Raw genomic sequence first — 71,718 nt, 5'->3', positions numbered from 1 at the left:
GGAGATTTGCCAGATATTGCACGGCATCAGACCTCACTGCAAAGGTGAGCAGTGAGCAGGTCAATACGCTGTTATATACGATGTGTGACTGTGCAGATGATATTCTTGTCACGCAGAGTATCAATGGGGAAAAGGTCACGGATGATGAAGTATTCAAAGCACTTGATACATATTTTCATCTCAGAAAGAACGCCATTGTTGAGCAGGCAAAACAGACCCAACATCAAGGGGAAAGTGTTGATGCATTTATAAACGACCTGTATAAACTTGTAGAGATCTGTGAATATGGAACTTTGAAAGATCAGAGACAGAATTGTCATGGGAGTGTTGGATGATGCTTTGTCTGACAACTTACAATCAAGAGATGATCTAACTTGAGTAAAAGCAATCCAACTGAGCAGACAAGCTGATGTTAGGAAACAGAATCAATCCATGGGTCGAGGTGAGAGGGCGCGAGCCCCATTTCAAAAGCAGCTGACTCAGTAGAGTGTATCAAATAGAAAAAAGTGAAAACTGTTGTAAAAAAGCAAGGGAGACAGGAAGAGCATCCATCAATAGCCCAAGCTAACTGTAATTGGTGTAGCAGAGAAAAACACAGGCGGGAAACAGCCCTGCCAAAGAGGGCAAATGCCATTTATGTGGAAAGATGGGCCACTTCCAAGCTGTGTGTCATAGTAAGGAGCTGGTACAGAATACGCACAAAGCCTTTGAAATGTGGCAACTCCATGAAGTAGATGATATCCATGACATTGAGGTGCCTTTCCTTGGAGAGATCCAGGAACCAAGCGGAAGTTGCTGGAGTGCTGAGATCCTAGTAGAGGGAAACAAGACGCACTGTAAGTTAGACACTGGTGCAGCAGTTCTGGTTCTTTCTGATGCTGAACAGTCTTCAGCCATCATACGAAAAACTATATGAACCAGGAGTGATAGAACTCAAAGACATTGAAGAACTGAAGGAAACTCTCCAATATCGAGCAAAGGAAAGCACAGAAACATTGTGTGTGATTCAAAACCAGAGTTGCTCACTTTTGAGCAGGAAGGTCTGTACCGACTTGCATCTGATTTGCAGACTAGAGGAACTGGAAAGCTGAGATATCAGCCGAACAAATGTCAGAGCTGAATTCCCACATCTGTTTGCAGGACTAGGAACACTGAAGACAGCAAACCAAATAACTGTATGTCCAGAAACAAAGACTGTGTACCTGTTTACATCCAGTTCCTCACCCACTCTTGCCAAAAGTAAAGAAGGAAATTGACTCTTTGGGTTGGATTTTACCAGAGCCTCGATCTCATGCTCTGTGGTGGGGGAGGCCGGAAGATGGTTCCAGCAGCGGTCCGGCACAGAAGCCGACGCGGGAAGGCCTGGCCTGATTCTCCTGGCGGCAGCAAGGCTCCGTGGCAGCCCCCCCCGCACTGTTGGGCGACGCGACCTGGATTAAAATGTTGAAATTAATGGCAGGCATAAATTTAAACACACGAACCTTCAATCCTCCGGACCTCGCTGTGATCTTCGGTGTAGCAGCCGGCACACTCACACCTTCAATTCCCCATCCATGGAAAGCCGGCCTGACACTGGTGGGAATGGTGGAGGAGTTAAGATTTTCCATTGGGGGAGGGGGGTGGGGGATGGAATCAAATTAACGTATTGGGTGGAGGGGATAGAGGGAAGGGGTGAACTTTAAACTTTGTGCAGTCTGGAGGGGGGTGCGGTGCGGTGGTGGAAAGGTCAGATTTAAAAGTCAAGTGTTTTGGGGGGTGGGAAGGACAATTAGTTAATATAATTGATATTGTGGGGTGGGAAAGGGGCATGGGAAATGTTTTTGATACATTTTGGAGGCTCTAACCTTAAAAATTTAACTATGTTGGCAGGGCTGGCTGCCCTTTCTAAATAGCACCAGTGCCTGCACACAGACAGCTGATGCTATTGCCGGGGACGGACAGCCTGCCTCCTCCACATGATTGGGGGTCGGGCCGCCCTGGCTATTTAAATGAGCTGCCATGTGGGAGATCGCGGCAGCTCTTTCGTGTGCGCAGGCCGCCATTTCTTGAGCTTGCCACCGGGTTCTTAAAATCCAGCCCTGTCCTGAAGCAGTGGTTTATTCAACCTGTGACACAACCAACAAGCTGCTGCTCGGGGATGGTACTAGTACCAAAACCCAATGGATCTATCAGAATTCACACAGCTGACTGTTATGTTCCTTGGACATGTGGTGGATGTTTCTGGTGTCAGAGTTGATCCACAGAAAACAACAGCCATCAAGGAGTTTCCAGCTCCTCGACACATGACTGGCTCCAGAGATTCATGGAGATGGTAGACCCAAGTTGGAAAGTTCCTGCTCAACCGTGATGTTGTCAGTGAGCCATTAAATTAGCTGTTGTGACAGGACAAAACATGGTGCTGGGAGGAAGCACAACAGAGATCATTGGAGATCACCTGATATTTTAGCTCATGACAACCCAGAGATACCCTCTATCTGTTGTATCTTTGAAGAGTGATGTCCCTTTAAGAGCTAAGTACCAGTCATGTGACTACAAGCCAGATTCACTCTGCAACTGTAACACCTAGAGGAAGGTTCTGTAAATAGTTTGCTCCATACTGTTTCTAAAGCCATTTTAAGCGGCTTTGATCCCTGCCATTAAATTTAAACATTTTAAGTGCAAGGAAATAAAAATAAATAAAGACATTTCTTCTGCCCCTCTCCCACCCTTCAATAACAATTAAATTAATTATTTGCCCTCACCCAAAATTCTTCCCTTGTCCAGCTGACCTTACCCCCACCAAAATGCATAAACATTTCTCTCAAACCCTTCCCCCCATTCCCTACGCCAATGATGTTACTTTGACACCACTCTCCCACCCTGCTCTGAGAAACATACTTCCTCCCCCCTCCACACAAGTGTTCCGCCTCATTCCCCTAAATGGGGATACGAAGGCATGGGAGTGCCGGCCACTGGGCCGACAACCAGAACGGGAACTCAGGTGGGGTTGTAAGTATAATTCATGCATTCATTTACATTTATTTGGATATGCAAGTGAGGGTCCCATCGCCGAGTTGCAGGGGAGCTGCTAGGAGGCCTCACCGTCACCAGCAATATCAGGCTGGGACCTCCCATCATTGGGGTCAATGGCGGCCCTTTCCCGGAGGCGTTTTCCGGCCACCCCCGCCATGTAACCCAATGTCGAGGGTCTGCAAAGTCCAGCCCAGTGAACTGTGAGGAGGATAGTGATAGATTTCAAAAGGACATAGACAGGGTGTGGAAAGGGCAGGCACATTGGCAGTTGAAATTTATTGCAGAGAAGCGTGAAGTGGTACATTTTGCTAGAGAGAACAAGGAAATGCAAATAAAATAAAGGGTACAATTCTAAAGCGGGTACAAGAGCAGAGCAAATCATTGAAGGTGGCAGAGCAGGTTGAGAAAGTGATTCATAAGGCATATAGCATTCTGGACTTTATAAATAAAGCAAGTTATGATAAACCTTTATAAAATATTGGTTCAGCCTCAACTGGAGTGTTGTGCCCAATTCTGGGCACCACACGTTAGGAAGAATGTGAAGGAATTGGAGAGGGTGTCGAAAAGATTTATGAGACTGGTTCTGGGAATGAGAGACTTCAGTAATATGGATAGATTGGTGAAGCTGGGGTTGTTGTCCTTAGAGTAGAGAAGGTTGAGAGGAGAATTGATAGAGGTGTTCAAAATCAATAGGGGTCTGGAGAGAGTAGATAGGGTGTCATGCTAGGCCCCCTCCTGCCAAGAAGGAAGCACATTAATTTTGTCATGAACATTGATTTTAAATTGTTATTGGAGTGAAGAAAGGACTTGTTAAACAGATCAGTCGTGGCTGGAAAAGACATTTGCATATTAACAGACAGTGATTTCAAGGACAAAGGACCATTCCCTGACACATTCAACCCACAATGGACCTTGATCACCAGGTATTGTGTGTAAAAGGAGCATTCCAGGCCCTGCTAAGATGATACAATCCACAGAGCCAAGACGTGGTCAGACCAGTTAGTCACATGACTAACCTGCTTGGCAACCTGGGGTTTTCTGAATTGTACAAACTGAGAGTGTCTTTTTGCTTCTGGACTGAGAAGATCTCTCCTGTGTGCTCCCATCTCTTTCTTACAAGCCTCTGAATCCACTGAAGAAACATGAACCCCAAGAGAGAAAAGTCTCCAACAGCAAACAAGGTTTAAGAAGAATACTGGGCCCCAATGAAAACAAAGAACTGTTTCCAATCAAGGACTCTACAGTGAGCTTGAAAAACTGTAACAAAAACTCTTCAGATATTGCCCAAACTGTTCCATTTTATTTTTCTTCTGCTCTTTTCTGCTTCTATTTTCATGTGTGTATTGCGTATGGAAGCTAGTGTGGGCGCATCATGTATCCGTAGACGTCAACCAAATTAGAGTTTAAGTTTAAGTTTAATAAATTTCAACTGTTCTTCTTTAAACCTAAGAAAGCCTCTTTGTGCTGGTTTCTTTGCCTTATGACTGGAAAGCGGTGAACAAGGATTCACCAAAGAAGAGCTAAAAAAATTAAACCCTGTTACAGTAAGACCAGGTGAAGGCTGAAAGGGAACACGAGACCACTTTCTCACCTGGTTGTAACAAGGGAGAAACCATTCCCATTTTAGTTCCCATTAGTCTGTATCTATTTAAAGGAGCTCAAGTGAATCCCCACCAACATATAATTAAACACAGTTAATAATTTACACCCTGTGCTCTAATACCTACCTTTGTTCTCAGTGCACTACTGTCTGGAATTTAGAATTCCTATCCTTGTGTTCTAATCCCTCCATGGCCTCGCACTTCCCTATCTCTGTAACCTTTTGCTGACATTGAACCCTCCGAGGTCTCTTTGTTCCTCAATTCTGGCCTCTACTTCAGCTCTCACCTCCTTCACCCCACTATTGGCAGCTGTGCATTCAGCTGGCTGGGCCCTAACCTCTGGGCTTCCTACTCCACACCTCCCTCTCCTCCTTTAGGGACACTCTCGAAAACTTACCTCTTTGACTCTCAATGACCCTAATGCCTCCTTCTTTGGCTTAGTGTCGATATTTTTTGTCTGATAACGTTCCTATGACGTCGCTGGGGAATTTTACTATGTAAAAGGTGCTATATAAATGCAAGCTGTTGTTGCTCCTGATACAGTTCCATGGGCCACAGAAACCCTTGAAAGCTTTGCACAAGTGAGCAGTCTTCATGTGTGAGTCAAGTGACAGGCAGAAGATTAGCTGCACATGAACAGCATGACGACTGAGTCCAGTCTCATTCTCACCCGAACATCCACCCATTTCAGACTCCAGGTTGGGTCACTGACAATGGTGATGAGCTGGAATTCTGAGCTGATTTTTCTGTTCTTAAATCTAGGGCCACTGAAGCCATTTGCTACACTCTCGTTTCTCTTCCATTGAGACCAGCAGGTAAATCCCAGGCTTTATTACAAGGAGCTGATTTCATCATCTATCATCAGTTATAATCAGCTGATAAAGACACTGAACCTGAAACTGACAGAAGCAATGCAATTCCATCACAATTTTATAGAGGATACATTATGATGAAATAAATGTGCTCATTCTGAACGGAAACTTACCGCTGAGGAAAGACTAACAGCGTCCAATTCAACCTTTCCTAAATGTCCACAGAATGCGGAGCTGACAACATTTATGAGAAATATCATCAGCTGTGTCAAAAACTGTAAAAGGAAAATGAATTATAAATAATACACACTATTAGTTAATTTTGATCATACTGTTGCAAATTATTGCAAATTAAGCTTGTAATTTAATTAAACTGATCATATATTTCTTATTGAAAACTATTATCTTTTATCTTGAAAAAGGAGATGCAATTTTGAGGTGATTTCACTGAGGTTTTCCGGATTCTGAATGGAAATGGCAAAGTTGATCCAGGTAAATCATTCACTGTGATGAAAGGTTCAAATATCAGGCACACAAATTAGCAATTATGGTCTTTGAAGTTTAAAAAAACAAGGTCAAGCAGAGCATTATCACCTTTAAGGTAGGGAGTTGTGGAATAAGTTAGCAGGCAAGGCCATTGAACAGTTTTTTGTAAACAGGTTCATGAAAATGGATTGTCTATAACAAATCAGTGAAAGGAGTTTTCTAAGCAGGCTCAGTGACGATGATTGTATTAATTGAAGGAGATTATGTAAATAGGCATGGTGAACAGAGTTGTATAAATGAGTTCTCTGAAGGAACACAAGAACACAAGAAATAGGAGCAGGAGTAGACCATGTGGCCCATCGATTCAATACAATCGTGGCTGATCTTAGGCTTCAACTCCACTTTCTTGCCCGCTTGCCATATCCCTTGATTCCCTGAGAGACCAAAGATCTGTCTTTCCCAACCTTAAATGTATTCAATGATGGAGCGTCCACAGCCTTCTGGGGTAGAAAATTCCAAAGATTGACAACCCTTTGAGTGAAGTAATTTCTCCACATCTCAGTCCTGAAAAATGATCAGCCCCTTATCCTGAGACTGTATCTTGTTTTAGATTCCCCGACCAGCGGAAACAATCTCTGACCTTATCCAGCCTCTTCAGAATCTGATATGTTTCCATGAGATCACCTTTCATTCGTCTAAACTCCAGAGAATACAGGCCCAATGTACTCAGACTCTCTTCATACCAACCTCTCCTCATCCTAGGACCAATTTAGTGAACCTTTGCTGCACCGCCTCCAATGTAAGGATATCTTTTCTTAAATGTGAAGCTCTAAACTGTACAGTACTCTAGGTGTTGTCTCACCAAAACCATTCAAACAGTATAACTGCTGTTAGGGGCCTATAAACTACTCCCACCAGTGTTTCTGATTCTTGCTATTCCTATTTCCCACCCATACTGTTCCAACTTCATGATCTTCTGCGGCCAGATCCTTTCTCAGTAATGTCCTTATGTCATCCTTTACGATTAGGGCTACCCTCCTCCTTTGCAATTCTGTTTGTCTTTCCAAAAGATTGTGTACCCTGGAATATTTATTTCCCAACTTTGATCACCTTGTAACCATGTCTCTGTAATGGCGATTAGATCAAAATCATTTCCCTCTATTTGTGCCACAAGTTCATCTATCTTATTGCAGTTGCTTCATGCATTCAGAAAAAGAATCTTTAATTTCATTTGTTTACTTCTGTTCCCTGCAATGGCCCTATTCGCTGATGTACAATTTTTTTTGTATTCTCTGTCCATTCAGCTTGTCTTTACCCACAATGCTATACTGTTCCGATGCCTCAAACTTTGGATTTCTATATCTCCCTTCATCCGAACCTCCCCCGACCTTTGTTAATTTAAAGCCCTGTCTACAGCCCTCGTTATACGATTGGCCAGGGCACTGGTCCCATCCCAGTTTAAGTGGAGCCCCTCCCAATGGAATAGCACACTCTTCCCTGAGTACTGATGCCAGTGCCTCATGAATCTAAACCCCTTCTTCCCATACCATTCTTTGAGCCACGTATTTAATTCTCTGATCTGTTTGACCCTATTCCAATTGGCGCATGGTTCAGGTAACAATCCAGAGATGATTACCTTTGATGTTCTGCATTTTAATTTGGACCCTAACTCATCAAATACTCGAAGCAGAAATAATTCCTTGTTCTACCTCTGTCATTGGTTACCTCGTGGACCACGACAACTGGATCCTCCTCCTCCCATTCCACGTTCCTCTCCAGAGTGAGGAACTGTTCTTAACCCTGGCCCCGGGAGGCAACACAACCTTCGGAACTCTGGGTCGTAGCTGCAGAGAACAGTGTCAATCCCCATGACTATAATGTATCCTATCCCTCTTGGCAACCCCCACATGAATGGCATCCTTCACCATGGCGCCATGGGCAATCCATTCATCCACCTTGCAGTCCTTCTCTTCATCCACGCAGGTAGCAAGCACCTCGTACTTGTTGGGCAAAGTCAGTGGCTGAGGCTCCTACATTACTATATGCTGTTTCCCCCTACCCGCCTGGCTCGCAGTCACACGCTCCTGTCCCTGACCTTTGACCAATTCAGCTCTGCCTAACCTAAGGGGTGTGACCGTTCCTGGAACAAAGTGTCCTGGTAACTTCCCCTTTCCCTAATGCATCGTAGTGTCTGCAGGTCAGCCTCCAACTCAATGATTCTCAGCCGAAGTTCCTCAAGCCGCAGACACTTACTGTAGATGTGTAAGCTCTGGATCACACTGGTGTCCAGGAGCTGCCACATGGCAGTAATAGTAGGGGATTCGCAGTAATAGTAGGGGATTCGCAGGAATAGTCGGGGATTTTAACTCCCCCAATATCAACCGGGATAGTTTTAGTGTGAAAGGAAATGAGGGAGACAGAATTCTTGAGATGCATTTAGGAGAACTTTTTGGCCAGTATTTAGCAAGTCCAACAAGAGCAGTTTTAGGAAATGAAGATGGGCAGGTAGAAGGAGTGGCAGTGGGGGTCCATTTTAGGGGCAGTGATCATAATTCAGTCAGTTTTAACATAATTATGGAAAAGGACAAGGATCGAACAGGAGTTAGAGTTCTTAATCGGGGCTAGGCCAATTTTACTAAACTGAGGAGTGATTTCACGAAAGTGGACAGGAAACAGTTACCGGAAGTCAGTGTCAGAGCAGTGGGAGTCATTCAAAGGGGAGATGCAAGGGGTTCAGGGTAAACATGTTCCCACAAAGAGGAAGGGTAGAATGGCCAAATCTAGAGCCCCCTGGATGTCAAGGATAAGAAAAGGAAGAAAAGCAAAAAAGGGAGGCTTCTGTCTGACACCAAGAACTCAATACTACAAAAAGCCAAGAGGAATATAGAAAGTGGAGGGGTAAAATCAAAAAGGAAATTAGGAAGGCAAAGAGAGGTTATGAAATAATATTAGCAAACAAAATCAAGGTGAACCCAAAGATGGTTTCTCAATACATTAAGACTAAGAGGTTAACTAAGGAGAGAGTAGGGCCCATAGAATACTAAAAAGGTAACCTGTGTGTAGGGGCGGAAGATGTTGGTATGGTTCTTAATGAATACTTTGCATCTGTCATCACAAAAGAGGGGGATGATGCAGATATTGTAGTTAAGGAGGAGGAGTGTAAAGTATTGGATGTGATAAGGGAGAAAAAATATTAATGGGATTAGCATTCTTGTAAGTGGATAAATCACCAAGGCCAGATGAAATGTACCCCAGGCTATTAAAGAAGCCAGAGAGGAAATAGTGGAGGGTGCAACCGTCATTTTCCAGTCCTCACTGGATACAGGTGTGGTGCAGGAGGATTGGAGGACTGCTAACGTTGTTCCTCTGTTTAAAAGGGGAGCAAGGGATAGACTGAATAATTACAGCCCAGTCAGTAACCTGAGTAGTGGGCAAATTATTGGAATCAATTCTGTGAGACAGGATAAACTGTCACTTAGAAGATTAATCAAGGATAGACAGCATAGATTTGTTAAGGGAAGATTGTGTCTGACTAACATGATTGAATGTTTTGAGGAAGTAACAAGGAGGATTGATGAGGATAGTGCAGTTGATGTGGTCTTCATGGATATTAGCAAGGCTTTTGATGAGGTTCCACATGGCAGACTGGTTAAAAAAAAAACCATGGGATCCAGGGAAATGTAGCAAGCTGGACACAAAATTGGCTCAGTGGCAGGAAACAAAGGGTAATTGTTGACAGATGTTTTAGCGACTGGAGGGCTGTTTCCAGCCACATTCCACAGAGCTCAGTACTGGGTCCCCTGATTTTTGTGGTATATATTAATGTAAATATTGGACGTAAATGTAGGGGGCATGATCGAGAAGTTTGCGGATGACAAAAAATTGGCCGTGTGGTTGATAGCAAGAAGGATAGCTGTAGGCTGCAGGAAGATATCAATGGATTGGTTCGGTGGGCAGAAAAGTGGCAAATGGAATTCAAATCGGAGAAGTGTGAGGTGATGCATTTGGGGAGGTCAAACAAGGCAAAGGAATACACGATCAATGAGAGAATACTGAGAGGTGTAGAGAAAGTGAGGGATCTTGGAGTGAATGTCCATAGATCCATAAAGGTAGCAGGACAGGTCAATAAGGCGGCTAAGAAGGCATATGGAATCCTTTCCTTTATTAGCCAAGGTATGGAATATAAGAGCAGGGAGGTTATGCCGGAACTGTATAAATCATTAGTTAGGCTACAACTTGAGTACTGTGTGCAGTTCTGGTCACCTCATTACAGAAAGGATGTAATTGCATTAGAGGGGATACAGAGGAGATTTACGAGGATGTTGCCAGGACTGGAAAAATGCAGCTATGTGGAAAGATTGGATAGGCTGGGGTTCTCCTTAGAACAGAGAAAGCTGAGGGGAGATCTGATTAAAATATGCAAAATTTTGAAGGGCCTGGATAGAGTGGATGGGAAGGGCTTATTTACCTTAGCAGAGCGGTCAGTGACTAGGGGGCATAGATTGAAAGTGATTGGTAGAAAGATTAGAAGGGAGATGAGGAAAGGTTTTTCATCCAGAGGGTGATGGGGGTCTGGAACTCATTGCCTGTAAAGACAGTAGAGGCAGAAATTCTCAACTCATTTATAAGATCTCTGGATATGCAGCTCAAGTGCCGTTACCGCCCCAGCTCTTCAAACTCTCGCCACTGTCTCTGGAATACCCTTTATTTCTGGGAATTTCTTCAACAATGACGAGGCTGCAAAATGAGCACCTCTTTCCCCTCTGCACCAAATTCCCACAATAAGCAATTTGCTCCCTTCACACTCTGTCGACGGCTCACTCAGACAAAGTCTCCCCTCCATGTGGCCCTTGCTCGTTGTGGTTTGAAAACCCTGACTGCTTGTCTAGAGTCTCTGATGAGTCACGAGCCAGCTTAGCTTCTGGCGACAGTAATTAACACCTGTTGAACCAACTACTTTCAGCTGATGGACAGGAGATTATACAACGGGTTTGGTGGAGAATTAGATACGTTTCTGGAAAGAGCAGAGTATGAAGGATATGACGAGATGTTCAGTGGATGTAAACTCACTATTGGCACAGCCAGTCTGGAAACACATTTCACTTCCTGCCAGAAGTTGATGGGTATCAATCTCCTAATTTTCCTCAGTAACAGGTTACAACAGGTTCCACGTGTCTGGGTAACATTGTCAGAGCTGAGTTGCTTTGAATTCTCCATTTTTCCAATCCTTCCTTGCAAAATGAAAATAAGCCAGTGATTATATTTCTCTTATTTAGAAACTACTTTTGAAGTGTAGACATTGTTGTAATGTTGGAAATGTGGCAGAGAATTTACTCATAACAAGCTCCCACAAACAGCAATGTAATAATGACCAGAGAATCTGTTTTAGTGATTTTGATTGAATGATAAATATTGACCAGGATAGTGGGGAGAGCTCCCCTGCTCTTCTTTCAAATAGTGCCATGGGATCTTTCACATCTACCTGAGGGCCTCGGTTAACATCACATCCAAAAGGTGGCACCTCTGACAGTGCAGCTCTCCGGCAGTTCTGTGCTGGAGTGTCAGCCCAGATTTTTGTCCTCCAATCTTATTCATGGGACTTGAACCCACACCCTTCTGGCTCAGAGGTAACGAAAGTGTTACCCATTGAATCATGGTTGCTGACACTGTAAGCAGTCCAATAGTAGGTCAGCTGTCTATCTCTTTAACTGGTAAATGGTCTGTAGATTGGAGAACAATCAATATAGTGGTCTATTAAAGAGATCCTGCTGATCCAGGGGTAAATGTATTGTCTGGCCTGTTACTAATCTGTACAGATTGGGCAAGTGCCAATCCTAATCTCTGTGGTATTAGCAGTCTCAAAGTGGGGCAGTTGGTTGGGCTGCTACAATTGGTCTGAGTAGCACTGGGTTAAGGAAGGAGTGGAAAGATCTGCCAAGGCTCCCACTCCAGGTCATTATCCAGTGACCCATGGACATTGATTGAGAACAGGATCAAATCCAGCTGCAATGCACTCACACAATCAAACAACCTCCCAACATTCACCGCTTACGTTTCAACACAGGAGGAATGACGACTCCAGACAGGCACCAGAGTGCACCTGATCACTGTGGTACCTACCCCAACATGAGGTCAACATCCTCAGGAGGAAAAGAGCAGGAAACAGGGGCAGATTTTCTTATTAAAAAGAGAAAATAATATCAGAGAGTGAGTGAAAAAGGGGCTTTGTGACCACTTATAGGTAATATAATTATGAATCAAGACATTAGTGTTTTTAATTATAAATTAATTACCCATTGCCAACAACAGACAACCATAATTTGATTGTACCATTGGTACAATGCAGTATATGTAACTGTACATGTCATTTACAAGAGTGGAGATCATGAGCTGCACTGAGATTTCCACAGCTCTGGATAATTATAAAACAAAGACAGTGACAGAGAGCCAAAACACACTGTGAATTGTCTGGAGTGTTTCTTTTCAAATTTTGGAAACAATTCCCAGCAACATGTTAATGATTACTAAAAGCACAGCATTACCAAAAGCCAGAAGTGCTGAGTTGATGATCCATCTCGGCCTCCTTCTGAAGTCCCCAGCATCACAGATGTCAACCAATTCGATTCACTCCACGTGATATCCAGAAAAGGCTGAAGTCACTGGATACTGCAAAGGCTATGGGTCCTGACAACATTCCAGCAATAGTACTGATGATCTGTGCTCCAGAACTTGCCATGCCCCCAGCCAAGCTGTTCCAGTACAGCAACAACACTGGCATCTACCTGGCTATGTAGAAAATTGTCGAGGTATGTTCTGTACACAAAAAAGCAGGACAAATCCAACTGGCCAATTACTTCCCCATCAATCTACTCTCGATCATCAGTAAAGTGATGGAAGATGTCTTCGACAGTGCTATCAAGCGGCACTTGCTTAGTAATAACCTGCTCACCGACGCTCAGTTGGGTTCCACCAGGGCCACTCGACTCCTGAACTCATTGCAGTTTTGGTCCAAACATGGACAAAAGGGCTGAACTCCAGAGGTGAGGTGAGAGTGACTGCCCTTGACATCAAGGCAGCATTTGACCGAGTATGGCATCAAGGAGCCCGAGCAAAACTGAGGTCAATGGGAATCAGGAGAAAACTCTCCACTGGTTGGAGTCATACCTAGCCCAAAGGAAGATGGTTGTGGTTGTTGGGGGTCAATCATTTCAGCGCCATCAGGGTCGGTGGGGGGTGTTGTAAAATTCAGCCCCATGTTTCAACTGTTTGTACTAAGAAGGAAAAAGGGCAGGAAATTAATCAGTTGTAATTAACAGTGATCTTTTACCTCAACTCCACCTTCATGCACTATTCCCTTATCCGTTAAATCACTTAGTGCCCAAAAACCTATTATGTTGGTTCAGTACACTACCACCTTATTTAATCTAGCCAGAGAGATTTTTAGTCTGTAATAGTTAAACATTAATCTTTATTTTAGTAAAACTATTTACACTCTGCACTAGCCTGCATAAGCCACGTTGCATCTATTCTTGAGTCTCTTTCACATGTGGTCTCTGACTTCATCATGGTCCAAGGTATTCTTTACACTCTCACAAGATTAAACCTTTCAGACCCTTATACTACACCTATCATTCTCCATCTTGAATATACTCAATGACTAAGCATCCATAACTCGCTGGGTTAGAGAATTCCAATGGTTCGCAATGCTTAGAATTGAGAAGTTTCTCCTCATTTCAGTTCTAAACGGCCGACCCCTTATTCTGAGACTGTGACCCCGTGTTCTAGATTCCTGAGCCAGGGCTAAACATCCTCCCAGCATGCACCCTGTCAAACCCCATAAGAATTCTATGGGTGAAAAATTGTTTTGAGTGTGAGTCACACTGCTGGCTGCTTCCTGCATGGCCCACACAGTTTTAGTACAGAGGAAGGGCACACACAGGTACGTCCCCTGTGTGCTCCATAATAAGTGATGCGATGCCAGGGTTGCAAACTTGGACCACACAGGTCCTGTCTACACAGGTGTTAATCAGTCATGAATAAACAAGTGCAGAAAGGCAAGATGGGCCCTGAACTAGGTCTATTTAAAGGATCAGTCAGCATGTTGCAGGTGAGGTGTTTTTCACTTCCATGTGTTCAGACAGAGTTGGTGGAAGCTGTGTGGAGTGTTGTTTTTGGAGGTGTTTTGTGGCAGTTGGTGATTACAGTCAGGGAGGAGAGAGGAGGACTGGACCCAGGAATGAGGGCACTTGTTGCTGTACCTCTTAGTCTACAACATGACCATCAGATGGAACAGAGAAGGCAGAGGGAGCTGGAGGAGAGTTCTCCATCAAAGGCCCAACCCATCACTGGTCTTCCAGGAGAAAACTGCTACATTCCTATGAGCCAATACCTGAGGAGGCTCAGATTTACCAAGGAGGTGGTCACAGAGCTGTGACACCTCCTTCAGCCCAACCTGGAATCTCACCCCAGGGTGAAGACAACCCTCCCAGTGGCTGTGAAGCTCACCATCACCCTCACATTTTACACCTCTGGATCTTTCCAGGTGGCATTGGGAGACGTGGTGAATATCTCACAATATGGAGTTCTTCACGGCACCTGGGAGGTGATGGAGGTTAAATGCACAACATGAAGAGACTTTATCCTGTGATGCAGTGAGAGACAGCAGATTGCAAGGCTCTGTTTCACTTGGAACAGACTTCCCCATCCCAACATGGACCCACTGTTCCACCGTCACATCCATTTCAGACTCCCCATCACAAAGTCCCCTTGGCCAATATTCAACAATAAAATCCACCAACAGAAACCTTCAGAAAACATCTTTATCCAACAACACATCCAATTATATAAACAATAATTAACTATTTATCTTTGACCATTGCCTTAGTGCTTGTCTTACGGGTGCCTTTGCCTGTCCTAGTGCTCCTCACAGTGTTACCCCAGTGACTGCAACATGGCTGGTTGAAGGCTGCTGACTTTCACTGGGGGAGACTGCAGATGGCCTTGTAGGATGACCACAAGAAGCCCTGGGCCTTGAAGGCCCAGTTTAGTTTGGCATGGACAGCAGCAGACTGGACTGGCAGCAGAGAGGCAACAGCAAGGGCACTGGCGGAGTGGCAGTGGTGGGATGATGAATGCTGACATCCTGAGAGAGGATAGCAGGCTCCTCCTCCATGGAGTCACTTCCACTCCCACAGGACAGCACCTCAACAATCCGAGTAATCTGCGAAGATTAAACTCCCCCAGGATTAGTGTATCACCCTTGTTCATGCACCTCCCATTTCCTGCTTACTATACTTCCTGACATTACAATTACTGTTATGGGGCCTAAAAAAATCATCCCATCAGTCTCTTCCACTCCTTGTTGTTTCTTAGCTCCACCCAAACTAATTCTTCATCTTGATTTTCCGAGTTAAGATCTTTTTTACTGTCTTTATTCCATCCTTTATTTACTCCTGCCTCCCTTTCCATTTCGTCCACCTCTTCTCAAGGTTCATTTGTCTTGAGTAATTAGTTCCCAACCTTGATCATCCTGTAACCATGGGCTGGATTTTAAGGTGCCCTTGACGTTGGGATCCCTGGCGGGGGGAGGGGAGCCTGAAGATGGCCCCACATGAGGCCCACCAAGGACCTCGACGTTGGCAGGGCCCGATTCTCCCGGCGGCGGTGAGGCCCCATGGCGCCCACGCACCCACCCCCCACAATCGCTGGGTGACGGGACCACAATTTGAATATTTAAATCAATTAAATGAACTAATTTAAATACACTTATGCCTCCTCCCGATGTCCCACTGCAATCTTCGGCCCAGTGGCCAGCACTCCCCCGCCTTCAGTTTCCCGTCCGGGGAAACGAGGCGCAACATTAGTGGAGAAGGGGTAAGTTTATCAGTGGGGGGGGGGGGAAACGGGGTCAAATTAATGTCATTTTATTAATTTTATTTTTATTGGGGGGGTGGGAGAGGGGCAAAAGAAATGTATTTATTTAATTTAATTCAATCGATATTTAAATAAGCCAGTAGGGCTGACAGCCTTTTAAAATGCATACAGGCAGCTGACGTCATTGCCAGGGACGGACAGCCCACCCCCTCCACGTGGTCTGGGGAAGTGGGGTTGGGGTGGACCACCCCAGCTATTTAAATGAGCCACCGCGCTTGAGATGGTGTCGGCTCTTAGGCTTGCGGCCCTTGTTAAATCCAGCCCCACATCTCTGGAATGGCTATTAGATCAAACCCATTCATTTCTCTGTTATTAATTCATCAAATTAATCATCAAATCAGATGCCATGTCCTGCTTCACAGAAGAGCAGGGGAGTTCTCCCCGGTGTCCTGGACAATATTTATCCTTCAATTAATATCACAAAAAGATAGATGTCATTATTACATTGCTGTTTGTGGGACTTCACTGTGTGCAGACTGGCTGCTGCGTTTCCTATATTGTGACAAGTGACTGCACTTCAAAGATACAGATGTACCGAGGTGGAGAGGTTTAGGGAGAGAATTCCGAAGCTTAGGGTCCAGGCAGCTGAAAGCATGACCACCGTGAATGGATGGTGAAAATAACGCCTGATTTCCCTACACCTGCACACGAGGCAAGATCCTGTGACAAAGTACAAAGGTTTACATAACATTTAGGAGCATAGGGACACAGGTGCAGGAGTAGGCCATTCAGCCCATTGAGCCTGCTCCATCATTCAGTTACATCATGGCTGATCATCTACCTCAATGCCACTTTCCCGTTCTATCCCCATATCCCTTGATGTCATTAGTATCCAGACATTTGGGGCAGCACAGTAGAGCAGTGGTTAGCACTGCAGCTTCACAGCTCCAGGGACCTGGGTTCGATTCTGGGTACTTCCTGTGTGGAGTTTGCAAGTTCTCCCTGTGACCGTGTGGGTTTTCTCCGGGTGCTCTGGTTTCCTCCCACAACCAAAGACTTGCAGGTTGATCGGTAAATTGGCCATTATAAATTGCCCCTAGTATAGGTAGGTGGTAGGGAATACAGAATTACTGTAGGGTTAGTATAAATGGGTGGTTGTTGGTCAGCACATACTCAATGGGTCAAAATTCCTGTTTCAGTGCTGTATCTCGAAATAAATAAACATCTATCGATTTCTGTCTTGAATGTGATTAATGATTGAGCTTCCCACAGCCCTCTGGGATAGAGAATTCCAAAGATTCACCACCCTGTGAGTGAAGAAATTCCTCCTCATCTCAGTTTTAAATGGCCTACCTCTTATTCTGAGACTATGTCCCCTGTGTCCCCTGGTTCTGGACTCATCAGTCAGGGGAAACAACCTATCTACATTCATCCTGTCACGCCCTGCAAGAATTTTGTAAGTTTCAATGAGATCATCTCTCATTCTTCAAAACTCTGGAGAATACAGGCCCAGTTTCCTCAATCTCTCCTCATATGACAATCCCGCCATCCCAAGATTTGTCTGGTGCATTCCCTTCTATGGCAAGTATATCCTTCCTTAAATGAGGAGACCAAAACTGTGCACAATACTCTAGGTGCAAGCTCACCAAGGCTCTATACAACTGCAACAAGAGTTGTTTGCTCCTGCACTCAAAACCACTTGTACTGAAGGCCAACATACCATTTGCCTTCCGAATTGCTTGCTGCACCTGCATGCTAGTTTTTAGTAATTCACGAACAAGGATACCCAGGTCCCTTTGGACATCAACACTTCCCAATCTCTCACCATTTAAGAAGTACTCCGTATTTCTTTTTTTTTTAACCAAAATGGATAACTTCACACTTAGTCAAAGAGTCATAAAGCTAAAAACAAGAAATGCTGGAAATGCTCAGCAGGTCTGGCAGCATCTGTGGAGACAGAAGCAGAGTTAACGTTTCAGGTCAGTGACCCTTCATCAAAACAGAGCAGTCATAGATTATACAGCACAGAAACAAGCCCTTCGGCCCATCGTGTCTGTGCCGGCCATCAAGCACCTATCTATTCTAATCCCATTTTCCAGCACTTGGCCCATAGCCTTGTATGCTATGGCGTTTCAAATGCTCATCGAAATACTTCTTAAATGTTGTGAGGGTTCCTGCCTCTACCACCCCTTCAGGCAGTGTGTTCCACATTCCAACCACCCTCTGGGTGAAAACATTTTTCCTCAAATCCTCTCTAAGGCTCCTGTCCCTTACCTTAAAACTATGTCCCCTGGTTATTGACCCCTCCGCTAAAGGAAAAGTTTCTTCCAATCTATCCTATCAATGCCCCTCATAATTTTGTATACCTCAATCAGGTCCCCCCTCAGTTTTCTCTGCTCTAAGGAAAACAACCCTAGCCTATCTCGTCTCTCTTCATAGCTGAATAATATTCACATAATATTCTACCTGCTGTGTTCTTGCTCATCCACTTAGCCTATCCAAGTTCCCTTGAAGCCTCTGTGCATCCTCCTCACAAATTACATTCCCACCTAGTTTTGTGTCAGCAGCAAATTTGGAAATATTATATTTGGCACCCACATCCAAATCATTTATATAGATTGTGAACAGCTGTGGCCCCAGCACTGATCCTTGTGGTACCCCACTAGTAACAGCCTGCCATCCTGAGAACGACCCGTTTATTCCTACTCTCTGTTTTCTGTCCATGAACCAATTCTCAGTCCATTGCAGTATATTACCCCCAATCTCATGTGCTCTAATTTTGTTTACTAACCTCCTGTATGGGACCTTTTTAAAAGCCTTCTGACAATCCAAATACACCACATCCATTGGTTCTCCATTATCTATGCTACAAGTAACATCCTTTTTCCCAGGGTGGAAGAGTCAGTTACTAGGGGACATAGGTTTAAGGTGAGAGGGGCAAAGTTTAGAGGGGATGTGCGAGGCAAGTTCTTTCCACAGAGGGTGGTGAGTGCCTGGAACTTGTTGCCGGGGGAGGTGGTGGAAGCAGGTACCATAGAGACGTTTAAGAGGCATCTTGACAAATACATGAATAGGATGGGAATAGAGGGATATGGACCCCAGAAGTGCAGAAGGTTTTAAGTTTAGGCAGGCATCAAGATCGGCGCAGGTTTGGAGGGCCGAATGGCCTGTTCCTGTGCTATACTGTTCTTTGTTCTTTGTTCTCAAAAAACTTCAACAGATTTGTCAAACGTGATTTCCCTTTCATAAATCCATGTTGACTCTGCTCAATCATATCATTATTTTCTAATTGTCTAGTTATCACATCCTTTATAACATTTTCCCTATTATTGATGTCAAATTAATAGATTTGTCGTTCCCCGATTTCTCTCTCCCTCCTTTCTGAAATAGTGGGGTTACATTTGCTACTTTCCAATCTGCAAGAACTTTTCCAGAATCTATAGAATTTTGGAAGATAACCACCAATGCATCCACTATCTCTATAGCCACCTCCTTCAACACTCTGTGATGTAGCTCATCTGGTCCAGGGGGTTTATCAACCTTCAATCCAGTTAATATTTTGAGTACTTTCTCTTTATTAATACTAATTTCTTTCAATTCCTCATTTTCACAAGTCCCTAGCATTTCTGGGAGATTTTCTGTATATTCCTCCGTGAAGACAGACACAAACTGTTTCGTTTCTCTGACATTTCCCTATTTTCCATTATAAATTCTCCTGTCTCTGCCTGTATTGGACCCACATTTGTCCTAGCTCATCTTTTCCTTTACACATACCTAAAGAATCTTTTACATTCTACCTTTATGTTTCTTGCGAGCTTGCACTCGTATTCTCTTTTTCCTTTCTTTATCAATTTCTTGGTCCTCCTTTGCTGGATTCTAAATTGCTCCCCATCCTCGGGTTTATCACTTTTTCTGACAACCTTATAAGCCACTTCCTTTGATCTAATGTAATCTTTAACTTCATTTGTTAGCCACAGTTGATTCATCTTTCCTGTTGGGTTTTTGTGTCTTAGAAGAATGTATATTTGTTGTAGACCATATAATACTTCTTTAAATACTAGCCATTGCCTGTCTACTGTCAAATCTTTTAATGTATTTTCCCAATCCACCAAAGCCAACTTGCCCCTCATACCTTCATAGTTTCCATTGTTCAGATTTATGACCCTAGTTTCAGAATGAACTATATCACTTTCAAACTTAATTTAAATTCTATCACATTGTGGTCACTATTTCCAAAATGCTCTTTTACAGCAAGGTTATTAATTAGCCCTTTCTCATTACATAATATTAAATCTAAAATAGCCCGATCACTAGTTGGTTGTTCAACATACTGCTCCAGAAACCCATCTCGTATACACTCCAGAAATTCATCCTCCACAACATTAGTGCTGATTAGGTTTAGCAAGTCTATATGTAAACTGAAGTCACCCATTATTATTGTATTACCCATGTTACATGCATCTCTACTTTCCTGATTTATACTGTGCCCAACATGACCACTGCAGTTTGATGGCCTATAAATAATTCCCACCAATGTTTGCTGCCCCTTGCTGTTACTTAGCTCCACCCAAACTGATTCTACATCTTGATCCTTCAATCTAAGATTCTCCCTCACTAATGTACTGATCTTGTCCCTTATTAAGAGCGCCTCACTACCTCCTTTTCTTTTTTGCCAATCCTTCCTAAATGACGAATATTCTTGAATATTCAGTTCCCTGTCTTGGTCACTCTGTAACCACATCTCTGCAATAGCAGTTAAATCATACCCATGCACCTCTATTTGTGCCTTCACATCATCTTCTTTGTTGCGAATGCTGCATGCATTCGGATAGAGTGCCCTTAACTTTGTCTTTTTGACATTATCCCACTTCTGATCCTATTTGATGCTTGCCTTCACTTTGGCTGAGTTCTAATTTCACTTACTACTTTTCTACTTCCTGTTATCAGTTTTGCTTCCATCTAATCTTCTCTTCCTGCCACATGCAGATTATCAATTCCCTTCATGCTACCTTGCTCTCTTGCCTTCTCCTCTCTCTCTAAATTATCACATCTTCCCTCAGTTGATACCTTGCCCCACTATTTAGTTTGAAGCCCTATCTACTGCCCTAGTTATACAACTTGCCAGAACACTGGTCCCAGCACAGTTCAGGTGAAGATGCCCAATTGTACAGCTCCTACTTTCCCCAACACTGGGGCCAGTGCCCCATGAATCAAAACCTATTTCTCCTACACTAATCTTTGAGCCATGCATTTAACTCTCTAACCTTATTTACCCTACCCTAATTTGCTTGTCGCTTTTTAATTTGCCACCTAGCTGCTCATGGTCTCGATGCAGAACCTCTTTCCTAGTCCTATCTATGTCGTTGGTACCCATTTGAACAACAACAACCGGATCCTCCCCCTCCCACTGCAAATTCCTCTCCAGCCTTGAGCAACTGTCTCGAACCCTGGAACAGGGCAGGCAACACAGCTTTCTGTTCTCTTGCTCTTGGCTGCAGAGAACGGTGTCTATCCTCCTGACTGTCATGCCAATGTGCTTTGTTAAATGATAATTTTCTTGAATCCACTGACTAGAGATCTGAATTTATTTTTTTAAAAGAAATTTTTAAAAAGAACAGATAAAAGATGACTTTTCTAGCAGCTTAAATGTCCCCCTAATTTGCAACATTGTATCCTACAGTGCAAAGCCTGTGAGGGAGACAAAATGTCTGTTCATCCCAGCAAGAACCAAGACCCAGGAAGTTTGAGGGAACTACTTGTTCTTTTAAGCAAGAAGAAATACACTGTTAACTACCATGTTTGAAACATTGGGTGACTGTCATGTGACAACCACCTCCACCACCCCAACCCCCTCGACCCCCCGCCTGTGGTTTTAAGCTGATGTTTCCCTGCAGCAGCAGGGAGAAGCACCTGGACTCTGACACGTGCAGACCCAAGTGGGGATGCCCCCCCCTCTCTCTCTCCATCCAGTTTGCAAGCTTCGAATCCTGCCTGTTGACTGACCGCCTCTGCATACTCCGGCTACAATCAGAAAACCTGTTGGAGGAAATCATCCACATTGCTACCTCCAAGAGACATATGAATACACGAATTAGGAGCAGGGTTAGGCTACTTGGTCGCTCCAGCCTGCTCCACCATTTAATAAGATCATGGCTGATCTGATTGTAACCTCCACTCCACATTCCCGCCTACCCCAAATAACCTTTCACCCCCTTGTTTATCAAGAATCTATCTACCTCTGCTTTAAAAATATTCAAAGACTCTGCTTCCACTGCCTTTTGAGGAAGAGAATTCCAAAGACTCACGACCCTCTGAGAGAAAAAAATTTATCCTCATCTCTTAAATGGGTGACCTCCTGTTTTTAAACAGTGACCCCTAGTTCTAGATCTCCCACAAGAGGAAACATCCTTTCCACATCCACCCTGTCAAGACCTGTCAGAATCTTATATGTTTCAATCAAGTTGCCTCTTACTCTTCTAAATTCCAGTAGATACAAGCTTAGCTTGTCCAACCTTTCCTCATAACACACCCATTCCAGGTATTAATCTGGTAATTTGGCAAATTGGATTCAAAATTGGCTTAGTGGAAGGAGGCAGAGGGTTGTTTCTGCAAGTGGAAGCCTGTGATCAGTGGGGTACCACAGGGATCAATGCTGGGACCCTTACTGTTTATAGTGTACATTAATGATTTAGACATGAATATAGGAGGTATGATCAGTAAGTTCGCAGACGACATGAAAACTGGTGGCGTAGTAAATAGTGAGGAGGAAGGCCTTAGGTTACAAGACGATATAGATAGGCTGGTAAGATGGGCAGAGCAGTGGCAAATGGAGTTCAATCCTGAGAAGTGTGAGGTGTTGCACTTTGGGAGGACTAACAAGGCAAGGGAATATACAATGGATGGTAGGACCCTAGGGAGTACAGAGGGTCAGAAAGAACTTGGTGTGCTTGTCCATAGATCACTGAAGGCAGCAGCACAGGTAGATAAGGTGGTTAGGAAGGCATACGGGATACTTGCCTTTATTAGCCGAGGCATAGAATATAAGAGCAGGGAGGTTATGATGGAGCTGTATAAAACGCTGGTTAGGCCACAGCTGGAGTACTGTGTACAGTTCTGGCCACCACACTATAGGAAGGATGTGAATGCACTGGAGAGGGTGCAGAGGAGATTCACCAGGATGTTGCCTGGGCTGGAGCATTTCAGTTATGAAGAGAGACTGGATATGCTAGGGTTGTTTTCCTTAGAGCAGAGAAGGCTAAGTGGGAACCTGATTGAGGTGTACAAAATTATGAGGGGCATTGATAGGATAGATAGGAAGAAACCTTTTCCCTTAGTGGAGAGGTCAATAACTAGGGGCATAGATTTAAGGTAAGGAGCAGGAGGTTTAGAGGGGAGTTGAAGAAAAATGTTTTCACCCAGAGGGTGGTTGGCATCTGGAACACACTGCCTGAAGGGGTGGTCGAGGCAGGAACCCTCACGACAGTTAAGAAGTATTCAGATGAGCACTTGAAATGCCATAACATACAGGGCTATGGGCCAAGTGCGGGTAAGTGGGATTAATTTTGGACAGGTGCTTGATGGTCGGCGCTGGCGCATTGGGCCAAAGGACTTGTTTCTGTGCTGTAAAACTCTATGACTCTATAAACCTTCTCTGAACTGCTGACTCTGACCCACCTAATCAGTCATCTATCACATCAAACTAAAAACATCAGGACCATCGAGTTCAGCTAGAAGTCAGCCGAATCACCAAACTCCACAGTCTATAGATCCTTTTTTCTATGGACTCTAACTCGACCAATCTACCCTTCCCCACGCTGTAACTTATTTGTGTGTATGTGTGTGAAAGTTGGCACATAGCTTATTATTTAAATTAGTTCAGTTTAAGTACAATAAAGTTAACCTCTTTCTTTGTCAAACTCAAGAAAACCTGTCCGATTGGTTCTTGTTATGATCATAGCAAGTAAATAATCAAACACCTACTGAATTGGCCAGTACATCCACTTAGAGGAAGAATTAAACCTGTTGTGGCCAAACAAGGAGAGGGGAAAGAGGGAAGCCCCTGCTCACCTGCCTGTAACAGTACTTCTAATTAATATTAAAAATTATATTATATTTTGGTATGTTATATTATTTTATGTTCTATAATGTTATATTATATTATGTCATATAATGTTATATTATGTTAAATTATATTATATTATATATAAGCCCTCAATGAATGGCAGACTTAACTAACCAGTTAAAACTGATCCACAGAACCAAAAAGTTACATTTTATGTAGCTGCTGTGACTAGACATCATGTTGCTGCTTGATTCATCTCTTTAATCTATCTGTTCCCTAACTTTTGTTCCTGTTTTTAAATTGAGTGTAAGTTTCGAGCAATTATATTCAACATGCTCAAAACACATTGGATGTGTTGTCTGAGCCCCATAGACAGACTTGGTGCTGTACTGTGCTTGTAGCTTTCCTCATGCATTACTCTGTCAGTCTGCCCATTGGATTAACTTCCCATCTAATTCATCCCCTTTACTTGGGTTTCTCATGGATTCACCTCCCCCTGTCCCCCTACTTTGCAGCATCATTGACAGACAGACATTCAGCTGCTTTCCAAAATTGTCACCCACCTATGGTACCACCCACCATTGAGAACGAGAGGGCACAGATTTAAAGTTATCGGCAAAAGAAGCAAAGTGGCATGAGGAAAAGCTTTTTCACACGGCGAGTGGTTAGGAATGCACTGCCTGAGGGTGTGGTGCAGGCCGGTACAATCGAGGCATTCAAAAGGCAATTGGACTGTTATCTGAGAAGGAAGAATGTGCAGGGTTACTGCGGCAAATTGGGGGATTGGCATTAGGCAAATTACTCATTCGGAGAGCCAGTGCAGACACGATGGGCCAAATGGCCTCTTTCTGTGCTGTAATAATTCTATGATTCTTCTCTTTTCTAATATTCTCTTTAAAAACACATCTCTTTGACACCATTATCTATTCTCCTTTGTTTTGGTCGTGTCTTTATGAAGCAACTTAGGATGTTTTTCAACATTAAAACTTCAATATAAATAGAAGTTGTGGTTGACTCTCTTCTCTGCCTAATGGATGCTCCAATCTGTCAGCTCAACTGGTGAAAAGTAATGATTCAGGCCAATGAATTACAGAATGTAACCAATTTAAACACTGGGTCATATTAGAAATGTAAAACTGTGTCATAAAGAAAAACATGTAGTTAATAGAAGTGAAACAGGAAGGAACAAATTTTGCTATCGATATGGTTTTAACAAGCCTAGTTATCTTTCTATGGATCTTGTTTCAGCTTGTTAATGTAATATGTATAAAATCACATGGTTTGAAATGCTGAGTTATTTCCCATTATTTAGAAAGCTGAGCAGTAAATTCCATTTAAGGGCTTCAGTAGATTTCCCAGTGTGGTACTGAACTGTACAGACCAGGGAGGTCCCTGCGTTCTGCTCAGTCTTTCCATCTCAGTCACGGTGACAGTAGGGATTTTACAATTGTCCTCAGTGTCTCTGTGCTGGGGGAGGATGAGGATGTGGAATAAACCAGCTGTCAAGGCCACTTGTTCATGCTTACCCTCTGTGCCTCTCTCAACATTTTCCGATGGACATATTGCTTCCTCCTGAAAAGCAGTAATCTCAACTGCTCCATCTGGATTCGGACAGTAAATACAGTCGCTGCATTTCTCTGCAATTCCCGCAAAACAGCTGCTCACTCACACCCTCCATAAACTTGAGCTCATCCAAAGCTCTGCATCCCATATCTTAACTTGCACCAAATCCCGTTCACCCATCACCCTGTGCCCGCTGACCTACACTGTGGGCCAGTTTTTATATGATCACGTTCCTGTGAAACCTTCAGATGTTTCACTATGTTAAAGGCACTATACAAATGCAAATTGTTGTTGTACATTGCCACTCAGTACTGACAGTCTAGGTCAGTCTTTCTACAATAACTTTGTGCTGCTTGTACTGTTAATGCTTCCTGTTGCAGGATGGTTTGATTTGTGTAGCTGAGTTACATTATAACATAAACTCTTCCAAATGTTTCTAAATAGTTGGTTGTTAGAACCTTACCTGAAGCTCTTTGATCCACGATTGTCACGGAAAAGGAGTTCGGAAGATACGCTGTGGTTTGATGGATAAAACACACTGAGAGTGTTGAAACAATGATTGTCAGGTGAACATGATCTAATTTCAACAAACCCTCAGGACTGCTACTTTTGCAAATTAAGTTTGTGCAACACTTTACATAACGGCAGCTCTTCTTTTTAAAGTTTTAAAAAAAGTTTTTTGACCTTGTTTATGGTTCTATCTGTCTGCCATGTGTGTGTCTGACCTTCTGTCTGTCTTGCGTGTCTCTGTCTCGTGTTACTTTGAAGAGGATGATTTTGAAACTTTTCCAGTTGATCTCTATTTTGGAATTCCCTTTATATTTTAATTAATGAATGTAACAGGAGATGGATTTCCTGCTTGGAAGAACCTGAACTCGGCATCATTTCATATTGGTTGTACCCAGGATGAGGAAGAGAAAATTGAATAGAGTTCCCGCTCCTAATGTGATGCATTGATTCCGACCGGGTGTCTGGTCCACATGCAGGTATGTGGATATTGGGCAAGAACAGAGCCAGGCTTTGTTATGATGCCTCCTGTAGTTGCATGGCCTGTCAGTACCTGCTGTCAAGGTGCACACATGAAGAATGACCATGTGGGTGAACTATATGAAGCTGACTGGTGCCTCAGAACTGTACCCCAATCGTTACATTGAGGAGAGATGGGGTGGACTCTTGTAAAGAATATAAGAAATAGGAGCAGGAGTTGGCCATACAGCCCCTCGAACCTGCTCCGCCATTCAATAAGGTCCTGGCTGATCTTCGACATCAATAACACTTTCCTGTCCTATCCTATATCCCTTGATTTCCTTAGTATCCAAAACATCTACGTGTCATGAATACACTCAATAACTGAGCACCCACAGCCCTCTGGGATAGAGAATTCAAAGATTAACAGCCCTTTGAGTGAAGAAATTTCACCTGATTTTGGTCCTAAATCCTAAGTGGCTGAGCCCTTATCCTGAGACTATGTGCCCTAGTTCTAGATTGTCCAGCCAGGTGAAACAACCTCTCAGCATCTCCCTGTCCAGCCCCTTCAGAATCTTGTATGTTTCATTGAGAATATTTCGCATTCCTTCAAACTGCAGAGAATATGGGCCCATTCTAACCAATCTCTCCTCAGGGCAGCCCTCTCATCCCAGGAATCAATCTAGTGAACCTTCATTGCATCGTCTCTAAGATAAGTTTAGTTTAGTTTAGAGATACAGCACTGAAACAGGTCCTTCGGCCCACCGAGTCTGTGCCGACCATCAACCACCCATTTATACTAATCCTACACTAATTCCATATTCCTACCACATCCCCACCTGTCCCTATATTTCCCTACCACCTACCTATACTAGGGACAATTTATAATGACCAATTTACCTATCAACCTGCAAGTCTTTTGGCATGTGGGAGGAAACCGGAGCACCCGGAGAAAACCCACGCAGACACAGGGAGAACTTGCAAACTCCACACAGGCAGTACCCAGAATTGAACCCGGGTCGCTGGAGCTGTGAGGCTGCGGTGCTAACCACTGCGCCACTGTGCCGCCGAACACAAAAACCGTTCACAGTATTCAGTACTCCAGTTGTGGTCTCACCAAAACCCCATATCATTGCAACAAGACTTTCTTGTTACCTTGCTGCAACCCCTTTGCAATAAAGGCTAAAAACCGTTGCTGTCCTAATTTCCTGCTGAAATTTCCTTTCATTCTTGTACAAGCACACCCAAATCCCTTTGAGTACCAACATTTACTAGCCTCTCAGCTTTTCCAAATAATATTCTGCTTTTCAATTCTTCCTGCCAAAGTGTCTCATTTCACACTTCCCCACATTATACTCCATCCCTACACAATCACTGGTTCATATCCCTTGACCAGGATTTTTAGGCTCCACTGGGGATAGTCATGAAGGCGGGTGGGCGGGCACTAAAAACAGTGCCGTTGGCCAGTGTGCCACTTCCCTGGGCCATTTCCCTGGAGGCAAGTTGGGGGCGGCAGGGCTGCCCGCCCACACGTGACAGGTAGACAACTGAACTCATTAAAGGGCTATTGAGGCCTATTGTTGGAGGTCGACTATGATTTTCCAGTTGGCCTCCAGGTCCTCACAGGCAATAGGAGACAGCACAGCTGCCTGGAGACAGCCTCCCAGCAGCAGTCCAGAGGCCCAGCACTCCAGGCAGGCTTGGAGGCCCACCCTACAGACCTGGGTTCAGCAGTATAAACAGGCCTTCCTATGGAGGTTTACCCCACCCACCCCCACTCCCAACAACCTCACCCCCCCCCCCCCCCCACCCCCTGCTCCACCCACAGTGGTAGCCCAGCTGAAAAGGCCTTTCTTTAGTTTGAACATGAAGAAGCTGGAGAGAGGCTCCTCCATTTTGGGGCACCTTCTGCCTCATTTACCTGCCATGGCATTCTGTTGCTGCTTTCCAGCTGGAGGGCCTCCTATTAGCCTCACTGACCTTGAAAGAGTAATTTTATATTTGTTAAATATCATATTCCTCCATTATGATAAGAAATCTCACATTCTTTTCAAATCTGTTTGATATTTTAGCTTCTAAATGTCCCAATCTTTGATTGCACTACCTGTAAAACTTAGAAATTCAAAGTGAAGGGATTCAGTGTTTTTTTTTTCCTTCCTGCTTTGGCATCTGAGAGAATGCTTCAGTGTGTGATTGGCTGCTTGCCTTGCTTGATGACATCACTGTTGCTGGACACCTGGAGGTTTTCTTTAGTTGGCACAAGATTCAAACTGCCACAGGGAAAGGGGAAATCCACACCAGAGATCACTAGATCTCAGTGGGCAACTTTCTTCGAGGTCAGAGGTGAGCGCCATTGCTTCACTTTGACTGCAAAATCCATGTATTACCCCCAGTGCCATGAGCCTTAATCTCGTGTAACAACCTCTTTTGTGGCACCTTGTTGAATGCCTTGAGTATATCCAAATATACTACATCCACTGGTGCCTCCTTACCTACCCTGTTAGTTAAACCAACCAAAAACTCTAATAGATCTGGCAAACATCATTTCCCTTTCATAAAATTACATTGACTCTGCCTAATCATATTGTGATTTTCCAAGGGCCCCATTACCACATCTATAAAATAAGAGAAATTCCAAACATCTGATAATATCACAAAAGGATTTTGTGTTTCTAACTGTTTGTTAGAATTCCCCTTTTATTCTCGGTCTCCCTGAGTCCACTCGCTTGTGCATTTTGGCTGCAGCTCCAGACCCCAGCCCATCATGCTATTTCCACTTTTTCTCCTTTTTAACTTTTCTCTTAACTCTTCCTAGACCCCTCTCTGCTATTGTCATGCCTGCTTTCACGCCTCCTCTCTCAGGTACTCTGCATTCCCAATTCCCTATTCCAACCTTTCAGTACTCCTCAACCTTTGTGCTCTCTTGCCAGCACCCCAGTCTTGACTCCCTATTATATAAGCCCACAGCGTCCATCTGTGCTTCTCTTGGCCTCCTCTGCTGGGCTCATCGGGGCACTTGGTGTGCGCTCCTTATGAACAGCAACCCCAGTTGCCCTGTCCCACTCTCTCACCAACCTTCCCGTCCAGTGCACCCGCTAGAGGTGAATTTTGCCAATCTTCTTCCTGTCCAACTCACCCCTCCCACTGCTGACCCTGTGGGCACTGCCAGTGGATCAGCTCTCACCACCCCTCTACACATCTCCCTCCAGAATGACCATTCATTTGTGAACAAGACCCTTGCCGTCCATGAACTTATTGTGGACGATTATATCGACATCGTAGCCTTAACAGAAACCTGGCTGAGGGGTGATGACACCTTCCCCCTTAATGAAGACCCCTGTCCCCTGTACCCTCCACCCTCACCTCCAACAATAAATGAGAGAATCTCATAGCCTTCTTTGTCACTAAGATCAAGACCATCCAATCAGCTGCCTCTGCCGTGTCCCTCCCTTCCACTGGCCCACCTGGTTAAACTTCTTGTAACGCTTTCCCCTGCCCTAGCTCTGAACTCGCATCTTTCTCTAGTTTCTCTCCTATCTCCCCTCATGCCCTCTCGTCTTATCCATGAGACCTACCTCATTCTCCCTCGATCCTATTCCCCTTCCCACTCCGCATGTTAGCCCATATTGTAAATGGTTCTCTCTCTTCAGGTGTTGTCCCTTGTAGAACCAGCTTTCTGGCCATTTTTATGAATCATATTTTAAATCCAAAACCCCAATGAAGAACTGTACTGTTTGGCAAGCTTGTGGGAGTGGCTTAGGCAATAGGATTAACTGGCAGGAGTTTCGAGCCAGGCTAACCTGACTAAGGTGCTTTCACAGGTGTTCCCCACACGGGTGGCACAGTGGCTCAGTGGTTAGCACTGCAGCCTCATAGCTCCAGTGACCTGGGTTTGATTCTGGGTACTGCCTGTGCAGAGTGTGCAAGTTCTCCCTATGACCGTGTGGGTTTTCGCCGGGTGCTCTGGTTTCCTCCCAGAGCCAAAGACTTGCAGGTTGATAGGTAAATTGGCCATTATAAATTGCCCCTAGTATAGGTAGGCGGAAGGTGGGGTATGAGAGGGTAATGGGATTAATGTAGGATTAGTATAAATGGGTGGTTGATGGTCGGCACAGACTCGGTGGGCCGAAGGGCCTGTTTCAGTGCTGTATCAATAAATAAATATGCAAACGGAGATTTCACACCGACAGGCTGGGTGGAAGGGAACCCAGGCCGATTGACGTCATCACCATCTAACATAATTACTGGGAACAATACCCTGAGAGGTAACTCAATAAAGCTGGTGGAAGGCAGGAGATGTCCAGGCCACTGTCTTCCAGGAGATAAGCCAGTTAAGCAAGATCGGTTTGAGATTGAAACCCATTACCTGCTAATGGGGACCGTCAACTCAGCAAGTGACAGATATTCAGTAATCAGCACTCATTGTCTCTCCAGGTGCCAGGCCTGGCAGCGGGAAAACAAAATATAATTTTTCACAAAGATTTCAAAGGTTATGAGTCACTCCAGGCCACGGTGGGAGTTGGGGATGGGGTGGGGTGGGGCGGGGAGGGAGGTTCCAGCAGATCACTTGAGTCAATACATTGATCCTCGGCGTCAATCTACAGCGAGTCTCCTAAGCGGGGCTCAGCTCGATTCAATGGAACACCGCCAGAAGTTGAGTGCTGCTCTTCATCCCTCATCAACAGACCTCGACTCAAACTGGAACTTGGATACTACGTCAGTGATACAGAACCATGAGCGAGACGTACAGGAAGAAGCTGAAAACTAGAAAACGGGCAGTCGGGGTGAGCATATTGCCTGCACCTACACATTCCCAACCAAACCTTAGAGGGGTTTAGTGCTGGGGGTCCTGTGTTAGTTTATTTCACGGGTGGGTTGTTTTATTAGGCCATGGTAATTTAGCAGGGCTTTTTGGACAAGCCAGGGTTGTACTATTTTGTACTGTTTACGAGTGTTATTGTTAATCTTATTAAACACAATATGGTTGAGCCCAAGTCTGATCCGTCCATATAATCCCTATTGTCCAGAACGATGATGCTACCTTCCATGATAGCGCTTCTGATATGTCTTCCTTTTTCCTCAACCGAGGATTTTCCCCCACTGTGGTTGACAGGGCCCTCAACCGTGTCCGGCCCATTTCCCACACCTCTACCCTTACCCTTTCCCCTCCCTCCCAGAACCGTGACAGGGTTCCCCTTGTCCTCACTTTCCACCCCATCAGCCTCCATATCCAAAGGATCATCCTCCGCCATTTCCGCCACCAGCGTGATGCCACTATCAAACGCATCTTCCTCTCCCTTCCCCTGTCAGCATTCCGAAGGGATCGTTCCCTCCATGACACCCTGGTCCACTCCTCCATTACCCCAACCACCTCATCCCCTTCCCATAGCATCTACCCCTGCAATCGCAGGAGTTGTAATACCTGCCCACTTACCTTCTCTCTCCTCACTATCCCAGGCCCCAAACACTCCTTTCAGGTGAAGCAGTGATTTGCTTGTACTTCTTTCAATTTAGTATAGTGTATTCGCTGCTCACAATATGGTCTCCTCTACATTGGGGAGACCAAGCGCAGACTGGGTGACCGCTTTGCGGAACATCTCCACTCAGTCCGCAAGCAGGACCCCGAGCTTCCGGTTGCTTGCCATCTCAACACTACCCCTGCTCTCATGCTCACATCTCTGTCCTGGGATTGCTGCAGTGTTCCAGTGAACATCAACGCAAGCTCGAGGAACAGCATCTCATTTACCGATTAGGCACACTACAGCCTGCCCGACTGAACATTGAGTTCAATAATTTCAGAGCATGACAGCCCCCCATTTTACTTTTATTTTTAGTTATTTTTTTCTTTTTCCTTTTTTTTAATATATTTTTTTGTGTTTATTTCATCTTAGTTTGTTCAGTTTGCTTACCCACTGTTTTATTTTTCATGTTTGTACTTGCAGCTGTTCAATTTTCAGTCCGTTAACACCCTATCTGTACTAATGCTTTGTCTTTCAACACACCATTAACATATTGTTTGCCTTTGCTCCATAACCTTCTGGTCAGCTATTCTGTGACCTTGTCCTATCTACACCTTCTCCTTTGTTATCTCTTGCCCCACCTCCGCTTTACTTGCTTACAAGCTTTTACATTTCTAATATTTGCCAGTTTTGAAGAAGGGTCACTGACCTGAAACGTTAACTCTGCTTCTCTCTCCACAGACGCTGCCAGACCTGCTGAGTATTTCCAGCATTTCTTGTTTTTATTAAAGTTTTCAATTTGAAATTACTCCATGATCTCGCTCCTCCCCATCTCTGTGCCTTCCCCAACTCTACAATCCTCCGAGATATCTGTACTCCTCCAATTCTGGCCCCTTGCACATCCCCAATTTGAATACCTCCACAATCAGTGGCTGTGCCTTCAGCTGTCTGGGCCCTAAGCTCTGCAATTCCTCCCTGAACCTCTCCTCCTGTCTCTCCTGCTTTAAAGACACTCCTTAAAACCTACATGTTTGACCAAGCTTTTGATCACCTCTCTGAATATTTCCTTATGGGATTTTGTGTCATATTTTATTTGATAACCCTCCTGTGAACCACCTTGACATGATTTACAATATTAAAGGAGCTATATAAATGCACATTGTTGTTGTTGTCATAAATGTGATGGAACTTATTGGGTGAAAGCTGTAAACCCTTTAACACTTTTGTCCATCACTTGTCTCAGGCTATATTGGATCTGCCTGTTGTGTGGTACTGATTAGCTTCAGCTGAAAGTTAAAATCCCAAGCAGTGTCTTGTTTAGGAATCACTCTAATGAAAGAGTGAACATGCTGCAGCAATGGACGTGAGCTGAATACACAGCACAGAAGGAGCCATTCTGCCCATTGTCCCTGTGCTGCCTCTTTGAAAATGCTGTCCAATTTAGTTCCAACTCCCACCTTTTCCCCATAATTCGACAAATTAGTTCACTTCAAATATCCGCCAATTGCCTAGTCAAAGCTCCTACGCAATTTGATTCCACCAACCTTTCAGGTAGTGCACCCCAGATCATTATAACCCCCTGTGTTGAAAACAAAATCTCATGTTCCCTGAATTATTTTAATCTCTGACCTCTGGTTACTGACCCACTTGCCAGAGGAAACAGAGAAAGTAGGAAGAAACAATAAAAACACATCATAAATACCCTTAACCTTACCAATTCAGTGAGTGTTTAACCCTTTATGTAAAAGGACCAGAAAAGAACCAATCAGACAGCTTTTCTTAAGTTTAAACAATAAACAGGTTAGTTTATTATGCAAAAAATGAAAACCCGATCTAAGTAAAAATAATAAACTATGCTCCACCTTTCACACACATAAACACACATGAGAATCTCACACACACACAATTAAGTTACAGAGTTCTGAAGAATAGTTTGGTTAGATTAGAGTCCAAAACAAATAAAAATAAATATGGCCTGTGGGGCCTGGTAATTCAGTTGTCTTCCAGCTGAATTCATGGTCCTGAGGTTCTTGGCTGGTAGAAGTGGCCCTCTCAGCTCAGTGTTTGCTTGGAGAGAGTGATGTGGGTGGCTTTCTCATCGGAGTCTCTGTCTGTAGCAATGATAGTCTTGGATCTTCTACAGACAGGGTTCGGAACTTGCAGTATTACCTGGAGAGAGAGAGAGATGGAGACAGCCTCACTAAGGTCAAAGCTTGTCTGATGTGCTCAAAAGAAACTCAAAGTTTGCACAGGGATAGACAGACTGTCACATGATTATCTCAGTATATTCTCTGTTGCACTTTCATGAGATTCAAATGTAAGAATTTCAATCTCTCTCAGGCCATATTGTTTCAATGATTACACCCCCCCCCCCCCACCCCCGCCGCCAACTGCCCCAGAGGCTTGTCTCCATTAGGGTTAATCTTCCAATATGGCTTTGAATGTCTTGCTGATGAAAGCGATATTAGGTAATTCATTCAACTGTTCAAGCCATTGTTTTGGATGAGAGCTATTCACACACACATTTCCACTTCAATACCTTGGAATGTGAGGTATTTCAATGCAAATTGTTGTGGCCATTTTAGCTGCCAGCTTTTTAAAAGTTGAATGTAGGTTTCCAGCTTGCCTTTTTAAAAGTTTAATTTAGGTCTCCAACCGATGAATTAAAAATCATCATGCAACATAGCACATTTTCATGACACTGTCTTATCAACTTGTCCGACCACCTTCAAGGATTTGTGAATATGGACTCCCAGGTTCCTCTGCTCTTCCAACCCCTCCAAATTGTACCATTGTGATTATACAGCCTCTCCATGCTGTTTCTCCCAAAGTGTATCACTGCACACTCATCCAGATTAGTTTCCACATGTACACTGACAACACCCAGCTTTACCTCATCTCCATCTCTCTCTTCACTCCTCCACCACTGTTAAATTATCAGACTGCTTGTCTGACATCCGGCACTGGATGAGCAGAAATTTGCTCCAATAAAATGTCGGGAAGACCAAAAATGTGGCAAAACTGTGGATTATGCCATTAACTGCCAAAAACAATACGAAGAGCCTGGGGGTGGGGGTGGGGGGGGGGTGTTGTTGGGGAGGGGGGTGAGGGGGTGCGGAGAAGAGCCAGGGGAGGGGCTATGGAGAAGACCCGGGGAGCCAGAGTGTTTTAACACTCTCATTGGTTTCAAGGGATGTGCTCCTGAGCAGGCTCTGCACCTGCTAGTATCAGCCCTGCTTTCCGTCTGGGCAATCAGCACAAGTTCCTGAATGTCAAGTACTTGCCCCTTTAGAAACCGGCCCAGTTGAACCATCAGTGTGCGCTCTGCTGGAGCCCATTGAGGTGAAGCACAACGTCCGGTTTTTGGCACAAGTGTGATCACTGAAAGTTGTGGTGCCGTTGCGACCCTCAATAGTGCCGAACAAATTAGTGTTCACTGCCATTGGGTCCGCAAGATCCGGGTCATTTTGTTCTTTGGTCCTGCCATAAACTCCGTTCCCTAGCTATCAACTCCAATCCTCTCCCTGGCAACTGTCTGAGGATGAATCAGACTGTTTGCGACCTTGGTATCATACTTGACCCAGAATAAGCTTCTGACCACATGTCCGCCCCACCACTAAGACCGACTATTTCCACTTCCCTAAACTTCCCTAACGTTGCCTGACTCCGCCCCTGCCTCGACTCATCTGCTGAAACTCTCATCCTGGCTTTTGTTACCTCTAGAGTTGACTATTGCTATGCACTCCTGGCCTGTCTCCAACTCTACCCTCTGTAAACATGAGGTCCTCCAAAACTCTGCCTGTGTCCTGACTCGCACCAAGTCCCATTCACTATTAACCCTGTTCTCACTGACCTACATTGACTCCCGTTCCAGTGATGCCTAACTTTTAAAATTCTCATCATTGTTTTCAAATCCCTCCATGGCCTCACCCCTCCCTATGTCCAATTTCTGTCAGCCCCACAACCCTCCGAGAGATCAGTTTTCATTGAATTCTGTCCTCCTGGGCATCCCTGATTTAATTTTTCCACCACTAATAGCTGTGCTTTCAAAGAACAAAGAACAGTACAGCACAGGAACAGGCCATTTGGCCCTCCAAGCCTGCGCCAATCATGATGCCTGTCTAAACTAAAATCTTCTGCACTTCCGGGGTCCGTATCCCTCTATTCCCATCCTATTCATGTATTTTTCAAGATGCCTCTTAAACATCGCTATCGTACCTGCTTCCACCACCTTCCCTGGCTGCAAGTTCCAGGCACTCATCACCCTCTGTGTAAAGGACTTGCCTCGCACATCCCCTCTAAACTTTGCCCCTCGCACCTTAAACCTATGTCCCCTAGTTGCCCTAAGCGCTGGAATTCCCTCCCTAAACCTCTCCACCTCTCCACCTCCTTTAAGAAGTTTCTTCAAACCTATGTCTTTGACCAAGCTTTTGGCCATCTGCCCTCATCTCTCCTTGTGTGGCTGGGTGTGAAATTTCACTTTATAATGCTCCTGTGAAGCTGCTTGGGATGTTTAATAATGTTAAAGGTGCTCTATCAATACAAGATGCTGTGTTGTTGCCATATCCCTGCCCATTTTACCAATCTCTGTCCTCCTGAAGTCTGCTATTATCCTGCTCACTATTGACAACATCGACAAGTTTTCTATCATCAGTAAACATCGATATGACTTTCTGGCCTGGAGTTTCCGCTCGGTTGAGCTGCTTCTTCAGCGCATTCCACCTGAAATTAGCCAAAGCAGCATAAAAGATCAAGGAATCTGATGTGCAAATACAGTTCCCTGGTTTAAAAAGGATCTCACTCGGAGCCGGCCCTGCCACAAAACTGGTCACGACCACGGTTGAATTAACCACCATGGCGATTTTCCACTAATTGTGCCCATTTGCGGTCCTTCGAGAAGGCTCTTGAAATTCAATTTTTATAAAGTTATGAGGACATTAATAGACACATTTGAAATACTTTTAACTATCACAGTATATTTAATACTAAAACAGTCTACTGTAAATCAATGAAACTTGTAATTGGTTCTGTATCGGTTTTTTAAGAAAATCATTTTTAGCTATTTAAAGTCAGGTTCCTCACAGGTGGACAAGTCACTCTATTCAAAATGTTTATTTTCGTGATAAACCCACTTTCAGCTGTATTAATAAACTGCACCAGTTTACTACTCTGAAATATATCGAGGAATATTTTGTAATTGTTCCTCCTTATGGGAATATATGTGATTAGTACCTGAAGTATCTGCCATTTCTCATTGACTTTTTTCCTGGCCAATCTTTGTTTCCAGGCCATCTGTGCTAGATTCCTTCTCAAGTCATTGAAATTTTCTCTCCTCCAGGATATTATTTTCACCTTTGATTTTTCTTTGTCTCTTTCCAAAACTACTTTAAAGCTAATTATATTATGATCACTATTCCCTAGATGTTTCCCCTCTGCAACACACTCCACTTGCCCTATGTCATTCTCCAGAACTAGATCCAGCACTGCTTCCTTCCCCGCTGGGTTAGAAACATATTGATTAAGAAGTTCTCCTGTTTACATTGAAGCAATTCTTCACCCTCCTTAACCTTTGTGTTTTTCCTTTTGGGTAATTGAAGCCTCCTACTATTGCTGCTCTATTACATTTCTCTGAAATTTGCTGACAGATTTGTTCTTCTATCACCTTTCCACTATTTTTGGGTCTACAGTAAACATCCAGTAACAGCTGTTTCTGTTCCTTAACTCTAACCAAAAAGATTCAATCTGGACCTCTAGTACATCATCCCTCTTTAGGACGATAATATTATCCTTGATCAATACTGCCACTGGCCCCTCGCGCACACTCCCTCCACTTCCACCTTCCTATCTTTCATCCTCTCACAGAGTGTAACCACAGATTGCAACATTAACTGAGAGCATTGTGAACTGAGTGCAACGTTTAGAATTTGCTAAGCAGTCGGTGAGTGGGTCAGACTGAAATTGAGTCTCAACATTTAGAATTTAACTTTGAACTTTAATAGCAACAAGGCAGCTAGTAGTTAAGCGGCTAACAGCCAATCAGCTCTAAGTGTCAAAAAAACAGAAAGTGCTGGAAATGCTCAGCAGGTCTGGCAGCATCTGTGGAACGAGAAGCAGAGTTAACGTTTCAAGTCAGTGACCTTTCATCAAAACTGGCAAAGGGTAGAAAAGAAATAGCTTTTAAGCAAGTGAAGCGGGGGAGGTGGTGGGGGGGAACAAAAGGGAAGGTGTGTGATAGGGCAAGTGCAGGAGAGATTAAATAACAAAGCTGTCCTGGGACAAAGGCAAAGAGTGCGTTAATGCTTGTGGTGAAAGACAAAGCATTAGTCCAGAGAGAGTGTTAATAGCAGAATAAAGAGCAGCTCTGACTACATGAAAAACAGGCACATGGTTAAAAAATAAATTAAAATAAAAAATGGACAGTCATGCTCTGAAATTATTGAACTCAATGTTGAGTCTGCTTGGCTGTAGTGTGCCTAATCAAAAGATCAGGTGCTGCTCCTCGAGCTTACATTGATGTTCACTGGAACACTGGGGCAGGGCAAAGAGAGAAATGTTGGCTAGAGGGGGGAGTGGGGAGTGTTGAAATGGCAAACAACCAGAAGCTCGGGGTCATGCATTCGGACTGAGCGGAGGTGTTCCGCAAAGCAGTCACCCAATCTGCGTTCGGTCTGTCCAATACAGAGGCGACCGCATTGTGAACAGTGAATACAGTATACATTGAAGTATTGAAGTATAAGTAAATTGCTGCTTCAGCAATTTCTGGAAAGAGCGTTTGGGGCCTTAGATAGTGAGGAGGGAGGAGGTAAAAGGACAGGTATTGCACCTCCTGCAATTGCATGGGAAGGTGCCGTGAGAAGGGGGTGATGTGTCGGGGTGATGGAGGAGTGCACCAGGGTGTTGTGGAGGGAACGATCCCTCCAGAATGCTGACAGGGGAGGGGAGGGGAAGATGCATTTGTTGGTGGCATCACGCTGGAGGTGGCGGAAATGGCGGAGGATGATCCTTTGGATGTGGATACTGGTGTGGTGCAAAGTGAGGACAAGGGTAACCTTGTCACAGTTCTGGGAGGGAGGAGAAGGGGTGAGGATAGAGGTGCGGGAAATTGGCCGAACACAGTTGAGGGCCCTGACAACTATAGTGGGGGGGGGGAACATCAGTTGAGGAAAAAGGAAGACATGTCAGAAGCGCTGTCGTGGAAGGTTGCATCATCAGAGCAATTGCGTCGGAGATGGAGAAACTGGGAGAATGGAATGGAGTCCTTACAGGAGGCAGGGTGTGAGGAAGTGTAGTCAAGTTAGCCGTGGGAGTCGGTGGATGAATATTAATGAATATTAATGGACAGCCTATTCCCAGAGATGGAGACAGAGAAGTCGAGGAAGGGAAGGGTGTGTAGAAAAGAAAAAAAAACTTGCAACAAACTAAAGTAGATAAAAGAATATAAATAATGTAGATTTGGATATGACAGAGCAGGATGTGTGTCTGGACTGCAGACTGTGGAAGTTCGTGGCCAGTGAGACTGTCCTGAGTGAACACATCTGCAGTAGATGTCTCCGTCTCAAATCTCTTCAGCTCAGAATCATTGAGTTGGACTGTAGGTTGGAGATTGAGGGGGAAGAGCAACTGGACTTGCTTAAAAAAACTATAAACAGACTAAAAAGTAATTACTTATCCATAAATATAATTAAGATAAGGTATGAACCAAAGATAAAGAACTAAGATACAGGAATCATGGTTGGGATTTTGAGTCCCACAGCATTCCCAATGGCGGGACTCGAAGTTGGTGGAACCTCTGATTCAGCCATTTTTCCCGTTTTACATGCAAATTAACATTGTGGCGATGGGCACAGGAGATATGTGTGATCATGCGGCAGGGACCGAATTTCATTGGTGCGACCCAGCATCACTTGGTCAAGCACCACGGCTATAAATCATTCTGCGTTCCAAGCCTCAAGGATCAGCAACCTTCGTGTTATGTAAGTGTCTTCAAATTTACCGCAATTACATTTTTTACTTAGTTTTAATTGCTTTTTCCCTTGTTAATTTTTTAAACCCAGCACCAACTCCCCATAATTTTTTTTTGATTACAGCAAAACCTAAAGGAAAGTCAGCTAGCAGGCAGCGACCCGCCCCACTGTTCAGTGATGCCTCTCTGTGGGTTCTCCTCCAGGCTGTCAGGCAAAGGCCGGAGATCCTCTTCCCTGTAAATGGAGTCAGAAGACCCTTCCACCTGACCAAAGCAGACTGTTTGGAGATAGTGAAGGAGGTCTCGATGAGGTTAGGCGACAAACCTGGGTTCAATGTCGGAAATGTATCAATGACTTGCTCAGATTGGCAAGGTTAAGTGGTCTTGCCGCTGCTGTTCCATTGTTTTTTCTCCTTGGTTCCGTATGTTTAAAGACAGAGGGCAGAGAAGGAATGCAGTGGAATGCATGAGCATCCTTGGTGCCATGCACTAAATGATTGCTGAAAGTTGAAGATTGGCACTTTTTATGTGCTTGGATGTGTCGTGTGAAAGCCAGTCCTGAATGAGTGACGTTGATGCATTTATACAATGGGTGTGATACATCTCTTGACATGTCATTAAGTCTGGACTGTTTCCCGCAGGATAAATGCACCCACAACCAGCAGGAGCGGCAAAAGACAGGTGAAGGTGTCCCTGACATCAGAATCCTGACACTGGCTGAAGAGGAGATTGCCGAAATAGCGAGAGAGGAAGGAGGCAGAGCCATCGCAGATGGTGAGGCAGGATCCTCAAGGCGTAAGGCTGAAGTGTCATCTTCAGTCAGGCAGCCATATGTGCAAACCAAAGGAACTCAGACTCTTTTTTTTTATTCATTCATGGGATGTGGGCATCGCTGGCCAGGCCAGCATTTATTGCCCATCCCTAATTGCCCTTGAGAAGGTGGTGGTGAGCTGCCTTCTTGAACCGCTGCAGTCCATTTGGGTTAGGTACACACACAGTGCTGTTAGGAAGGGAGTTCCAGGATTTTGACCCAGCAACAGTGAAGGAACGGCGATATAGTTCCAAGTCAGGATGGTGTGTGACTTGGGCGGGAACTTGCAGGTGGTGGTGTTCCCATGTATTTGCTGTCCTTCTAGTTGGTAGAGGTCGTGGGTTTGGAAGGTGCTGTCTAAGGAGCCTTGGAGCATTGCTGCTGTGCATCTTGTAAATGGTATGCGCTGCTGCCACTGTGTGTCGGTGGTGGAGGGAGTGAATGTTTGTAGATGGGGTGCCAATCAAGCGGGCTGCTTTGTCCTGGATGGTGTTGAGCTTCTTGAGTGTTGTTGGAGCTGCACCCATCCAGGCAAGTGGAGAGTATTCCATCACACTCGTAACTTGTGCCTGGTAGATGGTGGACAGGCTTTGGGGAGTCAGGAGGTGAGTTACTCGCCTCAGGATTCCTAGCCTCTGACCTGCTCTTGTAGCTACGGTATTTATATGGCTACTCCAGTTCAGTTTTCGGTCAATGGTAACCCCTCGGATGTTGATAGTGGGGGATTCAGCGATGGTAATGCCGTTGAATGTCAAGGGGAGATGGTTAGATTCTCTCTTGTTGGAGATGGTCATTGCCGGGCACTTGTGTGGCGCGAATGTTACTTGCCACTTATCAGGGGCAAGTGGGGCAATCGAGAACGAGAGGTCATAGTTTCAGGATAAGGGGTAGCAGATTTAAAACAGAGATGAGAAGAAATTACTTCTCTCAAAGGGTCGTGAGTCTGTGGAATTCACTACCTCAGAGTGCGGTGGATGCCGGGACATTGAGTAAATTTAAGGAGGAGATAGTCAGATTTTTAATTAATAAACAGATGAAGGGTTATGGAGACTGGGCAGGAAAGTGGAGTTGAGGCCAAGATGAGATCAGCCATGATGGTATTGAATGGCAGAGCAGGCTCGAGGGGCTCCTAGTTCTGATGTTCTTTTGCCTTGCATCATCGTCTCTTTGATTGTTTAATCTCTCCTGGGAGATAAATTATTTCAGATTAATTTGGGAGAATGGGACCCTGGCCACGCCCCCGGTCTCCGATTGGTTGTTCAGGCGGCGGTGACCCTGCGCCCTCTGGCGGGGGAAGAGGTTGGGAGGTTGTGCTTCCGGGTTGTGCACCGCACGTTGTGCAGAGGTCGGGCTACCATGCTGAAGCTGTTCTCCAGGGTTGTGTGCTTATCGGCCCGGCTCGGTCCCCCGGTCGCTCCGCCACTCCCCTCCATCCTGTGGCCGGCCGGCGCTCGTGGCAACCCGAGGATCCGCGGCCTCACCCGCTCCATGTGGCTGCTGTGTAGCTCGGGCCCGAGCCGCGGGCCGCTCGGCTCCAGCCGGCCTCTTAACGGCTTGTCCTGCGGCTGTGGGGCGCTGCACACCGAAGGTAAGCGGGCGAGTGAAGGGCGGCGGAGCCCGAAGCCGCGAAGTCCCCTTCTCCCCCTCCCCTGTCCCTCACCCCCTTCACTCCCTCCCCTCACTCACCCGCCCCCTTCCCTCCCTCCAGTGCATATGTACGATGGGCCAAATGGCTTCCTTCCAACCTGTAAATGTCGATGATTCTATGCCCATATTGAGTTAGAACTGCTCAGGGTTCTAGTATTTTACCACATGGAGAAGGGCTGTGAACATGGGGAAGCTGCTCTGTTTGTTTGTGGAGATTTGAGCCTGTGAACTTGCCAGCCCTAAGCAATAGCAGGGAGCTTGACTCGCCTTCATCCTCTGCCCTAGTCCAAGGTGATGAGGTTGATTGTAGTGTCCCTGTTGCTGGTCTGTCTGAGCGCATAACTTCACCTAGGCTGTGATCAATTTTGGAGTCTTCCCTTGTTTATGACTGAGTTCTGTGCTGTGTATTTAACAGCTAAGCTGGCAGGAGTTCTGGGTGCTGAGTTTATGCGTGCGGGACATGGTGTGGTGTTTTAGTTTTAACCAGATGGTTCTGCATTCACTCTGCAGGTGATAAAGCATTTGGGGAATTCCTCATAGATGAAATCAAGGAGGAGAAGAAAATCCAGAAGGGTTTGATGCTGCCGAAGATGGCGGGTGGCTGGGAGATTGGGCTGAATGGGACTGAAGCGAAACTTGTACGGAAAGTTGATGGTGAAAAGTAAGCAAGAGAAACATCCAGATAGTCTGTCTGTCTAATGAAGTTTGTTGAGAATTTTTGGACAGGACAAGAACTCCTCTGCTCTTTAAATAGTGCCCTGTGATCTTACAAATTCCTTCTGAACTTGTAGGTGAGGTCTTGGTTTAATGGCTCCTCCGACAGTGCAACGCGCTGTCAGTACTGCACTGAGGTGACAGCCTAGATTAAGTGTACAAGTTTCAGGAGTGGGACGTGAGCCCATGACCTGCTGACTCAGGTGAGAGTGCTTATCGCTAAGCGCAATCCTGCTGCACCTAGTTACCTTAGTCATAAAAGGATTGAATGTAGAGCAAATACTTATTGCTTATTGAAAAATCTCATTGTAATTTTGAAAAAAGTCTTGAAATGTATTCTGTAAAGTTTCAAGTATTAAACTGAGATTACAATGCCAAGCATCAGAAATATAAGTTCTGATCATTTCCAGTCAGTCTCTGTGTCAGTGTTCTGATTGTACCCAATTCTGCTTTAGATGACAAAATAACTACAGGCCAGTCAGCCTAATCTCAGTAGTGGGCAAATTATTGGAATCAATTCTGAGACAGGGTAAACTGTCACATGGGCATGGATTAATCAAAGATAGTCAGCATGGATTTGTTAAGGGAAGGTCGTATCTAACGAACTTGATTGAATTATTTGAAGAAGTACAGAAGATTGAGGGTAGTGCACTTGATGTGGTCTACTTGGATTTTAGCAAGGCTTTTGACAAGGTCCCTTAAAAGCCCATGGAATCTGGGGGAATGTAGCAAGCTGGATACAAAATTGACTCAGGCAGGAAACAAAGGGTAGTTGTTGGCTGGTGCTTTTGCGACTGGTAGGCTGTTTCCATTGGGGTTCTGCAGGGCTCAGTACTAGGTCCCCTGCTTTTTGAGGTATAAATGATTTGGACATAAATGTAGTGGGACTGATCAAGAAGTTTGCAGAGGACACAAAAATTGGCCGCGTGGTTGATAGCGAGGAGAAAAGCTGTGGACTGCAGAAAGATATCAATGGATTGGTCGGGTGGGCAGAAAAGTGGCAAATGTAATTTCAACCCGGAGAAGTGTGAGGTGATGCATTTGGGGAGGTCAAACAAGTCAAAGGAATACACGATTAATGGGATACTGAGAGGTGTGGAGGAAGTGAGGGACCTTGGAGTGTACGTCCACAGATCCCTGAAGGTAGCAGGACCGGTCAATAAGGTGGTTAAGAAGGCAGAAGGAATCCTTTTCCTTTATTAGCCGAGGTATACAATATAAGAGCAGGGAGGTATGCTGGAACTATATAAAACATCAGGCCATAACTTGAGTACTATGTGCAATTCTGGTCAGCTCATACAGAAAAGATTAAATTGCACTAGAGAGGGTACAGAGGAGATTTGAGGATGTTGCGAGGACTGGAAAATTGTAACTGAGGAAAGATTGGATAGACTGGGGTTGTTTATCTTGGAACATTGGAGGCTGAGGGGATATTTGATTGATATGTACAAAATTGAGGGGCCTGGATAGAGTGGATGGGAAGGGCCTGTTTACCTTAGCAGAGAGATCAGTGACTAGGGGGCGTAGATTTAAAGTGATTGGTAGAAAGGTTAGAGGGGAGATGGAGGAACAAAAAAATTTCACCCAGAGGATGGTGGCAGTCTGGAACTCACTGCCTGAAAGGGTGGTAGAGGCTAAAAATTTCATCTTTTTGAAAAAGAAAGGTGCTTGGATGTGCACCCAAAGTGCTGTAACCTGTAGGACTATGGATCGAATGATTGAAAGTGGGTTTCTCAGCCGGCGCAGACACAAAATAGGCCAAGTGGCCTCAGAAAGACAAAGAGTGTAGTGAGGTATTGGGGAAGTTAGCACTGTCGCAGAGGACAGATGGGCACGGAGAAGGGTTAAAGTGCGTATACTTCAACGCAAGAAGCATCAGGAATAAGGTGAGTGAATTGAAGGCGTGGATGGGCACTTGGGACTACGATGTTGTGGCCATCACTGAAACGTGGATAGGTGAGGGGGAGGAATGGTTCTTGGAGGTACCTGGTTATAGATGTTTTCATAAGATTAGGAATGGTGGTAAAAGAGGTGGGGGGGTGGCATTGTTAGTTAGAAATAGTGTAACAACTGCTGAAAGAATTTTCGAGGAGGATCTGCCGACTGAGGCACTGTGGGTTGAGGTCAGGAACAGGAAAGGAGCAGTCACCTTGATGGGAGTTTTCTATCGGCCCCCCAATAGCAGCAGGGAGGTGGAAGAGCAGATTGGGAAACAGATTTTGGAAAGGAGCAGAAGTCACAGGGTAGTAATTATGGGGGATTTCAACTTCCCAAATATTGATTGGCAACTCTTTAGATCGAATAGTTTGGATGGGGTAGTGTTTGTGCAGTATGTCCAGGAAGCTTTTCTGACTCAGTATGTAGACTGCCCGACCAGAGGGGAGGCAATATTGGATTTGGTACTAGGTAATGAACCAGGGCAAGTGATAGAGCTGTTGGTGGGCGAGCACTTTGGAGATAGTGATCACAATTCTGTAGCATTCACTGTGGTAATGGAGAGGGATAGGTATGTGCAACAGGGCAAGGTTTACAATTGGGGGAAGGGTAGATATGATGCTGTCAGGCAGGAACTGAGGAGCATAAGTTGGGAGCATATGCTGGCAGGGAAGGGCACGGTCGAAATGTGGAACTTTTTCAAGGAGCAGATAGTAGGGGCCATTGATAAGCATGTCCCTGTCAGACAGGGAAGGGATGGTCATGTGAGGGAACCGTGGTTGACAAGAGAGGTTGAGAGTCTTGTTAAGAAGAAGAAGGATGCGTATATAAGGTTGAGGAAAAAGGGCACAGGCATAGCTCTGGAGGGATACAAGATGGCCAGGAAGGATCTGAAGAAAGGGATTAGGAGAGCTAAGAGAGGGCATGAAAAATGCTTGGCGGGTAGGATAAAAGAAAACCCCAAGGCCTTTTACGCGTATGTCAGAAATATGAGGATGACTAGGGGGACCGTAGGTCCGGTCAAGGACAATAGCGGGAGACTGTGTGTTGAGCCGGAAGAGATAAGTGAGGTTTTGAATGAGTACTTCTCTTCGGTATTTACGAATGAGAAGGGGTGTATTACTGAAGAGGACGGTGTGAAACAGACTGGTAAGCTCGAGGAAGTGCTCGTTAGGAGGGAAGATGTGTTGGGGTTTTTGAATAACTTGAAGATAGACAAGTCTCCCGGGCCTGACGGGGTATATCCAAGGATGTTATGGGAAGCAAGGGATGAAATTGCAGAGCCGCTGGCAATGATCTTTTCATCTTCTCTGTTGACGGGGGTGGTACCAGGTGATTGGAGGGTGGCAAATGTTGTGCCCCTGTTTAAGAAAGGAAATAGGAACAATCCTGGGAATTACAGGCCAGTTAGTCTTACTTCGGTGGTAGGCAAGTTGATGGAAAAGGTGCTGAGGGATAGGATTTCTGAGCATCTGGAAAGACACTGCTTGATTCGGGACAGTCAGCACGGTTTTGTGAGGGGTAGGTCTTGCCTCACAAGCCTGATTGAATTCTTTGAGCAGGTGACCAAGCAAGTGGATGAGGGTAAACCAGTGGATGTGGTGTACATGGATTTTAGTAAGGCATTTGATAAGGTCCCCCATGGTAGACTTATGGAGAAAGTCAGGAGGCATGGGATAGTGGGGAATGTGGCCAGTTGGATTAAGAATTGGCTAACTGATAGAAGGCAGAGAGTGGTCTTAGATGGTAAATACTCAGCCTGGAGCCCAGTTACCAGTGGCGTGCCACAGGGATCAGTTCTGGGTCCTCTCCTGTTTGTGATTTTTATTAACGACTTGGATGAGGAAGTCGAAGGGTGGGTCAGTAAATTTGCAGATGATACAAACGTTGGTGGAGTTGTGGATACCGAGGAGGGCTATTGTCGTCTGCAAAGGGACTTGGATAGGTTGCAGTGCTGGGCTGAAAAGTGGCAGATGGAGTTTAACCCTGAAAAGTGTGAGGTCGTCCATTTTGGAAGGACAAACACGAATGCAAAATACTGGGTTAACGGTAGGGTTCTTGGGCATGTGGAGGAGCAGAGAGACCTTGGGGTCTATGTGCATAGATCGTTGAAAGTTGCAACTCAAGTGGATAGGGCTGTGAAGAAGGCATATGGGGTGTTAGCGTTCATTAGCAGAGGGATTGAATTTAAGAGCCGTGAGGTGATGATGCAGCTGTACAGGACCTTGGTAAGGCCTCATTTGGAGTACTGTGTGCAGTTCTGGTCGCCTCATTTTAGGAAGGATGTGGAAGCCTTGGAGAGGGTGCAGAGGAGATTTACCAGGATGTTGCCTGGAATGGAGAATAAGTCTTACGAGGAAAGGCTGAACATTCTAGGCCTCTTCTCATTAGAACGGAGAAGGATGAGGGGTGACATGATAGAGGTTTATAAGATGATCAGGGGAATAGATAGGGGAGACAGTCAGAAACTTTTTCCCCGGGTGGAGCAAAGCGTTACAAGGGGTCATAAATTTAAGGTGAAGGGTGGGAGATATAAGGGGGATGTCAGGGGAAGGTTCTTTACCCAGAGAGTGGTCGGGGCATGGAATGCCTTGCCTGGGGAAGTTGTTGAGTCAGAAACTTTAGGGACTTTCAAACGGCTTTTAGATAGGTATATGGATAAAGGAGAATGATGGGGTATAGATTAAATTGTCCTTGACAGAGGACAAAGGATCGGCACAACATCGTGGGCCGAAGGGCCTGTTCTGTGCTGTATTTTTCTATGTTCTATGTTCTATTCTATTCTGTGATAACTTTATCCTGTTCTTGAATATTAATGACAAATACTCACAGTTCTAGTTAAATTAACTTTTCGCTGTGGGTAGTCTGCAGTTGGAGTGTCCTCATTGTTACATTTTGATTTCATTTCATTTGTGTCCTCTTTTTTTCCTGTTCATTGACGGTCAGTGCTGTAGCAGGTGATGCATTGGGGGCTGCTCGCTGTTTATTCATTCACATCGTCCTGTTTGTAGGGTTACGGTCTCCTTTAACATCAACAACAGTATTCCACCAACAATGGAGGAGGAACCGCAGGAAGGACAGAAGGGTGCAGAGAATGAGGTGAGATGGATTTTCCTTCCACAGCCACCTTGGTGAATTTGGGAGACGGTTAAACAGGAACACCTATTGTGTGTTTATCCTCTGCACGAGTGAAGTGGTTGATTGAGTGGGATTTTGTATTGAAAGGAGCCGGTGCTGGACTTCTGTCTGCACATTAAAATGCTGTTTTTATGACCACTTTTCCTTCAAGACCGAGGTAGGCAACATTTTAACAGTGAAAGTGGATGGTCTCGGTAACTGGCTGGGTGTGAAACTGAACTAAAATAGCACACTGAGATTGTACACCATTCAGTTAAACGTGAGTGGACTTTAAAAGGAATACGGAGTAGGAGTAGGCTACTCGGCCCCTCGTGTATGTGCCACCATTCAACAAGATCATGGGTGATCTGATTGTAACCTCAACTCCACATTCCACCTACCCCCAATAGCCTTTCACCCCCTTGCTTATCAAGAATCTATTTACCTCTGCCTTAAAAATATTCAAAGACTCTGCTTCCACCGCCTTTTGAGGAAGAGTTCCAAAGATTTGCAGCCCTCAGAGAAAAGATTTCTCCTCATCTTGTCATAAATGGGCATCCCCTTATTTTTAAACAGTGACCCCTACTTCTAGATTTTTCCACAAAAGGAAACATCCTTTCTACATCCATCCCGTGACCGCTCAGAATCTTGTATGTTTCAATCAAGTCACCTCTTACTCTTCTAAACTCCAGCAGATACAAGCCTAGGCATTCCAGCCTTTCCTCATAAGACAACCTGCCCATTCCAGGTATTCGTCTAGTAAACCTTCTCTGAACTGCTTCCAAAGCATTTACATCCTTCCTTAAATAAGGAGACCAATACTGTACACAGTACTCCAGATGTGGTCTCACCAATGCCCTGTATAACTGAAGCATAACCTCCTACTTTTGTATTCAATTCCCCTCGCAATAAATAGATTCAGGGGAATGGGTGTGGAGTTCTGGAGTGGGTAAAATGTGATGGCCTTGTTGACCAGAGTTAGTTCTGAAGAGGTAAAGCTGTGTCTTATTGAAGTACGCATGGAAGGTAACTCTCACCCCCGCTGTGCTAACATTGTCTCTCTGGCAGTATTTAGAAGAGGAACCAAAGGAGCGGTACACAGAGGGCGATAATGTGTGCAATATTGTTCTCTACTCGGAACAATACTCGGGTAGGTGGAATGTGGAGTTGAGGTTACAATCAGATCAGCCATGATCTTGTTGAATGGTGGCACACACACGAGGGGCCGAGTAGCCTACTCTTACTCCGTATTCCTTTTAAAGTGTGTGTTTATGGTCTTTGAGCCCTTTGCTTCGTCATGTCTGTTCTTAATTGCTGGGGAGTAGGAAATCTGTGCTTGTAACATTCTGCCAAATAGTCTGGTGTGTTTGCATAGAGAGGAAAAGGAGGCAGAGCGAAAGGGTATCCATATGTGAAAATGCCTTAAAGTTGCAGCGTAGAACCTGGCCACTCGGCCTAACCCGTCTGTTTATCCTCCACTTAAGCAAATTGTCCGAGTGACATTTATCCAACCAGTCTCTGCCAGCACTACCCTCCAAGCGGGCGAATAGTCTTAATCACAGTTACCCAACCCATTCCTATTCACTCCCTTTTCTTCATCAGCATCTCCAATCTAATCTGACTGAGTGAGGCTGGTATGGGGGTCCAGAAGGTAGCAATGGAGAAGCTTCAGCCCTTGCACAATAAGTTCAATGTTTTTGCAGCTTGTGTGGATGAGAGCAGGGACTGCAGGGAGGATGAGCAAAGTGAGCACAGCACTTTGGTGCAGGGGGAGTAAAAAAGAATGTAATTGTAGTAGGGGACTGTATAATTAGGGGGGATAGATACTGTTCTCTGCAGCTGAGTGCGGGAGTGCCGAAGGCGATGTTGCCTACCTGGTGCCAGAGTTAAGGACATCTCCTCGGGGTGGGAGGGGAAGGATCCAATTGTTGTGGTCCATGTGGGTACCAACGACATAGGTAGGACAAAGGAAAAGCTCTTGCTGGGGGAGTATGAGCACCTAGAGGCTAACTTAAAAAGCATAACCACAACGGTGGTCATCTCTGGATTACTACCTGAGCCATGAGCAAATTGGCATAGGGTAAATAAGATCAGAGTTGAATGCGTGACTCAAAGATTGGTGTGGGAGAAATGGGTTTCAATTCATGGGACATTGGCACCAGTACAGGGGAAAGAGGGAGTTGTTCATTCGGAACCAAGCTGGGACCAGTGTCCAAATGAATCAAATAATTCGGGCTGTAGAAAGGGCTGTTAACTAAATAGTGGGGGCGAAGGTTCAGGTGAGGGGAAATTTAGAAAGTTTGAGAAAGGACAAGGAATAGTGCAGGCTAGAGATATGGGTAGTAATAACCAGAAGAAAGGACAGGGCACAAACGTGAGTGCACCAGCAAATAACGGGAAAATGGTAAAAAGTCAGAATTACAGGCTCTTTATAACAATATAGGTGAATTGATGGCATAAATACAAATAAATGGGTATATGAAAACTATTAGAGAGACTTGGTTGCAAGCTGGCCAAGGCTGGAAACTGAATATTCATGTGTAATTGACATTTCAGAAGATTAGTTTTCTGACCAGGTGAGAAGGGGTCTAGGGGTTCCCTCTCAGCCTTTGCCTGGTTTAACCGTAACAGAGTTTAATTTTAAAACACCATGTTTTTAGCTCCATCTCAGTGAATCCCTGTTCACTGCTCCAATTGTAAGGCAAACAATTCAGACAGGTTTCCTTAGATTTAAACAAGAAAGGTGGAAGTTTATTAATCTTAAACTCTAATCCAGTTAACGACTACGAATACGCGATGCTAGCATGTGTACCCTATAAACGCACACGCAGATAGAGACAGAAAAAGTAGAAGGAATAAAGGGGAAACGTTTGAGGCAATATCTGGTAGTTACAGTCCTGTAAGTTCAATGTGGAGTCTTTGATTGCCGGTCAGTCCTGCTGTTCTTTGGGGCCCAGTTCACGCTTCAACTTGTCGATGTTGGAGTCTTTTCTCTCTTGAGATTTACGCGTCTTCCGTGGATCCGATGGCTTGGAAGAGAGCCAGAAGAGAGGCTTGCTTGTTCCAGCTTCAATTGCCAACTGCCTTCTGTTCCTTTCTCTGGCACAATGCAAAAAAACCCCAGGTTGCCCAGCAGGTTGGTCATGTGACTAGCTCCTTATTTGGAACAGCCTCTCCTGCGAGGTTTGTGGATTGTGTTACCTTAGCAGTCTCTGGGATGCGCTTCCTTACACCTTAAATGTCTGGTGATCAAAATCCATTTGGGTTAATTGGAGCAGGGAATAGTCCTTTGTCTCCACAAGCAGCTTCTGTTAGTATGCAAATGTCCTTCCAGCCCAGTGTCTGGTGATCTTCAAGCAAGTAATTTCTTCACTCCAGCAACAGTTTAAAATCGATGTTCATATGACAAAATTAATATGCCTCATTCTTGGCAGCTGGAGGGGTCTGAATGACATTATGAAGAAAGGAAAAGGAGGTGGGGTAGCTCTGTTCATAAAGGATGAGATCAGTACAGTAGTGAGAAATTATCTTGGCTCTGAAGGTCAAGATGTAGAATCAGTTTTGGGTGGAGATAGGAAATAGCAACGGAAAGAAGTCACTGGTGTGAGTAATTTATAGGCCCCTCTAACGGTAACTACATTGTAGGACAGAATATAAATCAAAAAATAATGGGGGCTTGTAAGAAAGGTACTGCAGTAATCATGGACGATTTTAATCATCTTATCGATTGGACAAATTATATTGGCAAAGGTAGCCTGGAGGATAAGTTCATAGAGTATATTTGGGACAGTTTCTTTAAACATTATGTTTGGGAACTAACCAGGGAGCAGGCTATTTCAGACCTGGTAATGTGTACTAAGAGTGGTCATAACATGATGGAATTTCACATTCAGTTTGAGGATGAGAAATGTGGGTCTGAAACTAGTGTCTTAAGTCTAAATAAAGGCTATTACACGGGTATGAAGACAGAGTTGGCTAAAGTGGACTGAGAAAATAGTTTAAAAGGTAAGATGATGAGCAGTGGCAGATATTTTAAGGAGATATTTTATAACTCTCAACAAAGATGTATTCTATTGTGAAAGACTGAGCAGGATGCACCAATTGTGGCTAACTAAGGAGCTTGAGGATGGCATCAAATTGAAAGAAATGGCATACAATGCTGCAAAGATTAGTGGTAGGCCAGAAGATTGGAAACATTTCAGAAAGCAGCAAAGGATGGCTTAAAAAATAATAGAGAAATTAGAGTATGAGCGTTACCTAGCAAGAAATATCAAAATAGTCAAAGATTCCACAAGTATATAAAACGGTAGAGAGTAGTTAAAATAAGCAGTGGTCTCTTAGATGAGGCTGGGGAATTAATGGGAAGCAAGGAAGTGGCAGAGACTTTGAAGTATTTTGTTGCTGTCTTCACAGTAGAAAAACAAACATCATCCCAAGAATAGTAAGAAAATCAAGAGGCAAAAGAGAGGGAGGAACTTGAAACTACTGGGAAACCTAATGGTCTAAAGGCCGACAAGTTCCCTGGACCTGATGGCCTTCATCCTAGGGTTGTAAAAGAAGTGGCTGCAGAGATGGTGGATGCATTGGTTGTAATCTTCCAAAATTCCCTATATTCTGGAAAGGTTCCAGCGGATTGAAAAACCGCAAATGTCAACACTCTAGTCCAGAAAGGAGGGAGACACAAAGCAGTTAGCCTAACACCTGTCATTGGGAAAATGCTAGAATCCATTATTAAGGCAGTAACAGCAGGACATTTAGAAAATCATAATACAATCAGACAGAGTCAATGTGGTTTTATGAAAGGCAAGTCATGTTTGACAAATTTATTAAGAATTCTTTGAGGATGTAACAAGCAGAGATAAAGGGGAACCAGTAGATGTAGTGCATTTAAATTTCCAAAAGGCATTCGGTAAGGTGCCATATAAAAGGTACTGCACAAGGTAAGAGCTCGTGCTGTTGGGGGTGATATATTAGCATGGGGAGAGGATTGGCTAACTAGCAGGAAACACTCGGGATAAATGGGTCATTTTCAGGATGGCAAACTGTAACCAGTAAATTGCCACAGGGATCAGTGTTGGGGCCTCAACTATTTGCAATCTATATTAATGACTTCGATGAAGAGACTGACTGTATTGCAGCCACATTTGTTGACGATGCAAAGGTAGATAGGAAAGCAAGTTGTGAGGAGGATGCAGTCTGCAAAGGAATGTCTATAGGTTAAATGAATGGGCAGAAATTTAGCAGATGGAGTATAATGTGGGAAAATGAGGTTGTCCACTTGCATTGGAAGCTGTTTAGCGAAGGTTCACTAGGCTGATCCTGGGATGAAGGAGTTGTCTTAGAAGGAAAGATTGAGCAGGGACTATACGCGTTGGAGTTCAGAAGAATGATAAAATTCTGCGGGGGCTTGGTTGAGTAGATACTGAGAGGATGTTTCCCCTCATGGGGGACTCCAGAACCCGGGGACACAGTTTCAGAATAAGGGGTCTTCCATTTAAGACAAAGATGAGGAGGAATTTCTTCTGAGGTCGTTAATCTTTGGAATTCTCTGCCCCGGTGAGCAGTAAAGGCTGGGTCATTGAATATATTCAAGGCTGAGTTGGACAGATTTTTGCCCTACAAGGGAGTTGAGGGTTATGGGGAGCCGACAAGAAAGTGGAGTTGAGGGCTCGATAAGATTGGCCGCGATCCTGCTGAATGGCAGAGCAGGCTCGAAGGGCCAAATGACCGACTCCTGCTACTATTTAAGATTTTATGATTTTAATCTTGGATGGTAACATAGTTTCTGCATCAGCCAGTTTTAATAGCATTTCAGAAGCTATATCCGAGCAGAGGACTAACTGGCCTCAACTCCACTGAATCTGGCTCCTTTAACCTCAGCTAAAATTGTGGAGTGAGTACTTTTCTCGTTTATGTAGTTGGATTAATACTTGTAGTTTGTACAGAAGTTGTTGTATTGAAATATTGCCTGTGGTCTGAATTGCTTTTTGAAGAGCAGTGACTTTTATTGTTGTACGGTTGTCTTGTCGCAGTTCCCAGTAACTGGCTGCAAACGGTTAACACAAGCAAGCAAGCTTCTAATTTCACATTAAGACTTCACAAATATTTGAAGCTCTTGGCTTCAGAACTCATTTTGTCTGTTTGCTTCGTGCAACTAATGAGTCCCCACATCTCAACTTATCGAACCGTCTTCATCTGAAGCAGGGTTGACCAACCTTTTCGTGTGGGGGTGCACATTTTTGTCTTGCAGATGGAGCCAGAGAGACAATTTCCAAACGATAAAGGCATTAAAAGGTTACCTTACTATTAATCAAAAGAGTAACAAATATGCAAAGATTAATTTATTGACTTACTTTCTCATCACTATGTTGAACACTGATTTAGTGGAATAAATACCTGGCATTTTCTGTTTGCACGAGTAGTCAATGTTTTTCCGCACACTTGCAGCGATGCAAAGTATTCCAGAAAGATGCACATCTGTCAGGAGTGATCTTGATCACTCTCCTGCGTGCCCCCTTTCTCTCTCTCCACCCCCCCCCTCTGTTTTTCTCTCTCCTTCCTCGCGCCCTCTCTTTCTCTCTCTCTCTCCTTCCTCGCGCCCTCTCTTTCTCTCTCTCTCTCCTTCCTCGCGCCCTCTCTTTCTCTCTCTCTCTCCTTCCTCGCGCCCTCTCTCTCTCTCTCCTTCCTCGCGCCCTCTCTTTCTCTCTCTCTCTCCTTCCTCGCGCCCTCTCTTTCTCTCTCTCTCTCCTTCCTCGCGCCCTCTCTCTCTCTCTCCTTCCTCGCGCCCTCTCTCTCTCTCTCCTTCCTCGCGCCCTCTCTCTCTCTCTCCTTCCTCGCGCCCTCTCTCTCTCTCTCCTTCCTCGCGCCCTCTCTCTCTCTCTCCTTCCTCGCGCCCTCTCTCTCTCTCTCCTTCCTCGCGCCCTCTCTCTCTCTCTCCTTCCTCGCGCCCTCTCTCTCTCTCTCCTTCCTCGCGCCCTCTCTCTCTCTCTCCTTCCTCGCGCCCTCTCTCTCTCTCTCCTTCCTCGCGCCCTCTCTCTCTCTCTCCTTCCTCGCGCCCTCTCTCTCTCTCTCCTTCCTCGCGCCCTCTCTCTCTCTCTCCTTCCTCGCGCCCTCTCTCTCTCTCTCCTTCCTCGCGCCCTCTCTCTCTCTCTCCTTCCTCGCGCCCTCTCTCTCTCTCTCCTTCCTCGCGCCCTCTCTCTCTCTCTCCTTCCTCGCGCCCTCTCTCTCTCTCTCCTTCCTCGCGCCCTCTCTCTCTCTCTCCTTCCTCGCGCCCTCTCTCTCTCTCTCCTTCCTCGCGCCCTCTCTCTCTCTCTCCTTCCTCGCGCCCTCTCTCTCTCTCTCCTTCCTCGCGCCCTCTCTCTCTCTCTCCTTCCTCGCGCCCTCTCTCTCTCTCTCCTTCCTCGCGCCCTCTCTCTCTCTCTCCTTCCTCGCGCCCTCTCTCTCTCTCTCCTTCCTCGCGCCCTCTCTCTCTCTCTCCTTCCTCGCGCCCTCTCTCTCTCTCTCCTTCCTCGCGCCCTCTCTCTCTCTCTCCTTCCTCGCGCCCTCTCTCTCTCTCTCCTTCCTCGCGCCCTCTCTCTCTCTCTCCTTCCTCGCGCCCTCTCTCTCTCTCTCCTTCCTCGCGCCCTCTCTCTCTCTCTCCTTCCTCGCGCCCTCTCTCTCTCTCTCCTTCCTCGCGCCCTCTCTCTCTCTCTCCTTCCTCGCGCCCTCTCTCTCTCTCTCCTTCCTCGCGCCCTCTCTCTCTCTCTCCTTCCTCGCGCCCTCTCTCTCTCTCTCCTTCCTCGCGCCCTCTCTCTCTCTCTCCTTCCTCGCGCCCTCTCTCTCTCTCTCCTTCCTCGCGCCCTCTCTCTCTCTCTCCTTCCTCGCGCCCTCTCTCTCTCTCTCCTTCCTCGCGCCCTCTCTCTCTCTCTCCTTCCTCGCGCCCTCTCTCTCTCTCTCCTTCCTCGCGCCCTCTCTCTCTCTCTCCTTCCTCGCGCCCTCTCTCTCTCTCTCCTTCCTCGCGCCCTCTCTCTCTCTCTCCTTCCTCGCGCCCTCTCTCTCTCTCTCCTTCCTCGCGCCCTCTCTCTCTCTCTCCTTCCTCGCGCCCTCTCTCTCTCTCTCCTTCCTCGCGCCCTCTCTCTCTCTCTCCTTCCTCGCGCCCTCTCTCTCTCTCTCCTTCCTCGCGCCCTCTCTCTCTCTCTCCTTCCTCGCGCCCTCTCTCTCTCTCTCCTTCCTCGCGCCCTCTCTCTCTCTCTCCTTCCTCGCGCCCTCTCTCTCTCTCTCCTTCCTCGCGCCCTCTCTCTCTCTCTCCTTCCTCGCGCCCTCTCTCTCTCTCTCCTTCCTCGCGCCCTCTCTCTCTCTCTCCTTCCTCGCGCCCTCTCTCTCTCTCTCCTTCCTCGCGCCCTCTCTCTCTCTCTCCTTCCTCGCGCCCTCTCTCTCTCTCTCCTTCCTCGCGCCCTCTCTCTCTCTCTCCTTCCTCGCGCCCTCTCTCTCTCTCTCCTTCCTCGCGCCCTCTCTCTCTCTCTCCTTCCTCGCGCCCTCTCTCTCTCTCTCCTTCCTCGCGCCCTCTCTCTCTCTCTCCTTCCTCGCGCCCTCTCTCTCTCTCTCCTTCCTCGCGCCCTCTCTCTCTCTCTCCTTCCTCGCGCCCTCTCTCTCTCTCTCCTTCCTCGCGCCCTCTCTCTCTCTCTCCTTCCTCGCGCCCTCTCTCTCTCTCTCCTTCCTCGCGCCCTCTCTCTCTCTCTCCTTCCTCGCGCCCTCTCTCTCTCTCTCCTTCCTCGCGCCCTCTCTCTCTCTCTCTCCTTCCTCGCGCCCTCTCTCTCTCTCTCCTTCCTCGCGCCCTCTCTCTCTCTCTCCTTCCTCGCGCCCTCTCTCTCTCTCTCCTTCCTCGCGCCCTCTCTCTCTCTCTCCTTCCTCGCGCCCTCTCTCTCTCTCTCCTTCCTCGCGCCCTCTCTCTCTCTCTCCTTCCTCGCGCCCTCTCTCTCTCTCTCCTTCCTCGCGCCCTCTCTCTCTCTCTCCTTCCTCGCGCCCTCTCTCTCTCTCTCCTTCCTCGCGCCCTCTCTCTCTCTCTCCTTCCTCGCGCCCTCTCTCTCTCTCTCCTTCCTCGCGCCCTCTCTCTCTCTCTCTCCTTCCTCGCGCCCTCTCTCTCTCTCTCCTTCCTCGCGCCCTCTCTCTCTCTCTCTCCTTCCTCGCGCTCTCTCTCTCTCTCTCCTTCCTCGCGCCCTCTCTCTCTCTCTCCTTCCTCGCGCCCTCTCTCTCTCTCTCTCTCCTTCCTCGCGCCCTCTCTCTCTCTCTCTCTCTCCTTCCTCGCGCCCTCTCTCTCTCTCTCTCTCCTTCCTCGCGCCCTCTCTCTCTCTCTCTCCTTCCTCGCGCCCTCTCTCTCTCTCTCTCCTTCCTCGCGCCCTCTCTCTCTCTCTCTCCTTCCTCGCGCCCTCTCTCTCTCTCTCCTTCCTCGCGCCCTCTCTCTCTCTCTCCTTCCTCGCGCCCTCTCTCTCTCTCTCCTTCCTCGCGCCCTCTCTCTCTCTCTCCTTCCTCGCGCCCTCTCTCTCTCTCTCCTTCCTCGCGCCCTCTCTCTCTCTCTCCTTCCTCGCGCCCTCTCTCTCTCTCTCCTTCCTCGCGCCCTCTCTCTCTCTCTCCTTCCTCGCGCCCTCTCTCTCTCTCTCCTTCCTCGCGCCCTCTCTCTCTCTCTCCTTCCTCGCGCCCTCTCTCTCTCTCTCCTTCCTCGCGCCCTCTCTCTCTCTCTCCTTCCTCGCGCCCTCTCTCTCTCTCTCCTTCCTCGCGCCCTCTCTCTCTCTCTCCTTCCTCGCGCCCTCTCTCTCTCTCTCCTTCCTCGCGCCCTCTCTCTCTCTCTCCTTCCTCGCGCCCTCTCTCTCTCTCTCCTTCCTCGCGCCCTCTCTCTCTCTCTCCTTCCTCGCGCCCTCTCTCTCTCTCTCCTTCCTCGCGCCCTCTCTCTCTCTCTCCTTCCTCGCGCCCTCTCTCTCTCTCTCCTTCCTCGCGCCCTCTCTCTCTCTCTCCTTCCTCGCGCCCTCTCTCTCTCTCTCCTTCCTCGCGCCCTCTCTCTCTCTCTCCTTCCTCGCGCCCTCTCTCTCTCTCTCCTTCCTCGCGCCCTCTCTCTCTCTCTCCTTCCTCGCGCCCTCTCTCTCTCTCTCCTTCCTCGCGCCCTCTCTCTCTCTCTCCTTCCTCGCGCCCTCTCTCTCTCTCTCCTTCCTCGCGCCCTCTCTCTCTCTCTCCTTCCTCGCGCCCTCTCTCTCTCTCTCCTTCCTCGCGCCCTCTCTCTCTCTCTCCTTCCTCGCGCCCTCTCTCTCTCTCTCCTTCCTCGCGCCCTCTCTCTCTCTCTCCTTCCTCGCGCCCTCTCTCTCTCTCTCCTTCCTCGCGCCCTCTCTCTCTCTCTCCTTCCTCGCGCCCTCTCTCTCTCTCTCCTTCCTCGCGCCCTCTCTCTCTCTCTCTCCTTCCTCGCGCCCTCTCTCTCTCTCTCTCCTTCCTCGCGCCCTCTCTCTCTCTCTCTCCTTCCTCGCGCCCTCTCTCTCTCTCTCCTTCCTCGCGCCCTCTCTCTCTCTCTCCTTCCTCGCGCCCTCTCTCTCTCTCTCCTTCCTCGCGCCCTCTCTCTCTCTCTCCTTCCTCGCGCCCTCTCTCTCTCTCTCCTTCCTCGCGCCCTCTCTCTCTCTCTCCTTCCTCGCGCCCTCTCTCTCTCTCTCCTTCCTCGCGCCCTCTCTCTCTCTCTCCTTCCTCGCGCCCTCTCTCTCTCTCTCCTTCCTCGCGCCCTCTCTCTCTCTCTCCTTCCTCGCGCCCTCTCTCTCTCTCTCCTTCCTCGCGCCCTCTCTCTCTCTCTCCTTCCTCGCGCCCTCTCTCTCTCTCTCCTTCCTCGCGCCCTCTCTCTCTCTCTCCTTCCTCGCGCCCTCTCTCTCTCTCTCCTTCCTCGCGCCCTCTCTCTCTCTCTCCTTCCTCGCGCCCTCTCTCTCTCTCTCCTTCCTCGCGCCCTCTCTCTCTCTCTCCTTCCTCGCGCCCTCTCTCTCTCTCTCCTTCCTCGCGCCCTCTCTCTCTCTCTCCTTCCTCGCGCCCTCTCTCTCTCTCTCCTTCCTCGCGCCCTCTCTCTCTCTCTCCTTCCTCGCGCCCTCTCTCTCTCTCTCCTTCCTCGCGCCCTCTCTCTCTCTCTCCTTCCTCGCGCCCTCTCTCTCTCTCTCCTTCCTCGCGCCCTCTCTCTCTCTCTCCTTCCTCGCGCCCTCTCTCTCTCTCTCCTTCCTCGCGCCCTCTCTCTCTCTCTCCTTCCTCGCGCCCTCTCTCTCTCTCTCCTTCCTCGCGCCCTCTCTCTCTCTCTCCTTCCTCGCGCCCTCTCTCTCTCTCTCCTTCCTCGCGCCCTCTCTCTCTCTCTCCTTCCTCGCGCCCTCTCTCTCTCTCTCCTTCCTCGCGCCCTCTCTCTCTCTCTCCTTCCTCGCGCCCTCTCTCTCTCTCTCCTTCCTCGCGCCCTCTCTCTCTCTCTCCTTCCTCGCGCCCTCTCTCTCTCTCTCCTTCCTCGCGCCCTCTCTCTCTCTCTCCTTCCTCGCGCCCTCTCTCTCTCTCTCCTTCCTCGCGCCCTCTCTCTCTCTCTCTCCTTCCTCGCGCCCTCTCTCTCTCTCTCTCCTTCCTCGCGCCCTCTCTCTCTCTCTCTCCTTCCTCGCGCCCTCTCTCTCTCTCTCTCCTTCCTCGCGCCCTCTCTCTCTCTCTCTCCTTCCTCGCGCCCTCTCTCTCTCTCTCTCCTTCCTCGCGCCCTCTCTCTCTCTCTCTCCTTCCTCGCGCCCTCTCTCTCTCTCTCTCCTTCCTCGCGCCCTCTCTCTCTCTCTCTCCTTCCTCGCGCCCTCTCTCTCTCCCTCTCTCTCTCTCCTTCCTCGCGCCCTCTCTCTCTCCCTCTCTCTCTCTCCTTCCTCGCGCCCTCTCTCTTGCATCCCTCTGCTCTCTGGCTCCCACCTCCTCCACCCGCCCCACCCGTCTCTCTGGCATTTGCAGGGAGCGGGTATGCTCAGCCTGGCATTTGCAGGGAGCGGGTGTGCTCAGCACAGCAGCTTTGTGGTTGGTCAGTTTTTTTTAATAGTTGCGCTGACTGGTGCTAACATTGGGAACAGCAGTTTCCCAACTTTGGGCAGCTTCAGGGTTTTCAGGCAGCTTCTGACTTTTTTTAAAACTCGATCTGTCCAAGGTTGGGAAACTGCTGTTCCCATGTTAGTGCCTGTCAGCTGTGAAGCTGACTCGCGATCATTTTAAAACGCCGTTCTGGAAGAAGATGACAATGGGGTATTCTTCATCTCTGAAATACATCTGTGGGGAGGATGGAAACTTTTGGCAGGCTGGGTTCTGACCCGCAGATCCTGATCTAAAGATTGGCAGGACCCAGGCTGCCTATGACAGGTGACACCCATCAGGGAAGCTCTGCCAGACCGCTGGTGCAGTGCTCATCCCCCAGCTTCTTGGGTGCAACGTCCCCCACTTTCCGTTTAGCATGCTCACCATTTGGCGACTTGGCAGTAAAAAAGATGAAATCCCATGGATCGAGCAAGCTGATTTTGCAGGTTATCCAGGAACTGGATTGAGGTTTAACTGGCATCTTTGCTTTGTGCCATCCATATGCAGTTTCCCCGCTTGTTCTTTCTAAGTAGTCTGTTTCTTCAAAATCCTATAGCTTAAGTATTGAACAGTGCGCTCTGTATAATTTGTCCTTTTGTAATTTTCATATAAACATCTCGGTGACAACGGGAGAAGTGAGTTCAGTGGGATAAGTAACTTTAAGTGATGGACTTGCCCCCAAGATTCGTCAAGGTGGGCTATTCTTGCCAAAAAGATTAGATCAAATGAATATGTCCCATGTTGAAATTCAATTGCCATGCAAGCAATGTTTTCTCTAAGCTGCGTGCAGAAATGGGCCCCTTTAAATTAGTGTGTGCACAGCCATGCAAAAAAATTTAAAGAGGCCAGACACTTGGTGGGGTGGGGGTGTAGGGGAATGGGGGAAGTTAGAGCGAGTGTTGCTCACCAGTCATTTGTCGTCAAATTCACAACCTTTCCTCTTCCCTTTTTTTCAGTTTCTGATGTTTTTATTCACATGATTTTTCTCCCATTTATCTACTTTGCTCAGAGTATCTTGCATCTTTGTACCTCTACCTCTTACCTGCGTCTTCTATTCTTTCATTTCTTCCTACCCTATCTCTACCTCTTTCAACATTGCTCTCTTTCCCCTGCTCACCCCCCTCATTTCCCCCCCCCAAACCCCTCTCAGGGGCGTGGTGGCAAATGGAAGCAACCTGCCGACAGTGCCCAGACCCTGCAGGAACCGAAAGAGCAGGTAGGGGAAAAGTCATAAGTTTTATTGCAGTAACCAGGCACAAGCTTGCTCCAGATTGAACACAAACACATACAGATGGTGGTGAAACCAGGTTAATCTGTAGCAATGGAATGTAATGTTTGGCCTAATTCCTCGAAGAATGTGTCCTATGTAATCCTTCTTCTTGCCCTCCTTGTCTCGAGAGACAATGGATACGCGCCTGGAGGTGGTCAGTGGCTTGTGGAGCAGCGCCTGGAGTGGCTATAAAGGCCAATACTAGAGTGACAGGCTCTTCCACAGGTGCTGCAGAAAAAATTGGTTGTCGGGGCTGTTACACAGTTTGCTCTCCCCTTGCGCTTCTGTCTTTTTTCCTGCCAACTGCTAAGTCTCTTCGACTCGCCACACTTTAGCCCCGCCTTTATGGCTGCCCGCCAGCTCTGGCGATCACTAGCAACTGACTCCCACGACTTGTGATCAATGTTACAGGAGTTCATGTCGCATTTGCAGATGTCTTTACCGCGGAGATATGGACGGCCGGTATGTCTGATACCAGTGGCGGGCTCGCTGTACAATGTGTCCTTGGGGGTGATGCCATCTTCCATGCGGCTCACATGGCCAAGCCATCTCAAGTGCCGCTGACTCAGTAGAGTGTATAAGCTGGGGATGTTGGCCGCCTCGAGGACTATGTAATCCAATGCATGGGAATCTGCTAGTCTTATTCTTTAATTGAATGTGAAGTTGAAGCTGTTGAGTTGAACAAGTGCTGAGATATTTCCCAGATCATTTCTGTCATGATCATGCTGAGTGACTCCTAATTTCAGGGTACCAAAGTTTGAATAAATATTCTTGAAATAACGATCAAAGGAAGTACTTTGATATCTTGAGCTGTTAAGTTGTGCCTTTTGGCATTTCTGATCCATTAACTCCACATTCTGTTTGCAGTTCAATACTCTGGAGAGCAGGAGTGCAGTATTATACATGAATCCCTTAGCTCTGATGTTGCAATCAAGAGGTTGTCTCATTTAATGAGCCAACATTAATCTTTTGAGAAAAAGGAGGTAAAATATTAGTGTCCGTAACAGATGTAAAACGACACATTAAATCCAAAGAAGTAATTAAATGAGTCCATGCTTGTGTTTTGAAAGGCTGAAGGTTGTACGAGGAACTAAGATTTTGGCGAAAGAGTTAGTGTAGGAGTTTGCACAATGAATCATGGGTTCCACACACTTCAGTTACCAAGAGGAAAGTATAATAGAACAGTTTATTTGGAGCTTTGAAGAAACCAAAGGGGAAAACTCTGAGGATTTTAATGATGTAGAGAATGACAATACTGATTCTGATGGAGGAAGAGGAGGCTGCCTATGATGGGAGCTTTTTCTTGTGTTCTGTCCAGGAATAGAAGAGGTGCTGGAAGGCACTCTTCAGATATGTATTCAAGGTTTGGATATACTTGGACTTTTTGCAGTTGTTGTGTTGTATTTGGGCCTTGTTGAGATTTGAGTTGAGTTGGTAGACAAGCACTTGGGAGGTGACATCAGCAATGGAGAAGTTCTGAAGCTTCCATTCAAAGTCACAGTCAGTAGGCTAAGAATGACATAAAGGACAATTAATAGAGCCATGAACGGTAAGTGCAAGTACCTGGTTCCACTTGAGACATGAAGAAATTGTATTGTGAAGGACTGAAGGAAACTCTATGTTCAGTGCCCATTGCGGAGAGCAAGATGCAGTGATTGAAGCATTGAACTGTATGAAGGCTGAATCTTGTAAGCACCATAGGAAGTTGATAATTGTAAAGTGGGAGCATTAGCAAAAGAATGGGTTGACTATAGGGTCATTGGAAGAAAGAATATTACTGGAGAGGATAGACACCTGAGGTTTTGGGGGAGAGGGCAGGAAGGGGATGGAGCAAAGAGTCTGAGAATCTGTTGATTTTATTGTCCACTCCATCCCCCTGTTCAGGAAAGTAGGTGGGTCTTGTGGGAGATTGATGGTAACTTGCACAATGCCAGAATAAAAAGTTGTATCTAAAATGTTGGACCTGTTGTATCTAACAAATAATTGAATTTCTTTGCAGCCTGAAATCATCTCAACCCCAAACTTTGTTGTGGAGGTGACCAAGCTAGCGAACAACCAGAGCCTGGTGTTTGACTGCCACTATCCCGAAGATGAGGTGGGTATTTGTACTGAGACTGACTGGGTCGGTCAAGCCGATTGTAGATCTTCACTTTATTTTACACAAAATAGACACCGTTTTGTACTCCACATTCGACTACAGGGGGATGTTCAGTTTCTGTCTACAAATGGAGGTTTTTGTTCAGTGCTTAGCTCAGGGCATAATGTACTAAAAGTGAAAATGTTTCTTAAAACACTTATCTGCCACCTACACCCACTGTTTACAAGAGATGTCACTGAGGGACAGTATGTAAGGGCGAGAGTGACCAAGGATAGATCCTTGTGAAACTCTAGACGTGATGTGAGAGAGAGGAGAGGCTATCGGCTGAGCTACACTGGCTATGGTCGGATAGGTAGGAATGGAATTGGGTGAGAGCAGTCCCACGGAGCTGGAGGACAAGTGTTGGGAGGCTGACCTAATCATAGAATCATGCAGCATAGCAGGTCGCCGTTCAGCCCATCGTGCCTGTGCCAGCTCTTTGAAAGAGCTATCCAATTAGTCCTACTCCCTGGCTCTGTCCCCATAATACTGTAAATTTTTCCCTCCTTGTATATATCCAATCTGCTTTTGTAAGTTACAATTGAATCTGCTTCCATCACCCTTTCAGGCAGTGCTTCCGCCTTATATGACTACCATGTTCAACATTGAGGAGAAGATGGGGGAGATGGCGTACTCTGGTCACAGGATGTTACTCATTTGATTAGGACAGTTTAGGTGCTAGGCGAGGAGGGGAAGTGGTGGACGTTAATTGGAGGTTACATGTTCAAGGACTTCAGGGAAGGGTCAGGTGTAGTTTTCTTATGAGATGGGGATCATGCCACTTTTAAAGGAGGGTGGGATGGTGTCTGATAAACTATTTACAACACCAGCTAGTGTGGGACCGGGAAGAGGAGTTGGTGGTAAGGAATTCCAGGGAATGGGATTGTAGACCAGGGGGTGGACGTTCTGGACAATGCAGTCTTGGAAAGTGTAGGAGTTCAGGACAAGAGCAAGTAGAAGACTGATTGGGATGAGAGGAAGTAGTGGAGGCGCTACATGAATGGCTTGTGTCTTGTTGAATCAGTGCTTTCTTCAAACTTGGTGTCGGAGATGAAAGTATAGTGGTGGGGAGGTTTAAGGAGACAGATTACTCAATAACAAAAAAAAGCCTGGGGTGGTTCTTGCCCTCTGGAATGATAATAGAGTCATACAGCATAGAAACAGGCCGTTCGGCCCACCAAGTCCATGCTGACCATAATGCCTATCTATACTAATCCCATCTGCCTGCATTAATTCCATATCCCTCTATGCCTTGCTCATTCAAGTACCTGTCCAGATGCCTCTTAAATGTTGTTACTGTTCCTGCCTCCACCACCACCTCAAGCAGCTCATTCCAGATACCCACTATTCTTTGTGTGAAAAATTTACCCTTTGATCCCCTTTAAACCTCCTCCCTCTCACCTTAAATCTATACCCTCTAGTTTTAGTCATCCCTACCATGGGAAACAGACTCTGGCTATCTACCCTATCTATGCCTCTCATAATTTTATATACCTCTATCATGTCCCCTCTCAGCCTCCTTCGATCCAGGGAAAACAGACCCAGCCTAACCAATCTCTCTTTATAACACGAGCCCTCCAAACCAGGCAACATCCTTGTGAATCTTTTCTGCACCCTCTCTAGCTGAATTACATCTTTCCTGTAGTGCGGTGACCAGAACTGCACACAGTACTCCAAATGCGGCCTAACCAACATTATGTACAACTGTAACATGACGTCCTAACTCTTGTACTCACTGCATCTGCCGATGAAGGCAAGCATGCCATACGCCTTCTCCACCACCCTGTCTACCTGTGTTGCCACTTTGAGGGAACTATGTACTTGCACCCCAAGGTCACTTTGCTCAACAACACTCCCCAGGGCCCTGCCATTCACTGTATATGTCCTGCCCTGATTTAACTTCCCAAAATGCATCACTTGGCACTTGTCTGCGTTAAATTCCATTTGCCAATCCCTTGCCCACTTTCCCAGTTTATTTATATCCTGTTGTAACCTTAGATAACCTTCTTCACTGTCCACTATACTACTAATTTTGGTGTCATCTGCAAACTCACTAATCATGCCCCCTGCATTCACATCCAAGTCATTAATATGTATGACAAACAGAGGGCCCAGCGCCGATCCCTGCGGCACACCACTGGTCACTGGCCTCCAATCTAAAAAACAACCCTCCACCACCACCCTCCGCCTCCTATCACCAAGCCAATTTTGTATCCAATTTGCTAGCTCACCCTGGATCCCGTGTGTTCAAACCTTCTGGACCAGCCTACCATGCGGAACCTTGTCAAAGGCCTTGCTAAAGTCCATGTAGACGACGTCCATCGCCCTGCCCTCGTCAATCCTCTTGGTCACCTCCTCGAAAAACTCAATTAATTTTGTGCGACATGATTTCCCACACACAAAGCCATGCTGACTATCCCTAATCAGACCATGCCTTTCCAAATGCATATAAATCCTGTCTCTCAGAATCCCTTCCAATAACTTTCCCACCACTGATGTAAGGCTCACTGGCCTGTAGTTCCCTGGCTTATTCCTGCTACCCTTCTTAAATAAAGGCATAACATCAGCTATCCTCCAGTCTTCCAGTGCCTCACCTGTGGCTAACAATGTTACAAAAATCTCTCCCAGGGCCCCAGCAATCTCCTCCACTGCTTCCCATAGCATCCTAGGATACACCTGGTCAGGCCTTGGGGATTTACCCACCTTAATGCGCTTCAAAATCTCCAACACCACCTCCTTTGTAATGTTGATATGCTCCAGGATATCGCTGTTCCCTCCCTTGAACTCACTAGCTTCCATGACCACCTCCATGGTAAATACAGACGAGAAGTATTCATTTAAGACCTCGCCCATTTCCCTGGCTCCACACATAGATTACCACACTGATCCTTAAGGGGACCTACTCTCTCCCTAGCTACCCTTTTACTCTTAGTATACTTATAGAATCTTATCTGTCAATATTATCTAATAATGTATTCGTTTTATCTGAGGAGATAAAGAGGATGCTTCTCATGATCAAACCACATCTGACAATGGGTGATTAGGGGAGTTAAGTGCTAATAAGCTTGAGTTTGTATCCTTCTGACTTGAAGGGACGATTAGGGATGTCTGGGAGTGTGGTGGGGTACAGAATGATGGTTTTATTGGGAATGGGAGCATTGAAGACGGGTGAAGAAGCAGTTAAACATGTCAACAGTACTGAGTGGAGTGGTAAAGGCAAAGGATCTGCAATGAGGTTCTAAGGGACATGGAGCAATTTTTTTGATTGGAGAGTAGGGTAGGAGATGAAGTGGACAAAGGTGGCCTTTTCGGATACAAAAACTGGGTGCCAAGGCTGACATGCTGAGATCGAAGGGGTGGCTTAGAATGTGAGATGGCGAATCTCTGAAGAATTCTGAGGAGTTGAGGCTTTCGATGGCAAACGCATATTTATTGTACATTCCTGGTTGCCCTAAGAAGGTGTTGGTGAGCCTTAAGGCAGTCCTTATGGTACACCCACAATGGTGTTGGGTTGGGAGTTTTGGGATATTGACCCAGCAATCAACAACGGTGATCCCTGTCCAAGTCAGGGTGGTGTCTTACTTGGATAGCTTGCAGTTGATGCTATTCACATGATGTTGCTGCCACCCAGATATTAAGCTTGGCCAACATTTGCTACTGGAATCTATTTAAAACCTTTCATTTGAATATAAACCCTTAAAACAACCCCTCTAGGTACAGTAATAAAAACAAGAAATGCTGGAAATACTCAGCAGGTCTGGCAGCATCTGTGCAGAGAGAAGCAGAGTTAATGTTTCAGGTCAGAGACCCTTCTTCAGAACTGACATACTAGAAATGGAAAAGGTTGTAAGCAAGTAAAGTGGGGGTGGGGCAAGAGATAACAAAGGTGAAGGTGTTGATGGGACAAGGTCACAGAATAACTGATCAGAAGGTCATGGAACAAAGGTGAACAGGATGTTAATGGTGTGCTGAAAGACAAAGCATTAGTACAGATAGGGTGTAAATGACTAAAGCATAAAGCACTCTAAGTACAAACATTAAAAAAAACATTAAAACAACCAAAACAGGGGGTAAGCACAGTGGAAACAAACTGAAAAACCTAAAATAAAATAACCAAATAAAAAAGGAAAACAAAAAAAGAAAAAAAAACTAAGCATAAAAAGGGGGACCTGTCATGCTCTGAAATTATTGAACTCAATGTTCAGTCCGGCAGGCTGCAGTGTGCCTAATCGGTAAATGAGATGCTGTTCCTCGAGCTTGCGTTGATGTTCACTGGAACACTGCAGCAAGCCCAAGACAGAGATGTGAGCATGAGAGCAGGGGGGTGCGGTGGGGGGAGGGAGTGTTGAAATGGTGAGCAACCGGAAGCTCGGGGTCCTGTTTGTGGACTGAGCGGAGATGTTCCGCAAACCGGTCACCCAGTCTGCGTTTGGTCTCCCCAGTGTAGAGGAGACCACACTGTGAGCAGCGAATACAGTATACTACATTGAAAGAAATACAAGTAAATCGCCGCTTCTCCTGAAAGGAGTGTTTGGAGCCTAGGATAGTGAGGAGAGAGGAGGTAAATGGGCAGGTATTACACCTCCTGCGATTGCAGGGGAAGGTGCCATGGGAAGGGGGCGAGGTGGTGGGGGTAATGGAGGAGTGGACCAGAGTGTCGCAGAGGGAACGATCCCTTCAGAATGCTGACAGGGGAAAGGAGGGGAAGATGCGTTTGGTAGTGGCATCACGCTGGAGGTGGGAGAAATGGCAGAGGATGATCCTTTGGATCTGGAGGCTGGTGGGGTGGAAAGTGAGGACAAGGGGAACCCTGTCACGTTTCTGGGAGGGAGGGGAAGGGGTGAGGGTAGAGGTGCGGGGAATGGGCCGGACACGGTTGAGGGCCCTGTCAACCACAGTGGGGGGAAAACCTCGGTTGAGGAAGAAGGAAGACATATCAGCAATACTGTCGTGGAAGCTAGCATCATCAGAGCAGATGCGTCGGAGATGGAGAAACTGGGAGAATGGAATGGAGTCCTTACAGGAGGCAGGGTGTGAAGAAGTGTTGTCGAGGGAGGGAAGGGAAGTGTCAGAGATGGACCATGTGAAAGTGAGAGAAGGGTGAGAATTAGAAGCAAAGTTGATCAAGTTTTCCAGTTCTGGGCGGGAGCAGGAAACTGCACCGATACAGTCATCAATGTACTGGGGAAAAGAGTTGGGTGAGGGGGCCTGAGTATGACTGGAACAAGGAATGTTCGATATATCCCACAAAAAGACAGGCATAACGTGGAACCCATACGGGTACCCATAGCAATGCCTTTTACTTGGAGGAAGTGGGTGGAGTTGAAGGAGATGTTGATCAATGTGAGAACAAGTTCAGCCAGGTGGAGGAGGGTGGTGGTGGTGGTGGATGGGGACTGGTTGGGCCTCTGTTCAAGGAAGAAGCGGAGAGCCCTCAAACCGTCCTGGTGGGGGATGGAGGTGTAGAGAGATTGGACGTCCATAGTGATGAGGAGGAGGTTAGGGCTGGGAAACTGGAAATTGTCAAAATGACGTAGGGCGTCAGAAGAGTCACGGATGTAGGTGGGACGAGACTGGACCAGAGGAGAAAAGATAGTCAAGATAGAAAGAAATGAGTTCAGTGGGGCAGGAGCAGGCTGAAACAATGGGTCTGCCGGGACAGTCCTGTTTGTGGATTTTGGGAAGGAGGTAGAAGCGGGCTGTCCGGGGTTGTGGGACTATGAGGTTGGCAGCTGTAGAGGGAAGATCTCCAGAGGAGATGAGATCAGTGACAGTTCCTTGGACAGTAGCTTGATCGGTCATGGTCCAGGGGGAGGTAGGAAGAAGTGTCTGAGAGTTGACGCTGAGCCTCTGCAAGGTAGAAATTGGTATGCCAGATAACACAGTGAGGAGGGCAGAGAAGTAGAGATGGCCGATGTCTCGCCGACAGTTTTCAATGAAAAGATCAAGAGTGGGTAAGAGGCCAGAGGGGGGGTCCAAGTAGAGGGGGAATGCTGGAGGCGGGCGAATGGGTCTGCTGGTTGTGGGGAGGACTCCTGGTCAAAGAAGTGAGCCCGAAGGCGACGGAAGAAGAGCTCAATGTCATGCCGAGTGTGAAATTCATTTGAGGTGGTGGTGTAAGGTGATAAAACTGAGTCCTTTGCCGAGTACAGAATGTTCAGCATCAGAGAGGGGAGGTCAGCGGGTATAGTGAATACACGGCAAGGGGTCAGAGGGAAGTGAAGGGGAAGAAGGATCTGGAGGGGCATTAGTCCCTATCAGCTGCTGGAGCTTGCGTTCCTTAACACCTGAAAGGAAGAAAAAAAGTTTTTTGTTAATGCGTTGAACGAAATGAAACCGCGGAGCTTTGAGATAAGGTGGGGCGGTGCTCCTGGAGAGAGGGGTCCTGTGTGTACATGTGGCAGCGCATAGCACCGAGTGTGGATCTCAGGATGCGCGAGAACAGCAGTCTGAGGAACGTTGTATTTCTCGGAGATACCTGTAATCCCTAAGTAGTGTTTGAAGTGCTAATTATAATGCATTTCCATTTTTTATGTCCAAAATGACAATCGACTACAGATTGGACGTGGCGATGAGGATGACAGTGACATCTTTGCCATCAGAGAGGTTAGCTTTCAGCCCACTGGAGAGGACAGTTGGAAAGACACCAGCTATACCCTTAACACAGATTCCCTTGACTGGGTGAGTGGGGAAACAGCAAGCTGCTGAATGCCTGTGAATGTCAACCTGTTAGGAATTTGGTAGGAGTTCTGGAACGAGTTTCCAACACCATGAAATTTTCTCTCCAGCATCTGATTTTATTGTGTTTACTCATCCATTTTGAATTTTTAAGTATTTCCTTCTTCGTTTTGCCACCTATCTTCACCCCTCTTCTGATGTTGGGGTACCCTCACTGGGGTATGTTTTCTGTAGGAACTGTTCACCCTCTGGCGCTTTTGGTTTATAAACCTTCACAGCAAGTGTTGGCATGTTATTTAACTACTAAGGCCATCACAGCTGAACCTGATCCTAGCTTCACCTGACATCCCTGTGAATGTGCACAGTAGATGATTGGCACTACATATCAATCATGCTTTCAAGTTGGAGCCAATGGAGGGGAGGGGAAGCATGCAATGACTTAATAATAAATGGTTTTTATCATTTCCTATGTCATGCCTTGTTCTTGCAGGCTGATAGATAGTTCTATTTCCAGGAGTTAAAGCAAAGCAGGTGTTACAGGTTTGTCGGTAATCTTAAAATGACTGCTTCTGAGCTAGGTTGTCTATTTGCACTGTACTCTTCCATTAGCCCATTAGAATTGCTTTGTTAAATTTTTAGCGCATGCTACTTAGGCTGTGCACCTTGACTACACTGAATCAGTCACCTGGACCCTAACTCCCCTCTTGTCTCCTGCAGGCCCTCTATGACCATCTGATGGACTTTCTGACCGACCGTGGGATTGATAACACTTTTGCTGATGAACTCATTGAGCTGAGCACTGCCTTAGAACACCAGGAGTACATCAAGTTCCTTGAAAATTTGAACAGTTTTATCAAATGCTAATAGTATGTACAATTATCACCGTCTCCCAGCCTTCTGACAAAGATTGCTTTGCGATGGTAATGTTTGCGTCAAATGGCAGAATGTCCCCAGACTTTAAATTATTTTACAATAGATTTTGTACAAAAGTATTCTCTGGTACTGAACTGCTCTGTGTGATTAGCACCCATCTATATTATGTACAAAATAGTTTGGGATGCTAAATATCCAAAATGAAGCCTCTGAATTGTACACTAATTATGGAAGTGTTACGTTTGTGAACACATTGACCAGATTATTTCCCCTTCATAATGTCGCTAACCTAAGATGTTCCCCCCCACTCCAATAAAATGAAGTCTTGAATAAACATGTTTAAAGTGGGTTCTCTTGATTTCTTGGGTTGTTGAGTGGGGCTGGGGGAGGGGAGAGAGGGCGAAGGACTTGGTTTCAACTGCATATGGGACTAGAAATATTGCATAGATTCAGCATTCATAGTGAGTGACAGTATTGTGTTTTGCAAAAAATAGAACAGCAGGAAGCTTCTCAGGCCATACAATTACTAGAATGACTACTGTGTAACCATACCTGATTACAAGTGTTCATTTACATTTTGGAGAGTTGGGGCATCTGTTTTGCATCTTTCCACATTCTAATCAATCTGAAGTAATTTTCTGTACAATCCTTAAATTCTTTCAAATGGAATTTG

At 46.1% G+C, this 71,718-nt stretch overlaps 1 protein-coding gene across 1 annotated transcript; it reads left to right on the top strand.

Moving 5' to 3' along the window:
• The first annotated feature begins 41,907 nt into the window (after positions 1-41,907).
• c1qbp (complement component 1, q subcomponent binding protein) lies at positions 41,908-71,379 on the top strand. The gene is made up of 6 exons (XM_068010054.1): positions 41,908-42,196; positions 42,766-42,916; positions 47,916-48,003; positions 63,357-63,452; positions 70,053-70,175; positions 70,890-71,379. Exons 1-6 carry the CDS (start codon positions 41,965-41,967, stop codon positions 71,034-71,036), a joined length of 837 nt encoding a protein of 278 aa, XP_067866155.1. The 5' UTR covers positions 41,908-41,964; the 3' UTR covers positions 71,037-71,379.
• The last annotated feature ends 339 nt before the right edge of the window (positions 71,380-71,718 follow it).

Source organism: Heterodontus francisci, chromosome 30, assembly GCF_036365525.1.
Source record: "Heterodontus francisci isolate sHetFra1 chromosome 30, sHetFra1.hap1, whole genome shotgun sequence".
NCBI lineage: Eukaryota > Metazoa > Chordata > Chondrichthyes > Heterodontiformes > Heterodontidae > Heterodontus > Heterodontus francisci.
This window is presented reverse-complemented; position numbering and strand designations above follow the sequence as displayed.

Excerpts from the sequence above, each read along its gene's own strand:
- c1qbp (XM_068010054.1), top strand. The coding sequence starts at position 41,965 with ATGCTGAAGCTGTTCTCCAGGGTTGTGTGCTTATCGGCCCGGCTCGGT. Across the intron at positions 48,004-63,356 it reads AGAAGGGTGCAGAGAATGAG|CCTGAAATCATCTCAACCCC; the intron begins GTGAGATGGATT and ends ATTTCTTTGCAG. Across the intron at positions 63,453-70,052 it reads GCCACTATCCCGAAGATGAG|ATTGGACGTGGCGATGAGGA; the intron begins GTGGGTATTTGT and ends AATCGACTACAG.